Source organism: Physella acuta, unplaced genomic scaffold, assembly GCF_028476545.2.
Source record: "Physella acuta isolate Inbredline_101_S28 unplaced genomic scaffold, ASM2847654v3 ptg001055l, whole genome shotgun sequence".
Taxonomy (NCBI): domain Eukaryota; kingdom Metazoa; phylum Mollusca; class Gastropoda; family Physidae; genus Physella; species Physella acuta.
In genome coordinates, this window is record NW_026732572.1 from 441,377 (window position 1) to 513,465 (window position 72,089).

The window sequence follows — 72,089 nt, forward strand, 5'->3', positions numbered from 1 at the left end:
CCCTTTGCTAAGGAGTAAGTTACAATATTTTTCTTACATGGAATGTAAATCAGTTTTAACTTTAGACACGAAGACCATCAGATGAAATTAATTACTGTGGTAGACTAGCCTTCCAGTTCTTAGAAATCGTTAGAATTAATGTCTTTCATTTACACATTAAAGCTTGAGAGAAAAAAAACCCAATAATATCACTCACTCTTCCTTATTTTTAGTTATAATTTTAAACGAAATTCCCTCAAACACTATTAAGTATTACGTGTCAAAATGTTATCCGCTACTGGCTCCGATTTTATTCTGGATTTTCTTCCATAACCTTTATCCATTCAAAAACGAATTACAAGGCAACAGTTGTTTGATTTTGGAGTATTTTTTGATAGGCTGCTTTTCTCAGCTATCGAACCTTACCAGCCAGGTGTTCGAACTCGGGACTTTTCGGTTTAGCAACCATGAGCTTTTCACAGACCCATTAAATGAGCTGCCAATTTGTTTAAAAGAATTGATTGTTTCTAGTTTTTGAAACGCTTCCTTTATTTAAATTGTTGTGCAATACAAGGACAAATTACAAAGTTACTGTAAACCTCTTTTTTAATGTAGTTCCAGACAATAAAATCATTTTCGACATGGCGAAGGACTTCAGCACTTTACTTGATCTAGCTAATGCCAGTAGTATTTACCTGGTGCTCCAGAGGCAAATACTAGACGAAAAACGAACATGTTGTATAGAGGCGAACAACATGTCTATCGATGTCAGACTGATGAACAAGCCCTCTGCATTAATAGTACAGTATAATGGTGAACCTCGATGCCTCGATGACACATATTATTTTCATAATAACAGGTACTTGTTCCACAATGACAATGGTATTCTTGTAAAAAGCGGCATATATATATATATATATATATATATATATATATATATATATATATATATATATATATATATATATATATATATATATAACTGCGTGCCAACACCCTAAGAGTTGATAAAAATTATATTATATTGTTTTAATGCCAAAATGACAAAACAGATTTTTTTTTATTCTTTGGGAAGATATTTATTTTTTTAGATTTTGAGTGTAGGGATGATGTACTGTTTATTATATGTAAACCAATGAGTTAAATTTTTGTAGGTTTTATAAAATGGACGAACTGTGTTTTCTGCAGAACAATTTTATGGAGCACATTTGGGTTGAGCTCAATGCTGGTAATTGTTGTTTTTTATCATATAATTCAACATAATTTAAAATAAACTGGGAGTGGTCTTAACTAAACTTTTTCAAATATTCTTATATAAAACAACGGGGGATGGCAACTCGGGATATAGACATGATTTTAAATTAATTTTTAATTACTTAAGTTTTTTAAATATAATTAAATCTCGTAGAAAAAAGAATTGCACACCAAGTGAACGCCAAGCATTATGTGTATAATAGTGCGGAACATTTTTAGTACTATATAAATTCTAATTCAACCCTGGATTTTAATTTAGTTATATATTAATTACATTTTAACGAATAATCTAATGTTTTAGTTTGCAAATTATATAATCTTTCATTGTCATCGGAGACAAATGTATGTATAAAATGAATTAAATTGCTGCATGCATTACAGGTTCGTCAAAATTGAGTTACAGGATTTGACACAAACCTAGAAATAGATTTTGTGAACTAAATAACATAAATCTCTATTTCAGCCAATGAAAGCCGTAGCATCACACTTTCATGCAGGGACAGAAACAATGTCGTCACATCTATGGACAATTGTATGTTGAAACTTTACATTTTTTAACAGTAGTAAATCACAAACATAGACTCTATAATCATCAGGTGTTTTGTATATGTATGTAGAGAGGTTAGCTAAAGTGTGTATTTGCCTTTTCTTTTTAAAATGACTGAAATACACTATTGCAGTGTCTAACAGCTTGGTGAGACTATTCTCTATTCTCTCTTATAAATTGACCAAGGAATATTACCTAATATAGAAATGCACCCGCCGTAAATCACGTACACTATCTCCAGAAGAGCTCTACATTTAACTTTCACGTAGAAAAACTTTACTAATAACACATGCACTGACTTACTTATAGAACTGCAACGTAATTAAGATTAATACATTGCATTAAACCAGTGGTGTAGCGAGGTGGAGTGTGGGACCTCATTGTGTCATTCACCCTCCACGAAAACATCTGTTATATGTATATGTATATACATATATATATATATATATATATATATATATATATATATATATATATATATATATATATATGTCGCAATTGGCGACATCCCTTTACCATTTAGCCTAATGGCATTGATTTGTACACACGGTTCACCTATTAATGAATGTGGAAAAAGCATCGTTTTTATCGTAAGTCATTGGATTTTGGTTTCACCCCTCTGCTGTCGTTGATTGACTTATCTATTAATCAAAATACACTACATGCCTTTATCCCTTTTTAAATTCTTCATTTGGTATCACCCCCACCCTCCGGAAGAAAGCTTTAAAGTGTCCACAGTAAAATGTAAAGATTATTATCTGTAGTCAGTTACGAACACAGGTGGATGCACTTTTATTAAACATTAATTGAAGTGGCAAGAAGCATTTTTATTTTATATATTTTGCAGGTTTTGGTCATGGTGTCACCCCCTAAATGTTGTTACCTGTGCGGTCCTCATCCCCCGTCCCCCCCTCCCCCCTTCGCGACGCCTCTGCATTGAACTTGAAACTGTTATTCTAACCTAAGAAATCTTATAAATTATTTGCTTAAATCCTTAAATATCTGCATAATACATTGAACTACACAAAAAGAAACTGTTGAAATCTTAGTTTGGCATTATATTTTTTTTTAAAAAACAAGAAGTATAATATGCGAAAGTAAGTAATTGTTTATTATTTAATTTACAGCTTTAGCGCATTTAGAAAACCAAGAAACTGACCAATCAAGAGTTATAGAACAACAAAAGATCGCCTTGATTTGTGTTTCGGTCTTTGCTGTCGTATTGATTATTATCAATACCATCACGTGTTTCATTTTTGGTTGTCGTCAGTGAGTATAGCTCTAAAAAATGTGTGGCCCTTTATTGGTTAGTGATTGCATTGTTATTTTAAATATCAACAACAGGCAAAGCTAGTCTGCTCGAAATTATATTTGTTATTGTTTCCTAAAAACACCTTCAAAGATTAAAAGCGAATTTATAAAGAAACGTTATATTCTTTTACCCATTCATTTGAATTACGATTTTAGGATAAGTCATGCTAGTATTTTATATTTCTTAGTAAAATCATGAATCGGTCTTATAAATTTAATTCTTTCAATCGTTGCAAGCAAGTAACACAGTGAATTCAACGGCAAATACACAATACCCGACATATATATATATATATATATATATATATATATATATATATATACTCTCCCTCTCTCACTCTATTAATGTGTGTGTATATAAATATGCATAAATATAAAATGGACTAATTATTCTACACGAACTGTAGACTAACGTGTAAAAGACGCCACAACGCTGATGACTCGCTGTATACTTATGATCTTCCTTATAACAGCCCAAATAGGACAGACACAAAACACGAAGATGAACATCCTTATCAGCAAGCGAGCTCTGGTGAACATTTTAACCATTCCATAAAATTGTGTATATATAAATTGAAAATATTCTAAATAGAAAACTGCTTAAATGTATTTGAATCACAACTCCCATTTAATATATTATCTATATATATAATTCTCTTCTTCGAGCCGTTAGAAAACAAGCTGCAAACGCTCTCCCTACCTCCCCACCCCTACATGGTTTTAGTGAGCTGTGTTCACTCTAAATGTTTACAAGCAGAGCCAACGATTTTAAACGTAGGGGGGGGGGGGAGGAGGGGGGGAGGGAAGGAAGGGGGGGGGGGGGGGTTATGGTCCTTAACGAGCTACTTATAGTGTTTTAAAGAAATATTTTCAGTGTCAGCGTTGGTACTGTCGAATTCACAAATTATGAATTATTGAAAATTAGAAACAACTAAATAGCGGCGTATGTTATGCCGCGGGCCGGCTCGTTATCTATAAAGCAGATGTTTAAATAAAATGTGTATATATATATATATATATATATATATATATATATATATATATATATATATATATATATATATAATTGACAAAGATACTTATTCCACAGTGTCAGCAACAGCCGGAAAAGGCATATATCACAAAAAATAGAGGATTAAAAACATTCCTACAGACACATTACTCCAATTTATGATGAAGATAATTGTGTACAATAAAAATCTTCATTATTGAATTTGTAATCAAGTATGTGTAATGATGGGGCTACGTTACAGCTGTATATTGTATGCCCACTTATCTTAAATTACTCTATTGAATTTTTATTTAAAATCATATTACTTGTACTTAAAGCCTGTTCTTGATTAGAGACAGAACATTTTCTATGAGTTTTTAGCCGTATTTGAAAATAGCTTCTAACTAGTTATTCTCCCAATACAATTTTTTTTTAATTATTCGGGGATTTTGTCTTCTGACAAAATATTTATGAACAAAATATATCAATACAAAGTATCAAAGACACATAATTTCAAGGCAAATAAATTAAGTATAGGAAGATAAAAATATAAAAAAAAGCTTTATTTAGTTTAAAATAAATTTTATTGTTTTGATAATTTTGTCAAATTCATTAAAAGTTTTGTATTTTATATATGTTTTTACTTTTAATTTACAACTAGTAGTTTACTCTATGAAGGATAGAATATAATGAAAAAGGTGATGAAACTCATGCAATTTTCACGTTATGAACACAATTTTAATAGCTCAGTTAAACGTCGTGGTCTTTTCGGTTTAAAAGCTCATGGCTGCTAAACCGAAAAGTCTCGAACCCTCGGGCTCGTTAACTGGAGGCAGCCACTCTTCTTGGACAGACAACTCAAAAATCAAACAAATGCTGTCTTGTAGTTTGTTCTTGGAAGCAAATCCAAAACGATAACCAGGCTGAAATCGGAGTCAAGGGCCATAATGGCGCATAACCAGTAGACGCATATACTTAATTGTGTTGAAGGCGTGGTTTGTCGGCAAAAGCACATAGTTGTTAAATTCGAAAGTCTCAGGTACTTACCCTCTGACCAGATAAGGCGGTCAACCAATTCCAACACTAAAAATTAATAAGGAAGAAGAAGAAGATAGCTCAGTTGAGTTTGTCGAACTTGAAACAATCAGACGGATAAAATTGGATGAAAGAAGATTGCTCATCTAGTAAAGGTTGGACAACAAAGAAACCTGTGTGCTAGGGTATATGGTCTATAATAAACCTACTGCACACTATAATGTATTATTTGGGTATTTACAAATGATTATCAAGAACAATATATAAAGACCATGTGCGCACTTCTCTCTCTCTCTCTCTCTCTCTCTCTCTCTCTCTCTCTCTCTCTCTCTCTCTCTGTCCGCAAAATATTTTCGCAGGATATCACATCAAAATCTTCAGCGATATATGGGGAACATGATACGGACTTTTGTTGAAAATAATATTGTAGATGTTTTAAATGTATAAACAGAATTTTTTTAAAGAAGAAAAATAAAAAAATAAAAGTATATTCGAATGTAGAAAAACAGTTTTCATTATGCAACTGGAAAAGTGTTTATAGTTGAAACAAGAACGTCGAAATCGATGACGTTACATTTCATATGTTTGAAGTACGGAAAGTACACAAAACCAATTTCGTTATCTTCCAATTTAAGATTACGAAGAAATGAACTATTTTTTTATTTAGATCTATACATTTACTTATCAAGACGTAATTTATAACATGTATACAATTTCCCCGGCCAAAACTAATATAAATTACTTTTAAAAAACAACAAAATACCATTGAAAAGCCAGGTTTTTAATTATTGGTTATATATATATATATATATATATATATATATATATATATATATATATATATATATATATATATATATATATATAAGTATGTATTTACGCATGTGTATATGTATTCACATATTTTGTATGTATTTATTTTTTTACCTCCCCCTCCTCCATACATGAATTAACATATAAGTTATTACGATTCTTAACCAAACCGTTTACTTCAGGCATATTTTGCAACAATGATTTAATGTAACTTCCTCCCACTCACCCCATCCCCAAGGCGATTGCTTTAAACTGTGCTCATAAATAATACTAACGATTTTCATCTATAGACGGATATAAATACAGCTTGAATGCAGCTTAATTAATCACTTAATTAATTGGAATTATCATTTTTCTATATGTATTTTTCTATTTTTCGCCTTGGTGTCACCCCCCTAAATGGTGTCACACGGTGCGGTCTGCCCCGACCCCCCCCCCCCCCCCTCAAGGGAGGTAGTTTAAAAATAAATTCAACTCATGCTAATACAAAAATATGAATGCAAAATCTCCAAGAGGGAATTATTGTTTGTATTATATAATTAGCAAAATGTGAATGCAAATCTGCAGCGGACATTATTGTAAGTGGACATTATTTTTGGAATATTAAACTAGCATGGATTGCTAAAAGGCGGTCTTTTATTTCTTTTATATACTAAACGTCTTGTTTACTAATTATAATTTTTATCAACTATTCCTCACTGTTATAGACGCGTCATCACGTTCATTTGATGCGTAATGGTGTTAGTCATGAAACTGTATTGTAATTTTTAAAAATTTAAATTACTGAAAAACAATGCATGAATTGATAAAGTACTATATAGTTGGTTAAACACGGATATTTTAAATACTGCCTGTTATTCATTTTATACAATTAAAAGTACTGTTTACTAATTAGTAATCTATCTTCCGGTTTACGGACAAGTTGGGTTTTTTATAGTCATTCACTGAATCAGGCGCGTCCTCCGGCGTTTGGACAGGGTGCGATTTGGCGCCACGGGCTAGAATGTGAGCACTATGCGTTTATGTTTGCATTTCAGTTGTGTTTATGTTATGAGTGTTGTGTTTGTTTTTTTCGTTAGTGTTTTTTCTTTAGTGTTTGTGTGTTGCATTTGTGTTTTCGTTTGTGTTTGCATTGTGTTTGTGTTTTCGTTTGTGTTGTGTTTGTGGGTTCTTTTGTGTTTGTGTTATGTTTGTGTTGTGTTTAGTTTTGTTCTGTTCCCAAGTTGTTACATTTAAAAAAGATATACCGTGGCGGAGCACGGGTATGCAGCTAGTTTAGACTTATCCGCGACGTGTTTCTTCTGTGTTGTTTTTTTCCGTCTCGTAATTTAGTTGGCCCAGCGACGTACTTAAACATTCAAGTATGTATTTCCTCTTGTTATGTTGTGTATGTGTTGAGTGTTGCCTACCACTACATCGTGCGTACAGGATCTGATTACTTTCTTGCTCATCTGTATATCTTCAAATGTAACGGACAGATATTTTATGGTATTCATTAGATTGCATCTTTCCAAGTAAGTCTATTAGACTATTTGATGTTTTATTCTGAATTCACATTATATTTTAGTGTCTTTGATTTACGAAAGTATTATGTTACGTTAGTGTATTGCATTTGTAAGAGTATGCATTATTTTTTAAAGCCGTAATGTTTGATTACAACAACACATTTTAAATTAAAATGAACACTGTTTTGATTATATAATTTATACTTAAATTCTGTTAAAATGACGTTTTACCAGCTTTTCTTCCGTTATTTTTTATGGTTTGAGTTAAGATTAGGCTTAGAGGTTGGGCTCGTGTCGGAGATGGTATCAGGATTACGGATTAGGTCATGAATCACTTTATTGCAATAACTGTAGCCAAAGTTAAACTTATAGCTCCATTGGTCACAATGACACTAAATTCGTCTTATTGACGTATTATTAAGCACCAAAAAATAATCTTAAAAATAGAAAAAAAACTTAATCGTCCATTAAAAATAATTTGTTTCTCGGAAACCAGATTTAAAAAAAAAAATTCTTTTAGTGAGTGAAGTAAGCCGTGGGAAACATAAGTTTACTGTTGTTAAATTACCCCTCCCCCTCCTTTCCCCCTTGTTAACATCCTGCATAGGTTTAATAAGCTTACTAGCTTTTGTTTTTAGAGGAACTTTATTTTTCTTACGTGAAATATTAAACGAAATAATTATTTTGGAAAACTGTTAAATTAAATGCAGTTCTTAATTCAAGAAAGTAAATAATGCTTGAAGAACACAATACTTCAACAACATAAACTATGAAAGAATGTACACAATTTAAAGCACACGTTTTGCATGTTTGTTTCCTGTAAATATAAACTGATAAGTTAAACAAAATCGTTGGAGAAATTAAATTGATTCTATTGAAAACAACCGGACTTTACATTTTTTTCAAAAAATACTTTACTTAAAATATTACTAGATCTAGCCAGCACAATTTTTTTTTAATTTGGTTTAAAATCAGTTTTGTTGTAATAAAAATAGTTAACTGCCTTGTTAAACACATTTTCAGATGATTTAAAATTAAAACTTAGCAAATAATGGCACTCTTCATCTGATACAATAGAGTAAATTAAATTAAAATTAAAAAAAACTCTTAGCCCTCCCGAGACTAGACGGTTGTTTGTGCCACGGTAGATTATGTGAGACGTTAAAAATATTTTGTCATTTACCTCTCTCTGACAATTGGCTTCTGCGGAATTCATACATTTGTTGAGATCTGACTCGGTGAATACAGAAGGGTAGAAGAAGAGAGAGGAGGATTCAAACAACAAGTCCAACTACATGGACGAACTCAACGGTGGTCTCAAGATCTCCAGTCACCCCTTATAATTTTATTTCTGAGTAAGGTGTGTTGGGACCAGAGGTCACAAGGGTCAAAAGCAGTCAACTAAAGCTGTCAGGGCTACTTAAACTTCTTTTTTTTTCTGTCGTCTACATCATTTTCTTGTGTCTTTTACTTCACTTCCCAGAGATATTATATGCTGACGTCAACAGTTTGAATCCTCAAGTATCAACCAAAATAGGCGCGCAGAACCTCACTCACCAACTTTCCAATCATCTGTATTCCAGTTCGTTCCCTAAATGACATAGGGACTCTGTTTAAACTCTCCATCCCCCTTCCCACCCCCACCCCCCACTCCACCCCTCCTCGCGAAGTCCTGCCATTATTTTTGGCTTTTCGTAGCTCCATACATACCAATGGCTGTGAATAAAAAGGTATAAAACATTAGTCATAGATCTACCATCCTCTCTAAGATTTAGCCCACTAGGATGTACATTGTTTTCGCTTTGGAGTTTCCAGCTTGGCGCACTTAACATAGTGTTGAAGTACAAGTAGGGGCTTGTCATTTTCTCTATCTGACTCGTGACAAAGATTGTGATCTGTTATGCTGAATCGGTATTTACACATAGTAAAGTAAGGGAAGTCAAAACGTCGAACCTGTAATCATAGTGGTTAAACGTACTCTTTTTTTCATTTTCACAAAAAAAAGTCTGTTTTAGAATAAATTGTATACTAATTATAATCTAAACCGCACATCGATTTTTTTCTACAATTAACTGAATATGATTTATAAAAAAATAAATACGTATGTTTCTCATATAAATGGAAAGCCATCAAGCCAATTGCAGCGACACTTGAGATTTAGCCGCTTTTTTGTGTTTATACTAAAGCTAGAAAACTCTTTAATGACTAAGGCAAAAACTAGAACGCACAGATAACAACATTTAAATACACTTGATGTTAAAGAGTAGACAAATTTGTGTCAATACAAGAAACTAATTTTAAAAAAATAAAATAAACAAATAGGACCCATGAGTAATAGTTATGCTCCAGAATTTGTCTAAGACAACAAATTATTAATAACCAACGATGGCATAAAGCAACTTCATTCTGTATGTTATAGTTAAACACTAACGTAACACTACAACCTAAAATATTAAGTAAAGATATTCCAGACCAAGTTTTGGTAAGATGTAGTTACATGGAACAAATAATTTTAATCCTCCTTAAGATCTTCATGATTAAAAGTCTAAATCGTGCACTTACAATCTGTTTTAAGAACCTACGCTTAAAAATAGAAATTTAAATTCATTTTGGCCATGTGTTAAAACGATCACATATTTTATATGTGTACTGGTGAGGTCCTGTAAGTTGAGTTTTTTTTTAATTGCATTAAGAAAATTATTTTCTAAAGTTTGTGGTTGAATCTAAATATAATAGAAAAGTTTATGAATTGAATTAATATTTGTCTGTTTTACTTAAGTCACAAATTGTCTTAAGGGGATATGCGCGTTTTTTCCAATTTTTTCCAATTCAATATCTAAAGCCTTTTAAATACTTTTATCATATTTGGTATATGAAACTTAGTATTAAACAGCAAAAAAAGGGTTGAAAACAATTTTGGTTGTCATGGAAACCAAAACAAATCTTCGCCATTTTGAATTTTTTGGTACTTTTAAAAATGCTAAGGCTTTTTTATTTATGCACCTATAGCAATCAAATTTAAACTGCTTATATTTCAGTATATTTTAAAACTTTTGTCACGAAAACCTTTTGAAACAGCTACTAGTAAGAAATTTTACCATTTTTAGTGTTCACAAAATTCAAAATTTGCATATTAATTACCAAATACTTTTTTCTATAAAACTCATCACAATTCCCTCGTGACAAAAGTTAAGCTGTATTTTTGCAATGAAGAACAATTACTGAAAATATGGTGGCGATTATTTAATAAATCAAAAAATAGAAGGCTTTACAGTGTTAAAATCCTTCGAACTGAGAAAAACAGCCAAAGTAACGAAAAGTAGGTCACGAAATTGCAAAGCCGATTGTAAGCGTCGGATGTTTCCGCGATGCTGGAAATTAAGATTATCAAATAAAGGAGAAATCCCGCTTTCTAATGATGCCAAATTCAAAATGATGACGAATATAAAACTTTTCATAGAGAGCATGTAAGATTGGGAAAAATTGATTATTTTTTAGTTAATAGAGTCATAAAAATTGTAATTTAAATACCTAACATTTTTTTAGCGCAATTTCCATTCTGGAGAATTGCATTTATTAACCCGTCATTTCTGGATGTATGAATGTATGAATGAATGGATGGATGGATGGATGTGTGTCCGCAGCTTTAAGTCGTATCTCCTCCTCAACGAAGCAATATCGATGACTAGTTCCAAAAGCATTTATGTTAAGCAAGTTACGAGGATGAACATAGGCCATAAAAATTCCGGGTTTCTTTCTTGGATTTCCCGGAAAAGCCAAAAATCCTCGAAAAAAGCAGTTTTTGGCCCATATCTCGACAACCAGACCACTTAGCGACTTGAAACATGTACCAATCGATTCCTGTCCTAATTTAGAACAATATTGCCGAAGAAAGTTTTCAAAAATATCCTTTCGTTCGGTCACAAAAATTTTTTTGAATTAATTAAAATTTGTCCGAATTAGTAGGCATATTTATCCAACCACACCACATGCGTCATCACGTTCAATAGCTGCGCCATCACGTTCAATGGCTGCGTCATCACGTTCAGTAGGCGCGCAATGGTTTTTAGCCATGTAACGTTTGTAAATAAAACATGTAAAATACTGAAAAAAAATTAATAAAAAACGTTTTAATAACTAACCAATGGTTTTACTAACCCTGATCTTGATTTACGCTACGACAGAGCTATTTTTAGATAACATAAGGAAATTGCGCTTAAATGTCACTAGACTTTTTAATTAACTTGTTTCTCTTCAAAGTTATTATTTTCTTAATTAATACAAAAATGCCCAAAGTGTCCAAAAGTGCAACAAACACATCATGACGAAAAACAAGAAATTTTGTGATTTTTTTGCCGCGCATATCCCCTTTATATGAAAAATATTCCATCTTGCTGAATGACACTAATATAATTATGGTCTGGTTATAAAATGCATAATATGTAGAGTTGAGATGATTCAAAAATTTAAAAACCACATCCAGGTATAACATGGAGCAACATTTTTTATCAAGTGTTACGTGGGTTCCTAATGCCTGTTTATTAGCAGTGTCCGTTTGTAAGCCTGTGTTTATTTTATCATTCTTTATCCTTGTTGATTATAAAAGTCTAGTGATTCAAAACATGGTTTTAAATATATCTACACGCATAGTGATATTTAGTTATGCCCATCTTAGGCTAAGAAAGACTCGATAGTTGTCACAAGAGGGACAATTCAATTTTTAAATTTAGAACTTCTAAGTGTCTGGCGAAGGCAATTTAAAATAGTTAAAAATTGGTTCCAAAGTACTTAAATCATTAAAGCACTTAATACAAAATATATGTACGTAATATGGCCGTTAGTAAATTTTACTTGCTTTTCCCTGATTGTATTGTACAAACAAAACTAAATATAATTCTACATTAACAATTAATCTTTATATTTATTTCAGTGCTGTTATATAGTTTGCTATGGATCTCCGTTTATTAACTGTGTTTTCTATAGTACTATCAGGTAACTATAAAACACGTTTACTTTCATTTATCAGCATAAAGAATATAGCATAACAACATTACTTTAGATATGTACATTCATAAAGTGAAAAAATGCACCTGATTTTGTAATTTAATAATTTTATTGCTCTGTCTTAAAACTACAGAAAAATAACAGGCTTGTTATAATTTACTTCAGGTACACTGGTGAATTCTTCTTATTTTAGAGTGAATTTAATTGAATTTAAAAATAGCTACCTGATGCAAATAAACAGCTCTACACAAGGATGTGGAGAGAATGAGAAAGCAGGAATGCTAATCGGGAACGTATTTATAATTTATTCGGTCTGTACCGAAACATTTTCTTTTTAAACATTTTCTATTAACCAGACAAAGTAAGAGTTAGAACTTCAACGTTGTTAAATTTGTGCATGAAAATACATGAAGTTGATATGAATTACGCAAACATTTAATTAAAATAAATATTATAAGATAAAATTGACAACGTAAATATTCACATGGTTAACAGTCATTTATAAATGATGATAAACAATTAAATTTAATTGGTTTTTCTAAAATAATGACGACATTCTATTAATTTTATTATAAAACTACACAAGTATAATGTGCTATTATACTAAATAATAAAAAGAATTAAACATGTGCGTCTCTTCATTTTGGTTTTAAAAATCTAAATTTACAGCCGCAATGTTCTACTTTAAGTTCGCCTACTATGGCTAACTTGTCCAATTTAGATGAAAGACAACTTGTGATGTATATCAGAAATACATGTAATGGTCTGAGTAGTTGTCTTCTGGTAAAAGAAAATCTGCAGCTGAAAACAACATGTGGCAACTTTTGTACTTGCCTAGTGATGTATTATGATATATATTACTCGTGCTATCCTGTTGGTAAGTGTTTCTATTTGATCTTCGTTTTAATAATATAGAAAGAAGTTTAATTCAGTAGTTTAGGTTCTTTTTTATATAGGTTGAATATAGATTTAGTCGTCTATATAAGGCATTGCCGTTTCATTTATCAAATCTTCTTGATATCTACTATATAAAATGATCGGCCATGTTTGTAAACTATAGTTAACCAGAACTTCTTTTTCTTCTTCGTTCTTAATTTTAGTGTTGGAAAGGATCTCCCTCCAACACAATTAAGGTTACGTGTCAACTGGTTATGCGCCATTGAGGCCATTGACTCCGATTTCAGCCTGCTTTTCTTTTTGGATTTGCTTCCATAGCCTTTGTCCAACCAAGAACATACTACAAGGCAGCAGTTGTTTGATTTTGGAGTTGTGTCTCCTTGAAGAGTGGCTGTCCCCAGCTAACGAGAGCCTCATCTACCCGAGGGTTCGAACTCGAGACTTTTCGGTTTAGCAAAACCAGAACTAAAAACGTCCTTTTTTTTTTACCTTTCGAGAAAAAACAACTTTAAAAAATTAACATAAATAAGTTATTAATTACACTTAGATAATTTTGCAAAAGTTAAAATTGATATTTTTTTCTTTATGGATAAGTTTTTATTTACTTATATATTTACTTATATGTCACCAGAACTTTTTAACATATTTTAATTTTATATGTATGTATATATATATCTATCTATCTATCTCTCTCTTTCTCTCTCTCTCTCTCTCTCTCTCTCTCTCTCTCTCTCTCTCTCTCTCTCTCTCTCTCTCTCTCTCTCTCTATATATATATATATATATATATATATATATATATATATATATATATATATATATATATATATATTTATATATATATATATATATATATATATATTTATATATATATAATATATATATATATATATATATATATATATATATATATATATATATATATATATATATATATGATGGTTCACCTTATAAAAATTCAGTTCCAGATAACAAGAAAACTTTTGACATGTCCAAGGACTTCAACACCACTTTTGACACACATACGGCGGACATTAATGTTTACCTGGTGCTCCAGAGACAGCATCTTGTATATAATCGAACATGCTGTGTAGAGGCGAACGGAATTAGCATTAACGTTAGATTCATGAACATGCCATCTGCTTTAACAGTGCAGTTTAATGGCGCTACCGAAATCCTAGATGACAGACTCTATAACCTTTCTAAGAGGTACGCGTTTCTTTCTATTTTTACTTTCTCGTAGAGAAAGTAATGTAATCGTGCAAAAAAATCACGATTTTTGCAAATCTAGACGTTTTACACCTCACTGAGTCTGAAAAACATAATTCTGCAATCTTGTCCGTATGTCTGTGTGTGTATGTGTGTATGTGTGTTTGTGAACACGATAACTTGAGTAAAGTTACAGCTAGGTTGATGAAATTTCATATATAAGTATTATATCAAATTTGTAGTTCTATGTCAACGTTTCAGCGATTTCCGGTAAACGAAATTGGCCCTTATTATACTTTTGTAAATGGTTTGTATTCTTGCAGGTTTTTTGATGTTGTTAAGCTGTGTTTTACACAGAAGACTCTTATGGAGCCTCTTTGGTTTCATCTCACAGATGGTAAGATGTTGACTAATGTAAATAAGGCTGACACAGCTAACAACTATTCTTTAGAGTGCTGTGGCTATTACTTTAAGAATTAATTATTTCAACTAAGCCTACTTCTTTGTTTCAAATTTGAACTTCAATATCTTATAGGTGGTGTGATTTAATATAGATCTACAAAGTATTAAAGGATAAAAGTTTTTTTTTTTTCAGCGAGTGCAAACCAAATCTTTAGAATCAGCTGCCGAGGAGAGAAAAGCAACATCACAGGGACTGATATAGAGGATTATTCAGGTATAACAATAGTTTCTCTGTTCTGTCATTCTGTCACTCTCTCTCTCTCTCTCTCTATCTGTCACTCTGTCATTTAGGAACAATATAGAAAAAACACAACCAAGTAAAATATTTCGAAATCAAGCGGAAAACGAAACAGACGTCAACATGGAACATATATGAAATACAAGCCGTCCCGGCCTGGCCCTGCACTGGCGTCTGTGAAAAACCTTTCTGTTAAAGACCATTACCTGTGTGTTTAGTAATCATTATATACCCGGCATTGCCACCCTAACTACAACCAACCAAAACAAAAACAAAAAAAACGAAAACATAACGCAAACACAACCACAACCACAAACACCAATACAAACACAAAGAAAAAACAAACGAAAAAGCAAACGAAAACAAACCAAGTCCAAACGCAAACCCAACCACAACACAATACAAACACAACACAACACAATACAAACACAACACAAACGCAATACGAACACAATACAAGTATTATATCAAATGGTATATCTTCTTGTAGTTTGGTGCAGGTGCCTTTAAAAGAGCTTTCTGGTGCGACCGACAAAAACAAACTCCCCTTCGTGAGCAAAAAAGAACAGACAAAATGAATACGCAAAAAAAGACACAAATTATAACGTGCTGGAATTCCCATTCCCGAATAAAGATGTCTTTTGTTACTTCCCCTGTTTTTTTATTAAAAGTAATAATAAGAAAACAGTACGTTCAGTGTATGGAATAAATAAAAGGCAGTATTAAAAATATCAACAACATTGCACTTAATCAATCACCGCTAATTATGTAATTATTTTTTTCCCTACACCAAAACAAAGTAATAAAAAGTAAATTCTTTTCTCCCCAATTTTTCCTTTTAAAGTGAACTAACTGTGTTTTCCTAATCAAGGGACGTAATAAGCGATAAACGACTAAATGCAAATACTTTTCAGACACAATTATACATTTTATAAACGTTGATAAATAGTTATCTGCTGCTAATACCTAGGCGGTACATAAGTAAATCTGTAACTACCTGACTCAAACAAGGGCACATGTTGCTGTACATCAGAGCAATACAAATCGAATAAAAATAATTGTTGTATAACGAAAATAAACCGGTCATTTGATGTCTTCAATGACCACAATGTGCTACATGTTTGTTTTCTTCATTGGATTACAGTGGTGTTTTTCTTTAAAAGGTTTATTCATCGTGTTACAAGAGAGACAACCTTGTCGCTCTTGAGATTGGTTTGTATTTATTAAGTTACTGTTAGTTTTCCCGTTTCTTTTGTTATTTCTTTCGGATTTATGTGCCGGTCTTTCTCCTTGTACAACATGTGCTCATGAAGGGAATGAACGGAATTTATTTCGAGGTAGAAGATGATGTGTTCGAGGTAGGTACACATCCTCCCAAACCCTTGGAAGTGACCATTATAGATGCTGCCATTGTGGCTGGAATACCCCACGAAGTTTTCCCAAGGCATTTTGCCACATTGACAAATGTGCCTGTCACTGAGATTGTCAAAGTATACAATTACGGCGACGTAAAACAATGGTTTGTAACTTTGGCATCAAATGTAATCTACTAAAAAATGAATATGATGGAGTACGGCAGACGACGATCAGAATTCTCAGCAATGGGAAGATTCCACATTTTCCTGATTCAGACCCTGCATCGGGATATAAAAGGGATTCCTTCCGGGTATAAAATGGAAGACATAAAAACCTCGTTATGGAAAATGAGCAAACCTGACACTGAACCACACGTACGTATGGTGGACGAGGGAAATGCTGCATAATTCATGATAACCCCCAAAGTCACCAATGACGAGCTTCCTCATTACCTGAGATTAAGAAAAAGGGGGGTGGGGCTGTCCATTTGTGTTCAATGCAAATTTAGGGAGAAGGTCTATTTGCTGCAATTGTGACACAGACAGGCATCTGCCAAAGCAATGTGACAACTTATAAAGTAGAATTGTGGACGGGGTAAAACTAAAAGAAGGAAAGTATACAACAGTAGATGGCTGGATAGAGGAAGACATACAGCAGATGCGGGATGAAATAAATATGAAAGGTATTCGCTACTTTCAGAAGTGGGACGATTGGGCCTTTCGATCAACGGATTTCGAAGACAGTGTAAGGCAACAAGAAAGAAACCAAAGAATGGAAGAAGAGGAACAAGAGAGGGAAAGAGGAGCAAAAAGGAAAAGAACACGAAATGAAGCTTTAGGTAGGAAAGAAACCAAATTAACCCCCCCCCCAACAAGCACCGCTGCCGGAAGATTTATCAGACAATGAGGACTAAACAGAAGAGGGCAATAAGGCCTCACACGGACAACACATCAGTGGATGATACGAATAATATAGACTCTGACAATGACACAAGCTCAGCTACACTACAAATTGTTATGTCGCAGACAGTAGGATCAGAGGAGGAATACGACTCTGACCCACAACAGGAGAGAGCAAAAACTGGACCAAAGGTCTTCGCTCCCTTTCCTTTGTACCCAAACGAAATCCAGGCTGTCGAAGGTGACAGACTAAAAGAAAGTAGGCCTACAGGGAGCAGGCCAAGCTCAGAGGCACCAACAACCACAAACCTACCGAAAAGTGACTTGAAAGGCCCGTCTAACCTATCAACTCTAGAAATACTACAAGCAATGCAGCTCTAACATCCACCTAACCCACTGCCCTCCAACCGAAATACAAATGAAGTCCTGCCCAATAAACTACAATGAGTCGACTCAACATCACCACTCGAAACATAAGGGGTGCGGGAGACAAAACCAAACCCCTAGCACACACACTAGATCTATACAAAACAAACATCCTACTTTTACAAGAAACGAACTTTGCAACCAATCAGCAAGCATAAGCATTCTTCAAAACACTAGACATCAGTAACGCAATATACAGTTTAGGCCAAAACTGCAGAGGAACCAGCATATTGAACATTTCAAACAAATACAACCTAAAAGACATGAAATCAGACAACAACGGAAGACTAACTAGTGCCACGATACGAGATAACACATTAACTACAACTATAATCAACATTTACGCTCCGACACGTAGAAAAGAACAAAAAACATTCTACAAAAATCTACACAGAAAAATAAATACAGAATTTAGGGACAAAAACATACTATCAGGAGACTTTAATATGGTATTAGAACACAAAGACATGACGGGACCTTTACTAAAAATGAAAAAAAGAATCAGGATAGACAGAGAACAGATAGAGACATTGACAGACATTATTAGTGCAAAAAGACTCAAAGACGCCTACAATAGGAAAAGTTATAGAAACACTGAAGTATCACGTCACAGCACTACACACCAGAGCTCTGCCAGAATTGACAGAATCTACGTACACGACAACATCAAAGTAGCCAAATATAAAACATCTTGTACAAACACTAATCTACACAGATCATAAAGCCATCTTAGCCTAGTTAGACATCACCCCACATTAAACAAAAAACATTCATATCGGAAATTTAACAATACTTTATTAATACTTTATTTATCTGATATACTATAGAAATCAAGAGGACTACACATTCACTAGAAAACATACAAAGGAGCTTTAGTTAGAAGTAGAATAGACATTGTAGGTGTAGAAGAACCATCCTACCACTGTAACACGCTAGAACAAATAAACCCCCACAATAAACAAATTTAAAAAATAAAGAAAGAAGACGGAACAGAAACGACCGACTCAGACGAAATACAAACATGCTTTACAAACTATTACCAACAACTCTTTGACAAAGAAGACGCCAACAATGACATCCAAGACAAATTTTTGGTACACACAACTAGACTTAGGGACGAAGACAGAGACGCCCTATCTAACCACATTCCGAAATGTGGGTGGGTGGGCGGTTAGGCAGGTAGGAAGGTAGGCAGGTAGGCAGGTAGGTAGGTAGGTAGACAGCGAAACTATTACCTTACAGCAGGGTTTCCTCGCGTTACAAAGTTATTTTAGAAGTGTGACTGTTTCGGAAATATCACATTTTCAAAATGCAGAAAATATTTATAACCCTAAACATAAGTATTAAATATGGATGTGGATGTGGATGTGGTTGTGTATTTGGATGTGGGTGTGGATGTGGATGTGGACTTAATACAGAATATAGAATACAAAGTACAAAGTACAAAGTACAAAGTAAAAGAAAATTCAAAATACAAAATACAAAATATCGATACAGATACAGATTTTCTAAAGCTATAACATAAACCCCAATATACGATTTTGTTCTATAGGTAAACAGTTTTAAAATGGTACATGGAAGGTAACTTGTTGGTTGATTCTATTCTACAGGGTACATTTGTTTTTTGCAGCTTAGATAGAAACAATTAAACCTAAAGAAATATTTTAAAACAAACAAACAATGTTGAATTAATACGTGTTCTTATAGGTACATTCATTAGGATTGCTGTAAGCCTTATTATTGGTCTTCTATTCTTCGCGTGTCTTGTGCTTGTTTTTCACAAGTAAGTAGAAAACTTTATTATTAAATGTCAAAATTAAGCAGTCATCTATTTTTACCACCTCAATTTTATATAATACGCAAAACACTAACACAAGCACAAACAAAAACACAAAAATAAACGCAAAATGAAACATAAACGCTAACCATTACCACAACCCATAAAACATAAACATAAACAAAAACACAAACCAACCCTCGACACAACCTCAACCTCTCTTAATTACGAAATTCAGCCTTACGTAGTGATGAAATGAATAATAATTAATAAACAAAGCAGATTTGAAGGTCTTTAAAAAAAATATTTAATTTTCTTATATTAGAACTTCTAAAGTTTTAGAATGTTAAAAAAAATACAGAAGTCTATAAATAATAAACAACATAGCACAGGCGTTAAACGCAGCGCAAATTATTTAAATTATGAGACATAAAAATGGCGGTCTTGAGTTCGTCTATATGGCCTATACAAATATTTTAAAAATTTAAAACAGTTTTAAATTTCACAGAATTTAGCCAGAAAGTATCCACGAACACTTCCAGTGTTATAATGCACATGTGTGGCAAAAATGAACCAGATCCGTACAGGCGTTTGAACTTCTATACGACACAAACCGTTTAATATTTTAAATATAATGTACGACAAATGTCTTTGTTATATCTACTTATTTTTACATATTTTTTTCATATTGATATTTTTATTTGAATTTTTTTTTCTTGTACATAAACTTGTAATATTAGACAAGTAAAGTCGGAGGTAATATTAGTGTACTTTTATCCATTATCAGTAACGTCATTATTATTGTGTACTTTTCATACTTATAAGTTTAGTTTACTCTGATTTTATACGATTATTTCTTTGTAGTTTCATGAGACGTCACCCTCTCTTGCTGTGAAAGTTTTTAATTTTTAAGGTTTTTTTTTACTGTATGCATGTCTTCAACGTACATGCATTTTACATACATACATACAGAGAGACAGAGTCCATTTGAGCTTTATATATATTTTATATATATTATATATTTATTTAACAACAGAAAGAGCGGGTATATTATATGTATGTTTATGTGATTCTATAATATCTTTCGTCCTGAGATAAGTTTTCTGAAATCTGTTGTCTTGTTCTCGTTTTTGTATATATATATATATATATATATATATATATATATATATATATATATATATATATATATATATATATATATATATATATACATATATATATATATATATATATATATATATATATATATATATATATATATATATATATCTTTTTAAGGGTGCAATTTCATGGAAATATCAGGCATAAAAGAGAAACAAATGATAGATTTAGCTTCATTAAATATATATATATATATATATATATATATATATATATATATATATATAACATAACTTTTATATATTATTGCCAAATAAACTTCAGACAAATTTGTAAAAGACGCTGCGACATTGTAGAATCTATGCATTCTTACGATTTACACTATAATAGTGCCAACTGGACAGACACAACACATGAAGACGAGCATCTGTATGGACAAGTGATCTCTGGTGAATTCATTCTTCTAATCTTCTAATTTCATTCACAACCTAGTAACTCTCAGATTAAATTGTTTTAATAGATGAAATATTTTACATATAATTTCTAGTTTATGTGCTTAAGAAAATCATTATTTCTTTAAATTTTTTTATTAAATAAAATTGTGTTTTAATATTGTTAAATGTATCATGCACTATAATATTCCTTATATAAAATAATTTTAGTGGCTGGAGCCCCCGGTGATGACACATCTAACTACACTGAGTTGACGGAATAGTGGATAAGATGTCAGTTGTGAAAGATTTGTCGAGTCACATTTGAACCAGCATACATCTTTTTCATCTCCTGATGTCATACTGTGTAAATTTTCATTAGTGTAATATTTTGAATTGTTGGATCTCATCTTGTCTTGGGAAATATAATTGTAAAAATAATGCTAGATCTTCACGGTTCTTTTCGACACGAATCTGCGTGTTCGTGTATTTGGGAGGGGTGGGGCGGGGGCTACGATTTTGAGAATATAAATAACATGAACATGAACATGAACATAACCACAACCTCAACCCTAACGTAATCACAAACATAAACAAAACCCACTATAAACACAAATTTGGATTTGTTTTTAAAATGTGATTTTAATTTTTAATACTGTTTATAGGCAAAATGAACTCGCCGGTGGAAGCACCCGATTCGGGTTAGTGAACGATTATATTAGCTCGTCTTATCCTCTCCTTAGTACGATAAGACAAAGACTGCCCTAACTTTCAACAACATCACTACACTAAAACGTCACATTCTTGATTTCTGAGTCAAAAACTCCACTCTTTTATTAAAGCAAACCCTTTCACAACACACATACTCTCGTACCCTTGCAATACTCTAGTACTATTCGTATCCCCATATCCCTCAATCTAATATCATTTTTATGTGCTAATTATAGTCGTCTGTATTAATGCACTTAAATGATTTCTTTTTGTGCACTTATGTAGAGAAAATTGACGCTTGATCTGACTTTCTTATTAAAAAATAAAGATAATAAAACAATATTGTCGTCATCATTTTTTAAATTATTAGACTGTTATAAACGCCAAATAGTCCACCCGCCTGGGTGACTGGGGACGCTCCTGATACGATTTAATGAATGATTAGAATAGCTTACGTATCCATAGTGTGTCGTACTCTTTGAAACGAACGTGTCTCAGTGCTTACTTGCGAGTCCGTGGTGCAATATAACCCTCTGTCGGGGCGCCGATGGAAGCTCTTGATTCGTTTTGTCGAACGATAATAATAACCCATCCTATCCATAGTGTATACTATGGAAAATCAGATTGCCTGAAAAATATGAATAAAAAATGGACAAGACGCTAATGGCAAAGAAATACAAAAATACAAAAGGGGGTTAACTGGACAAAAACTTGCGTAAACCAACTAGCAACCCCGCCAGCCTGCCATTTTATTAGAATCCCAAAAGAAAATAGGAAAGCAGATAAGCCAAAAACAAACATGGAAACGGTCAGCTGTGCGATAAAAGCGTCTGTTGTTTGTCTTGCACCTTACTTGGAGTAATCGCCCCCAACAGACTACGATGGAAAGGTTAGGTTGCGTCTCTATGTTCCACAAAGACTCCACAAAAAATGATGATAGAAATTATGCTAAAATTAAGCATAGGGCAGCGTTAATAACATCCAAATGACACTGAATTCTTCACACTGGCAATTTATTAAGCACCCAAAAAATTCACTTGACAGATAGAAATTAAAACTTTATAGTCCGTTTAAAAAAAGCATTTTTTTTTCTCGGAAATCAGATAAAAAACTTTTCTCTTTAAGTTAGTGGAAGTCAAGTAAGCCGTGGAAAACACACGTTTACCGGATGTTAAGTACCCACCCCTCCCAAAACACACAATTTAAACTGGTAACTTATACGACAGCTGAGCACTCAACGACCATTTATGTTCGATTATGACGTAGGGCCTACTTGTCTGTAAAAGTTATAAGTGGTTTTTTTTTGTTATGTATTTTTAACATTTAAACTTTTATTTCTCAAAACTTAAAATTCCTTATGTTTTTTAAAGGAACTATTGATCATGATAAAGTGACTAATCATATAATAAATAACAATGTTTACATTAAGATGAAATATCCAAAGACGAGAGCTCAATAAACTACAAATTTAGGGCCAGAATTGGGAAACAAAATGAAAGTACACATTAATGAATTTTAATAGATGACATTGGATTATGGTAACAGGCAGAATGCTCAGCAAAAACCATATGGGGCAACTGAGATTGAAAAACTTGTGTTATCAATTTCCTTGATAGTCTTTATATTATCATTAAAAATACTTAACATGCAAGAAAAAATGTCCTGGCCGGCTTAGATTTGAGAAAATATTTACACCGTACAACACACTTCTACAGTTCAATCAGGAATTATTTAGCTTTCATTCCAATCTCAATTGTTGTAGCAAGTTTCGTCTACCATGTCAGATACAAGCAACTTCATTAGGCTGTTAAAAACATCAAGAGAATCTCCATCTTTCAATCATTGCTGGAGTGTCCTTATTATTTAACAGATTTCCATTCAATCAAAATCTTACAACTCCTGTTTTCATTCCAACCCAATACCCACCATTTAACTCCCACAGAGATGTAGCCTATTCTGCTTAATTGTAGAATGCACTACGTTACCATCTTCGTCAGTTACTTTTAGATAAATGTGTTCACTTTCTATATGGTCCTCATTTTTCTGGCTTGGTTGGTCTTTCATTCTCTCCGCTTAAAATGTTCTTAAAATGGGTAAAAAATATCTATGCACAACTTAAGCGTTGTCTTGGTAATAAGACCTATCCACACTTAAGCATACGTCTTGCACGTTTTTTCCTATAAATATAAAATGAAATATTCAAAACAAAACGTGTCATAGTGAATGAGTAGGACTCAACATATGAAAGTCGTTTGTCATATGATTAAAGTTTCTTTGTTAACAATATTACTAGATAGTGAGAAATGTTTTGTTTCAGTTTTGTTATAGACCATTACTGTAGTAATAGAACAAGTTCCCCACCCAGCTTAGACCATTTGAAATAATTGTTAGCAAACAATTTAATTACACATTGCATTGCATCTGATAGAATTAAGTGCAATAAAAAGGAAACAGATGTTCAACTACGTTAAATCAAAAAACACTTAGCTATCTCCTTTCGTGCCATGACAAATCAAGATTTTTTTATACTTTTTCCTCACTCATAGTCAGCTTTAGCAGAAATAGTTAGTTTAGGATCTGATTCGGAAAATGACAAGTAGATGACTACAAAAGGTTGTGTGTATTGAGGGGGGGGGGGGAATTGTTAACATAACATTTATGGTGAAGTTTCGATGTCAGCTGAATTCCGACTTAAAACCTATTGTAAGAACGTAAGATAAATATTATGGTATGTACTTTATATATATATATATATATATATATATATATATATATATATATATATATATATATATATATATATATATATACAGTATACAGAGGGGTAGCGAGGGGGGGCGGGGGGGGGGCGGACCGCACCGGGTGACACCATTTAGGGGGGTGACACCAAGGCAAAAAATAGCAAAATATATAGGGAAAAACGTGACGGGGGGGGTGCAAATCGAAAGTTCGAGGGGGGGGGGGGTTGCAAATCGAAAACTTGAGGGGGGGGGGGGGTTGCAAATCGAAAACTTGAGGGGGAAAGGGTGCAAATCGAAAGTTTGAGGTGGTTTCAAATCGATAAAGTGTCCTCGGGAAGGGTCGCTACGCCTTTGGGGGGTGACACCATCAAGTGCCGCACCGGTTGACACCCGACCTCGCTACGCCACTGTATATAGCAACAAGCTAGCAACAATTTTCAACAAGTTTTACGTACATTACTAATTAGCATATCTATGTGATTGTTAAAGGCGGTCGCAATATGTTAAAAGGATTACATCAATGCGTTACCAATCGTATAGTTGTTTAGATTGTGTTTTCTAAATCTGAGTTATTTAAATGTAAATATAGCAGAAACCTTCCTAGGACTATTCTTATTAACTTTCCTACGTTTCATGACGATGGGATGTAAGGTATAGTAAAACATTAAAGACAAGCACACAGTTTCATATATAAATGTAAAAACCTAATATCTGGCCTAAGTACATACTTAACATTCAAGTGCGTGTTTCCTATTGTTACAGTGTAGTTGTATTTTGTGTTGTCCGCCTTACTTTTTGCGGTCAGGATCTTAGTACTGTCGTCTTCTCTGGCTGCTCATCTGTTTAACAAATCTTCAATGTAACTGGCTGTCATTTTATGGATTTCTCGTTATTTTTTAATGCATCTTTTTAAGTAAGTCTATTAGACTATTAGATGTTTTATTCTGAATTCATATTATATTTTAGTTTCTTTGATTAACGAATGTATTATTAGATTTTAGTGTTCCACATTTATAAGAGTATGCATTTTTTTCATGCCGTAATGTTTAGTTATAAATACACATTTTATATTAAAATAAACACTGTATTTAAATACTTAATTTTTTACTTAAATTGTGTTACTATTATGTTTTACCAGATTTGGTTTATGGTTTGAGTTAAGATTAGGCTTAGAGGTTGAGCTCGGGTCAGAGATGGTATCAGGATTACGGATTAGGTCATGAATAAGATTAATGCTACAACCGTAGCCAGAGTTAAACTTATAGCTCCAATGGCTTTAAATTCGTCTCATTGACGTATTTTTAAGCACTCAAAACAACACTTAAAAATAGAAAAAAAAACTTACCCTTACATTAAAAATACATTTGTTTCTCTGAGATTCGATTTTAAAACAACAGTTTCCTTTAATTGAGAGTAAGTCCAAGAAAGTCGAGGAAAGCATAAATTTACCGGATGTTAAATACCCACTACCCCCCACCCGTCCCATTTGTTAACATCCTGTATATGTTTAACAAGCTTGCTAGCTTTTGTTTTTACGGATTCTTACTTTTCTTGCGTGAAATATTAAGCGAAATAATTATTTTTTTTTGAACACTCTTAAATTAAATGCTGTTTTCAACTCAAGAAAGGAAATCATGCTTAAAGAACACAACAAATCGATGTATGTTATCTAACCTTAAAGATGACGAAACACTACGCCTTTCTTGTCTCTTGGACTTCTTCGATTTTTACTTTCTCGTATATACGAAGTATAGAGAAAGTCTTGTAATCGTGCAAAAAATAATCGAGGTTTTTACAAATCTCGACGTTCTACACCTCACTGATACGGAAAAACATAATTTTGCAATCTTGTCCGTATGTGTCTGTGTGTGTGTCAGTGTGTGTGTAAACACGATAACTTGAGTACCGTTACAGCTAGGTTGATGAAATTTCATATATAATTAGATCCGTATCAACTTTTGAGCGATTTCCGATAACCGGAAGTGATTTGAATTTTTCAAAAGACTATAACTTGAGTACTATTTCAGATAGATAAATGAAATTTCACATGTAAGTAGAAGATCTACTTCACTACCTTCTGTCAAATTTTGATTAATTTCCGTTGAACGGAAATACTAATTTACGCTATTTTTGATTTCTCAAAAAACGCATGTAAATTTATAAAGTACTAATAATATTGCGCACTATTATGCACATTTTGTTTTGGCGTTCGCTTGGTGCGCAATTCTTGTTTCTATGAGATTTTATTCTATTTTAAAAACTTTAAGTATTTAAAATGGAGTTCCCATCCCCTGTTGTTTTATATATGAATATTCGAGAAAGTTTAGGGGAGATCACTCCCGGTTTATTTATATCTATATCGGAGGATCCAAACAACAAGTCCAACGTCATGGACGAGTTGAACAGTGGTCTCAAGATCTGTAGTCACCCCTTATAATTTTTTTTTCTGAGTGGGGTGTGTTGGGACCAGAGGTCACAAGGGTCAAAAGCAGTCAACTAAAGCTGTCAAGGCACTTACACTTCTTTTTCTTTCCGTCACCTACATCCAATTTAATTTTTTTTTTGTCTTTTACTTCACTTCGCAGATATATTAGTTGCCGGCGTGAACAGTTTGATTTCTTAAGTATCGACTATAAAAAAAATTTGGGTAAATCTTACATTACAAACTAGGCAGAACCTCAATCATAAACTTTCCATTTATCGGTATTTCTTTTCGCTCGTTGAAGGGACATTAGGATTCTGTTAAAGCTCTTCACCCACCTTAACCCCATCCTCTCCACGGTGAACTGCTATCTTTTTGGCTTTGCCTAGCTTCACACATACCAACGGCTGGGTATAAAAAAAAGGTATAAACGTTAGACATAGATCTACCATCCTCTGTAAGATTTACCCTATAAGGATGTACTTTGTTATCGCTTTGAAGTTTCCAGCTTGACGTACTTAAATTAGTGTTTAAGTTGAAGTAGGGGCTAGTCATCTTCTCTATCTGACTCGTGAAAAAGATTGTGATCTGTTTAGCTGAATCGGTATTTAAACATAGTAAAGTTAGGGAAGTTAAAATTTCGAACCCGGATCTGGTTAAACGTACTTTTTCATTTTTACAAAAACGTCTGTTTAAGAATAAATTGTATAATACTTAGAATCCAAATCACACATCGTTTTTTTTCTCCTATTAACGGAAAATAATGTATACAAATAAATACTTTTGTCTCTCACATACAAGGAAAGTCGTCAAGTCAATTAATGCGACACTTGATAGTTAGCTTTGTCGTTGTGTCCATACACAAGCTATAAAACTCTTAAATAACTTAAGGCAAAACCTAGAACACGCAGATTACAACATTTCAAATACATCTGATGTTAAAATTTGTCTTAGACAACACATTATTAATAACAAACTATGGGATTAAGCAGCTTTATTCTTTAGTATATAGTTAAACACTAACGTAACACTAACGTAACACTACAAACCTAAAACATAAAGTTAAGACATTCCAATCCAAGTTTAGGTAAAGTTGTCTCAACACTTAAGAAGTATTTACACGGATCAAATCATTTTACATCCTCGTTACGATCTTCATCATATAAAAGTCTAAATCGTGCTGTTACAGTCTGTTTTTATCACCTACGCTTAAAATAGAGATTTAAACGCATTTGGCCATCTGTTTAAATGATAACAAATTTCAAATGTCTTAACCGGTGAGGTTCTGTAAGTTCAGTTGTTTTTTAATTGTATTAAGGAAATTATTTTCTAAACTTTGTGATTGAAACTAAATATAATAGAAAATTTTGTAAATGGAATTAATCTGTTTTACGTAAGTCACAAATTGTAATATTCCATGATCATAGTCAATTTAAAAGTAAATGAATGACACTAATACACACGAGGAAGAATGACGGTCTTGGTATTAAATAGATAATGTATATTCTTGAGATGAACCAAAAATTGTAAAACCACATCTAGGCTTAAAATCGAGAACCACTTCTTAACAAGGCTTATATGCCTGTTCAATAGAAGCGTTCGATTTGAAGCCTGTATTTATTTTATTATTTCTTATCCTTGTTAATTATGACAGGCTAGTGATTCAAAATATTGTTTTCAATATCTTTGCATTCATAGTGATATTTTGTTATGCCTACCTTAAACTATGAATAACTCGACAAATACTTTAGACGTCACAAGAGGGACAATTCAATTTTTAACTTTAGAACGTCAAACTTTCTGGCAGTTTTAAATAGTTAAAAAGATGCTACAAAGTATTCATATCATTTAAGCTCCTAATTTAAAACATATCGACGTAATGCGTCTGTAAAGAAATTATTATTTGACTTGTTTTTCTTTGATTGTACAAATATAAACAGATATGCTTCTGAATAAACAATTCATCTTTATATTTATTTCAGTACTGCTATATAGTTTGCTATGGATCTACGTTTATTAAGTGTGTTTTCTATAATAGTATCAGGTAAATATAAAACACTTTTACTTTCACTAAATAGCACAAAGAAGCTAAAATAAATACAAAATTTCTTTTTATAATTATGTGCATACATAAAGTGAAAAAATGCACCTGATTTTGCAATTGATTTTTATTTCTCAGTCTTAAACTAAAAAAAAAAACATAACAAGCTTTTAATAATTTCTTTAGGTACTCTGGGGAATTTTTCTTATTTTAGAGTGAATTTAAGTGATTCTAAAGATAGTTACTTGATACAAGTACACAGCTCTACACAAGGATGTGGAGAGAATGAGAAAGCAGGAATGCTTACCGGGAACGTATTTATATTTTTTTCGGTCAGTACGTTTTTAAAAACATCTTCTACTAACTAAACAAAGTTAGGGTTATAACTTGAACGTTGTTAAATGTGTGCATGCAAATAAATAAAGTTTATATGAATTACGCAAACATTTAATTAGAATACATATTTTAAGATAAAATTGACAATGGAACTATTTACTTAAGTAATAGTCTCCTCCTAAATATATAGCTAAGGTATCCAATAGATAATATAGTGACACACGCTTTTCTCTGTGGTTATTCAAATATTAGTGTAGTATTATATATTTAAATAACATTAGTTTTTTTAGTCCATTATTACATAAAAACTTGTGATTAAAACAATTATTTATAAAATAATGCCGTTATTCCAAATTAAATTTTTCGCGTTTATTTTAATATAAAACTATACATAAATGTTGCACTATCCAAAAAATAAGCATTAAAATTGTCTTTTATTCATTCGTCTTCTGAGTTTTATATAAAACAAACATACAAAATCTAACAAGCATTTTCTTCGAATCTAAATTTACAGTCGCAATGTTCTACTGTAAGTTCGCCTATTATGGCTAACTTGTCTAATACAAATGAAAGACAACGTGTGATGTACATCAGAAATACATGCAACGGTCTGAGAAGTTGTCATCTGGTAAAAGAAAATCTGCAGCTTGAAAAAAAATGTGGCGACAATTGTATTTGCCCAGCGGTATATTATGATATATACTACTCGTGCCATCCTGTTGGTAAGTGTTCCTACAAATGCAGACAATTTGAAATTATATTTTTTTCCTTTAAGGCTAGGTTTCTATTACTTATATTACCCAGAGATTTTAAAATATTTTAATTATACATACATACATATATATATATATATATATATATATATATATATATATATATATATATATATATATATATATATATATATATATATATATATATATATATATATAATAGTTCACCTTATAAATATTTAGTTCCAGATGACAAAATAATTTTTGACATGTCCAAGGACTTCAACACCACCTTTGACACACATACGGCGGCCAATAATGTTTACCTGGTGCTCCAGAGACAGCATCTTGTATATAATCGAACATGCTGTATACAGGCGAATAAAATTGGTATTAACATTAGATTCATGAACACACCATCCGCTTTAACAGTGCAGTATAATGGAGCTACCGAAATCTTAGACGACAGACAGTATAACCTTCCTAAGAGGTGCGTATTTGTTTTTGGTTGTTGTTTTTTTCTCGATTTTTAAAAACAAGAAATAAACTTTTCAAACTAGTCAATTAACCAACACTTTGTTAAGGGATAAACATTTTAACATTGATGTGAGTTAGTTAAACACCCCCACCGCGCTCCCGCTATAAAACTATAGTGCAATAGTGAAGTTCTAGCCGTTGAGGACATACATTACTATCACGATCAGCGATAGCCTTGATGTACTTTTCTTTAACAAATTAAAGATAACATTTCAATTTGCTTAGCATCTTTCATATACTAAAAGTTCAGTATCTAAATAAGTTATTTAGAATGATTTTGCATTCATAAACTAATAGCCTACTCAGTAATGCTGTTCACATTTTAACTCGAGAAAATAGTAACGCCCAAATACGATAATGTGTTTAATGATAAAGTGTGTGCTTGTTTGTTGGTTGTAATATAGAAAGTCAGAAGAAATAAACATAACTATTTGTTTTTAAAAAGCCATGTTTTTCTTTAACCGCAAGGATAATATATATATATTTTTTGTTCGTGTGCAAAATCTTCTTTGTGATCGAAAGATCTATAACCTGCTTTTAAATGGTTTGTATTATTGCAGGTTTTATGATGTTGATAAGCTGTGTTTTACACAGAACACTCTTTTGGAACCTATTTGGTTTCATCTTACAGATGGTAAGCTGTTGACTAATGTAATTAAGGCTGAAACAACTAACAACTATTCTTTAAAACTTCAATATGTTAGAGGTGGTGTGTGTTAATATACAAAGTATTAAATCATAAAAGTTTTGTTTTTTCAAGGTGGTGTGTGTTAATATACAAAGTATTAAATAATAAAAGTTTTGTTTTTTCAAGGTGGTGTGTGTTAATATACAAAATATTAAATCATAAAAGTTTTGTTTTTTCAGCGAGTGCAAACCAAGTCTTTACAATCAGCTGCCGAGGAGAGAAAAGCAACATCACAGCGACGGATACATGTACGTTATGAAAAACAACTCACATAATCGTAACTTGTGCTGGCCTACTGATTAAAAAACAGGATAATAGAATTATAAAATATCTTTATATTCGTGATTTTTACTTTCTCGTATTTACGAAGTATAGAGAAAGTATTGTAATCGTGCAAAAAAAAAAATCGAGATTTTTACAAATCTCGACGTTTTACACCTCACTGATACGGAAAAACATAATTTTGCAATCTTGTCCGTATGTCTGTGTGTGTGTGTCTGTGTGTCCGTTTGTAAACACGATTACTTGAGTACCGTTACAGCTAGGTTGATGAAATTTCATATATAAGTATTTTATCAAAATCGTAGATCCGTATCAACTTTTGAGCGATTTTCGATAACCGGAAGTGGTACTTTTCGTACTTTGAATTTTTCAAAAGCCTATAACTTGAGTACTATTTCAGATAGATACATGAAATGTCACATGTAAGTAAAAGATCTAATTCTCTACCTTCTGTTAAATTTTGAGTAATTTCCGTTGACTGAAAGTAGTAATTTACGCTACTTTCGATTTCTCAAAAAACTAATGTAAATTTTAGAAGTACTAATAATATTGCGCACTATTATAAGCTTTTTTATTTGGCGTTCACTTGGTGTGCAATTAATTTGTCTACGAGATTTTATTCTATTTTTAAAACTTTAAGTATTTAAAATGGATTAAAAACCATGTCTATAGCCCGAGTTCCCATCCCCTGTTATTTTATACGAGAAAAATGGCTCGTTGAGGAAGGATACACCGGGCGCTAGGTTGATAGTGCTGTCTCTTTTCTCTAAACTAAAACCAACCCACCCCCCCCCCCACACACACACACACCACCCCCCCCCACACCCACCCCACACCCCACACACCACCCCCACCCACCCCCCTACCCCCACCCCACCCCCACCCCCCAAAAAAACATGTCTACCGTCCCATTCAACGAAATATAATTATATACTTTTTCCAGTGTCCGCCCCCTCCCAGAAAATTTTACCCCCGCCCCCGAAAATTTCAAGTACCCCCACCGCTCTCCGGGGAGGAAAAAGTCTGAAAGAAACACTGGTGTTGCGCTTAGCCACTACGCGAAGAATTGCATTAAAGAAATTGCGAGAAAACCACTTTTTAGATTAGACACATTAATTAGGCGGTAATTTTATTATAGAGTATCGATGAAGAAATTTCTTTTGAGTTGGGGAGGGGGGGGGGGGCTCAGACGTTCTTACGCGGGGGGTGGGGCTTCGCCCCTACACGAAGAACTGTATGCAAGAAACTCTTCACGCAAACCATTAAGATTAGACAACATTTCCTTTTTATTCAATGTTAACGCGAAAATCAATGACGTCATATAACTGTGAGCACTCTCTGGGTTTGAGATTATTTTCTACTCTATGCTAAATGTGTCGACGTCATACTTCGTTTTTCGAATTACTATGCAGGTTTTTAAATTCCTTGTGTTTTCTCTAGAGCGTTCTTGTCAGACAGATAGATACATAGAGAGACTATTAGAGAAACTATTAGTATTAACGAGAAAAATGGCCCGTTGAGGAAGGATACACCGGGCGCTAGGTTGATAGTGCTGTCTCTTTTCTCTAAACTAAAACCAACCCACCCCCCCCCACACACACACACCACCCCCCCCCACCCCCCACCCCACACCCACCCCACACACCAGCCCCCCCACCACCCCACCCACCGCCACCCACCCCCACCCCACCCCCACCCCCCAAAAAACATGTCTACCGTCCCATTCAACGAAATATAATTATATACTTTTTCCAGTGTCCGCCCCCTCCCCGAAAATTTTACCCCCGCCCCCGAAAATTTCAAGTACCCCCACCGCTCTCCGGGGAGGAAAAAGTCTGAAAGAAACACTGGTGTCGCGCTTAGCCACTACGCGAAGAATTGCATTAAAGAAATTGCGAGAAAACCACTTTTTAGATTAGACACATTAATTAGGCGGTAATTTTATTATAGAGTATCGATGAGGAAACCACCGCCCCCCCACCCCCCCACTCACACCTCCCCCCCCCCCACCCCCCCCCCCACTCCCAAAAAAAACATGTCTACCGTCCCATTCAACGAAATATAATTATATACTTTTTCCAGTGTCCGCCCCCCCTCCCCGTAAATTCTAACCCCGCCCTCGAAAATTTCAATTACCCCCACCTTTCTCTGGGGAGGAAAAAGTCTGAAAGAAACACTGGTGTCGCGCTTAGCCACTACCCGAAGAATTGCATTAAAGAAATTGCAAGCAAACCACTTTTTAGATTAGACACATTAATTAGGCGGTAATTTTATTATAGATTATCAATGAAGAAATTTCTTTTGAGTTGGGGAGGGGGGGGGGCTCAGACGTTCTTACGCGGGGGGTGGGGCTTCGCCCCTACCCGAAGAATTGTATGCAAGAAACTCTTCACGCAAACCATTAAGATTAGACAACATTTCCTTTTTATTCAATGTTAACGCGAAAATCAATGACGTCATATAACTGTGAGCACTCTCTGGGTTTGAGATTATTTTCTACTCTGTGCTAAATGTGTCGACGTCATACTTCGTTTTTCGAATTACTGTGCATGTTTTTAAATTGCTTGTCTTTTCTCTAGAGCGTTCTTGTCAGACAGATAGATAGATAGATAGAGAGACAGCGAAACTATTATTATAGACGAGAAAAATGGCCCGTTGAGGAAGGGTACAACGGGCGCTAGGCTGATAGTGCTGTCTCTTTTCTCTAAACTAAAACCAACCCACCCCCCCACACACCACCCCCACCCCCACACACCACCCCCACCCCCACCCCCCCACCACCCCCACCCCCACCCCTCACCCCCACACACCACCCCCACCCCCCACCCCCCCACCCCCCCACCCCCACCCCTCACCCCCACACACCACCCCCTCCACACACCGCCCCCACCCCCCACCCCCCCCCCCCCCAAAAAAAAAACATGTCTACCGTCCCATTCAACGAAATATAATTATATACTTTTTCCAGTGTCCGCCCCCTCCCAGAAAATTCTATCCCCGCCCCCAAAAATTTCAAGTACCCCCACCCCTCTCCGGGGAGGAAAAAGTCTGAAAGAAACACTGAAACCAACCCACCCCCCACCCCCCACCCCCCCATACCCCCCACCCCACCCCCCCACACCCCACCCCCCACCCCCACCCCTCCACCACCCCCCACCCCCAAAAAAAACATGTCTACCGTCCCATTCAACGAAATATAATTATATACTTTTTCCAGTGTCCGCCCCCTCCCAGAAAATTCTACCCCCGCCCCCGAAAATTTCAAGTACCCACACCCCTCTCCGGGGAGGAAAAAGTCTGAAAGAAACACTGAAACCAACCCACCCCCCCACACACCCCCCACCCACACACACCACCCCCCCCCCACACACACTCCCCCCCCCAACCCCTACCCCCCCCCCCCCCCCCAAAAAAATCATGTCTACCGTCCCATTGCAAGAAAACCACTTTTTAGATTAGACACATTAATTAGGCGGTAATTTTATTATAGAGTATCGATGAGGAAATTTCTTTTGAGTTGGGGAGGGGGAGGGGCTCAGACGTTCTTACGCGGGGGGTGGGGCTTCGCCCCTACCCGAAGAATTGTATGCAAGAAACTCTTCACGCAAACCACTTAGATTAGACAACATTTCCTCTTTATTCAATATTTACGCCAGAATCAATGACGTCATTATATTACTGTGAGATTATTTTCTACTCTGTGCGCTAAATGTGTCGACGTCATGCTTCGTTTTTCGAATTACTATGCATGTTTTTAAATTGCTTGTCTTTTCTCTAGAGCGTTCTTGTCAGACAGATAGATAGATAGATAGATAGACAGACAGCGAAACTATTAGTATTAATAAGAATATTCGAGAAAGTTTAGGGGAGATCACTCCCGGTTTATTTCAATGAGATTCTATTTTATTTTTAAAAGTTTACGTATTTAAAATGGATTAAAAATCATAACTATATCCGAGTTCCCATCCCCTGTTTTTTTATATAAGAATATTCGAGAAAGTTTAGGGGAGATCACTCCCGGTTTATTTTTTCATATTAATCAACTAAAGCTAAAATGAAGAATTCTACTTAAGAGTCGTTCATAAATGGCGTAATACATTTAGGAGGTGGGGTTTCTTTGTTGTAATGTTGTGCAACGTAATGATAGAGAGAGGGCGGTTTTAATAAGAAATGTGATATCAATAGAAATCTTGAGAATATGGGAGGGAATGGGGTGATAATTTTATTGTGCGCAAATTAATTTAACTTAATGTAATTATTTATTTATTTGTTTTTTTTTGTGTGTTTGGAATTGTGTTTGTTTTAATAATCTTCAGTCGTGAAAATTATAGATTGATCTATAGATGCCCTTTCCCGTTAATCAGTTAGGGTAGACGCAGCAGAGCTCTCCTGTTTATGTTGATTTTCAATACAGTAAAATCGAAAGATTTATTCCATAACCCTCCGTGATAATGCCCCCAAAACCTGAACACACTCCACGACTTGATTTTGTTTTCTATTATTGGTAAACAATTAAAGGACTGATAGTATTAACTCTAAGTTACAGGGCACAATTATTTTTTTAAAGTTTTGATAGATACGGATACATTGAAAGCGATATTTTGTGTACATGATTTAAACTGCTAAAGCTTGTTGTTGCAGCTCACCTTTCAGTCGATACACCAGTGCTAGCTGTTGCTGTGGCTGCTGGCTGTCTAGCTATAATTGCTGCGGTTATGTGTATAGTATTTCTTTGTCGCAGGCAAGTAGAAAATAATAAAATATTTATTTGTATCCAAACTTAGCAGTCACTTGTTTGATCACCATCATTTATTATTACATCCATTCTTCACCCCAGCTTATATATGTGCACATTTGAATATACCTTCAATCCTTTTCTAAAAGATATTTATTTAGTAAATAAAAACTACTGGAAAAGAAGATGTGCCTAATATTTTCCATCATATTTAGTGGGGTAATATTTTTATAAATATACTTTCCAATGACATGTTTTATCTTCCCAACACATTCTTATATTACATTTTAAATGTGGAATTCTTTCTTCACCTGTATCTGTTTATATTATTATATTAAATTACCCGTTTCACTTTTGAATGCTTAAATATTTTACTTTAGAAATGTATTTTCTTTTGGTAGAAACTCAAGTTTTTGTCGACGTCAAAATGTGGTATCTAAGAAACATCTCAACAAATCCCAGCTACGAACTGAATACGTTAACATAGACCTAAATGGTGAAGTGGTAAATTGACTTTATTGATTTTACACGCACAATGACAAAGGCAATACTTTCTCGGCTTTTGTAACTTCGTCTCTATGGGTTCTTGGATTAAGCTAGTGTTTATTTACAATTGTGTTTTCCATAATATGTTCTTAATATAAAGTGAAGTTGATTTTAAATCGTAATCTCTATAGGTTTCTAGATAACCTAGTATTAAAATACAATCTTATTCCCTATATGCTCATTCGGTAACGTTAGTGTTCATGTAAAATATTTATCTCTATATGTTTCTAAATATTGTGGTGTTGATAAACAATCTCAATCCCTTTAATATTATATAATAAAGTGTATTAATATAAAATTCGAATCTCTATACATTCATAGGATGAAACTGGTGTTGACAAAATAACAGATCGGAACGTTGTAAGTGAAACGAAACCAAGTTACAAAGGGTACAGTAGTGAATACGACGTGTATAATGTAATCCAGACCACAGACCTATCAGACAAACCTGCAACAGAAGATATGGTGGGCCAAAGTTCAAATCCCGCAGAAACCTACGCGACGATTTGCAAACAGCCAGCGGATAATGAGATCAATGTACCCAGCAGCTCTTCTCGCGTTATAGGTCCAGTAGGAGAATCGACGTCATGTGACGTATACAGCACACCAAAGTAAACTTTTATTTACATTTTAAAGAAAATGTACCTATCATAAATTATAAACTTTCAGACCAGACCCTGTAGATGAAGTAGAGTTCATCTGTTGTTTTAGACTGCGTGGTCAGCATTGTATCAATTTATATTTTCACGACTGGTACTGGTAAGAGCTGAGTGGACTCTGATATGTACTTCAGAATCTGGTCAAGGGCAAAGTTTCTTCCAGGCATCTCTATGGGAGTGGGGGGGGGGGGGCGAAGCTCCCCCGAAAAAATTCTACCCCCCCCCCCCCCCCGAACGAAATGAAATTTCTATAATTTATATAAAAAATATATACTTTTAACAGTGTCCGCCCCCCCCCCACCCCGAAGAAAGTCTACCGCCCCCCCCCCCCCCGAAAATTTCAAGTGCCTTCCCGGAGAAAAAAGTCTGGAAGAAACACTGGTCAAGGGTGTGAACTCGAGATTACCCTGATAGCAGGCGTGAGATGTAAACAAGGTTAACCGCGAAATTGTAGCATGTGCTACCACTCTGAACAAGCTTTGGTTTAACCCTTAGATCACACAAAGTTAAACCTGATGGTGCTTGTTAAAGGGGTAAATGCTGTAAAAAAGTAAAAAGTTCCTTTTCAAACCTGACGGTCTATGGGGCAGGTGAAGAAGAGTGCACTTGTTTCTGCGACCTCGACAAATGAAGAGATAATGTGGTCAGCAATATGTCTAGCCGTCTTTACATCAGAGTTGGGTAGACTCTAGGACGGTCTAATGACTTGAACACGGATTCGAACTCAAGACTTACGGGTTAGCAGTCCAGCTCCTACCGCTAGCCCACTCCGTCTCCTGTTCTTTGAATATAAACTTCTTAAAATCGATAATATTTATTTAAATTTATTTTAGTCAATGACTAACTTGTTATACGAATTTTTAATGAATTAATCATTTGCTGCTTTTTTCTTTAACCTCATTATTTATTTTCGTCAAGACCTTTAATCCATAATCTTTCCACAGTAAAGTAAAGAAAAACAAAGACGTTGTAGCTCCGCCCACACAAGTCAACCAGTACTCACACCTGTCACACCTGAGACAGGGTCAAGATGACCTAAGCAACACCTACGACGGTTAACCTGGAACTGATATACCTGTGTTGGCAGACAGAGACGGTTGCTCTTTGATGTGATCATCTTTTAATAACGACCTTATTCAAGTGGAATATTTTTAACATAAGATATTCCTTTAAATTAAATACAATATAGAGTCTAGAGTTAATAAAAAATATTGCAGATTATGTTAATAATCTGCAAATAATGAAATAATTTGAAATCAAAAAAGTAATGTCAAAGATTTTTTAAAATTTGATTGCTTCCCCTACTACATATACTTGAAAAAGAGAGAAAACTCCTAGTTGATGCCGTAATGAGAGTACTGTACCTTTGCCGCACAGTTTTAAATACAAAATTGTATAGATTTTCCTTATAGTTTTCCTTCACTAATACTTCTGTTAAAGAAATTCCAGCTACCGATATACATTTTTGCACCGAATCATGTGAAATTGTCTTTGGTGGTGTTTTTTTTTATAAAACAAATTGGTGGTAATTTAAAGAGGAACTCTCTCAGAGACTATTACTATGAACATAGCAAGCATTAACGACTCATATCCTAGTATGATGATTGGCAAACTACTATTACATGATAACATTGGGTGCCCAGCTTCATATAAAAAAAAACAAAAATATTCTAAAAATAAATACAAACTTACCAACATTATTATGCATATGGGAAGCAGTAGGTTTGTTTGTGAATGGTGTTTTGATGTGTTTCTCTTCGTGTTTTCTATGAATAACATACTCTTATAGCATAAAAAAATAAATTATGAGAGAAAGACATTTGTTATCTATTTTCTTAGTTTAATAAAACTGATAAGGCCATAACAATGAATTCTACTTAAAAGGGGGTGTTAGGGTAGTGGTAGTTGATTGAACACTGACAACTTGCTGATGTCATGCTAACCCTATCTATCCCTAACCAAAACCTTAGCCATACCACAGCACTAACCTAATTTCTGACCCTAACACAACACATGATAATACGGTATAATAATATGGCTCCTTAATCTTAATAGACCATTGGAAGATTGCGAATTGGAAAGTCCAAGCACAAAGCCCGGGCCTTAAGTTGAGAACAGCCAGTTGTTTCTCGTCTATATGGTTCCGTCGCTTCACACAGCTGATGGACTCAAGGGTCAGGAAAGTTACCTGTACAGCTTGGAATCAGCAGTGTCGCAGGAGCAGTCCCGAGCTGACGTGCCTCATTTGCCCGAGGCTTCAAACTCGGGGCTTTTGGGTTAGCAACCATGTGCTTACCCACCCGACCACAATAGGACTACTACACACACACACTAACAGTCTAACACACATCTTTTGATAAGAGACTATTGTCAGACACAAGTAAAAAGAGTAGTCCAAACTTTGGAATAGTTTGTTTCAACTGCTGTTGTCTGGGGGCGGTGTCCGGGAAATTAACATCTTCATTTAATATCCGCCCATATAATCTTTCATCATCTTTTAAATATCATCATCACAGTAGCGTAGCGATGGGAGGGGCGGGTGGGGACATATGTCCCCGGGCGCCGACCTCAGGGGGCGCCAAAATGGGTTGGAAAAATAAATTGAAAGGTTGAGGGGTGCTGCAAATCGAAAGTTTGAGGGAGGGGGGTGCAAATCGAAAAATTTGTCCCCGGGCGCCGGGAAGGGTCGCTACGCCTCTGCATCATCAACATAATCATCATCATCTTCACAATTATCTTCTTCATCATCATCATCTTTCGTCATCATCTTTATTTATCATCATCATCATCATCATCATTATTATCATCATCTTTTATCATAATTGTTCATCATCATATTTCTTCATTAGCATCACCATCAACATCACTATTATCATCATCAATCTCAATTAAACCTTTTTCCGGTAATATTTTGTATTTGACGGATCTTAGAAACACTTTTGGAAAAATATTTGAAACTTATACACAAAGCAGTGCATGTATTAAAACGAATATCGTTCAACAAATCATTTGCCTCGTGGACTGAGTAGTCGTGAGGTGCAGCATTGAACATGTAACTTAAAAGTCACGGGTTCGAGACCCAGCGCAATGTAACCTCACTTGCTCACAAAATCTATCCGCACAAAATACAACAAATTTTTCGACTTCTGTCTGAAGATATATGTTTTTTTTTTTTTTGTTTTTTTTTTTGGAACCCGATAGAAATTGTACACAGATCATAGAACGCTTATACTGTGTTATACTTATATAACACAAGTTATACTTGAAGCTGTGTTATATTCCATTTGTGGTGGTATTCTAGACATAGGCAAGTCGAGGTGGGGTGAAAGGGGGGGGGGGAATTATGGCTCAGAGTAAACCACGTGTCTAATCATAGAGGTTGATCTAGGGCAGTTGCTCCTTGAGGCCGCTTAATCTGAAAGTGTGAAATTTGTAGTTTTATACGGCAGAGATAATTTAGTGCTATTGAAACGTGTAGGCTAAATGTTACTCATATATGAATTAAATAAACCGGGAGTGATCTCCCCTAAACTTCCTCGAGTATTCTTATAATAAAACAACAGGGAATGGCAACTCGGGATATAGACAATATTTTTAATCCATTTTAAAAACTTCAACTTTTAAAAATGGAATAAAATCTCGTGGGAAAAGAATTGCACACCAAGTGAACGCCAAATAAAATGTGCATTATAATGCGGAATATTATTAGTACTTTATGAATTCACATGCGTTTTTTTTGAGAAATCTGAAACAGCGAACACTACTACTTCCGATCAACGGAAATTACTCAAAATTCGACATAAGGTAGAAAATTAGATCTTTTACTTACATATGAAACTTCATTTATCTATCTGAAATAGTACTCAAGTTATAGGCTTTTGGGGAGCAAATCATCACACCCTGAAAAAAACCTACACCAGCTATGTGAGACCTACGTTAGAATTTGGTGGTTCGGCTTGAGGTTTAGCAGCTAAAACAAATATTAGCAAAATAGATACCATAGAAAAAAATCTGACCACGATCAAGAAGAACTAAAGAAAATAACATATAAGCAAATTAAGCATCAGTACTCCAGCATTACCTGGGTTAGAGTATTCACGGCTCAGCTGAAGATGCTACAAAAAATGGCGGGGCTGGAGTCCTTATTGAATGGCCAAACGGAGAAAGCCTGGAAAAGTCAATAGCCACAGGCAGCCTATCCGACAATTTTAGAGCAGAGAAAGAAGCCTTAGAGCATGCAGCAAACCTCCTGTCAGAACACCCTGAATCACCAAATAGTCAGATAGTCTTTCTTACAGATGCTAAATCTGTCCTGCAGTCCCTAAAAATTTCAGAATCCTATACTCAATCACTCAGGACACCACTTGAAAGGCAAAAAAATACCTGCAGCAAGATTGTGCTGCAGTGGATCCCGGGCCACTGCCAGATACAAGGAAACGAGATTGCAGACTAGCTGGCAAAAAATTAGTGGAAAGGAAAAACAACCAGAAATCTCGCTATATCCAAAACAAGCTAAAAGAATCATAAAAAATAAACACACACAAATGTGATCTAACACACACCCACACTACAAAAAAGACCATAGATATTACAGTTTGATACGAAAACAACAAGACATAATCTTTAGACTCAGCACAAGCAACAACAGACTAAAACAGCACATACATTAAAAACTCAAAATTGGGTGTGGCGAAATGTGCCCTTGTGGCAAGGCCCCGGAGAATACGGAGCACGTCCTTCAAGAATGTTCATTATATAGCCAAGTACGATCCAAACACTGGCCCCTACAAACCCCACTCAAGGAAAAACTATATGGGGCACCCGCTGATCTGGAGACCACAGTCCAGTTCATACACGAGGTTGGGCTTATTGTTTAATTAAATCCTCCATTATATACTAAATTAAGAACGAAGAAGAAAGAAGACTCCAGTCAGTGAGCGATATCCAAAAGGCAAGAAACACAATAGTTGATCTCATACCAATTAAGTTGGCCAGATATTCAACTGCCACACTCGATTCACTCGAAACACAATCTATATATATAATTCTCTTCTGGGAGCCGCTTGAAAACAAGCTGTAAACGCGCTCCCTACCACCCCCACCCTTACATGGTCTTAGTGAGCTGTGTTCACTCTAAATGTTTACAAGCAGAGCCGAGTTTAGTGACGACTATTAGGGGCAGATAATTTAGTTTGAAACGATTTTAAACGTAGGGGGCGGGGGGATAGGGGGAAGAAAAGGGGGGGGGGGGGGGTTATGGTCCTTAACGAGCTATTTATAATGTTTTAAAGAAATATTTTCAGTGGCAGCGTTGGTACTGTCGAATTCACAAATTATGAATTACTGAAAAGTAGAAAAAACAACAACTAAATAGCGGCGTATGTTATGCCGCGGGCCGGCTCGTACACAATAATACAGCATGTTACAAGTAGAAAGAAATAATTACGCACCAATAACTAAACACAAGCAGTGGAAAATTAGTACTTTCTAGCTTTTTTTTTGCAGAAATCATAGAAAGCGTAAAGTAGGTCCTACGACTTTCGGTAATCTGAAATCACTTAAGACTTTATAGAATCAAAATAATAAGATTTTATTACAATTTGAATAAAATTCGGTCTACCGAAATAAAGCGGTACTCAAATTATGGGAACGATAAAAAAAAACACTGAAATCGCGTAATGTACCACTTCAGTTTATCTGAGGTCGCTAAACCTAAATCATGCAGACAGTGTTTCTTTCAGACTTTGTTTTGCTCGGGGGTGGGGGGATGCTGGGGAAGTTGAAATTTTCGCGGGGACGGATTTAATTCTCCGTGGATGGGGATGACACTGGTAAAAGTATATATTTTCTATAAAAATCTGATTTCGTTTGGCGGGGGGGGGGGGGGGGTGAAGAGGTGAGTGTAGACGTTCTAAAGCTCGATAGCTTGGGACAACTCCATAGCTGGAGACACCCTCCCATCTAACCACGACCGAGACCATGACAATGACGATAGTTCTAACTTCATGCTATAATCACAGTCATATGGACCTCCATTCTATTATTGTAGAACAGCTTGCTTCCATGCTATAGATCTTTAAGGTATCAAAAAACCACCAAAACCAGCGTCACGTGACCTTTTCATAAATCCAAAACAATTTCTTCATATAACGCTCCTTTCAAGTTTTAAATCGTATAATTAAACGAATGTATTTTTCAGAGGAAATGAAAAAATCAGAAACGAATGTGCACAACATTGTTTTACTACCTATAAAAAAAAAACATTCGCGAACCGGTCCAACATGGTGAACTCTCCTGAACTCACCAGCCGTGTCAGACTGACCAGTTTTATTCATTTTGAACGTTCAGTGTGAGGTCACATGACGATAGACATCGCCTCATGGCAGCTCTGATGGCCAGCATGTACATCTCTACGTTATCACTCACATCAAAGGTCAAGCCTAGCGACAAGGTGTCCAGATTTGTGCACGGCTGTAAACTGTGGATACACAGGTAGCACATAAATTAAAACATAACATACATGTATGACACACATCATAACCTTACGTCGTATTACAGCTACAGAGCTGTTGTACATGTGCTATTGACAAGCACTGTTCTAACCCTGACTCGGAGCGTCCTGACTCGGAGCGTCCTGACTCGGAGCGTCCTGACTCGGAGCGTCCTGACTCAGAGCGTCCTGACTCGGAGCGTCCTGACTCGGAGCGTCCTGACTCGGGGTTCTTAAACATTCCTGAGTCCGCCCAGCTCTAATGCGTACCTGACTCTAGTCCACACAGCTATGATGGGTACCTGACTGTAGTCCACACAGCTATGATGGGTACCTGACTCTAGTCCACACAGCTATGATGGGTACCTGACTGTAGTCCACACAGCTATGATGGCTACCTGACTCTAGTCCACACAGCTATGATGGGTACCTGACTCTAGTCCACACAGCTATGATGGGTACCTGACTCTAGTCCACACAGCTATGATGGGTACTTGACTCTAGTCCACACAGCTATGATGGGTACCTGACTCTAGTTCACACAGCTCTGATGGGTACCTGACTGTAGTCCACACAGCTATGATGGGTACCTGACTCTAGTCCACACAGCTATGATGGGTACCTGACTCTAGTCCACACAGCTATGATGGGTACCTGACTCTAGTCCACACAGCTATGATGGGTACCTGACTGTAGTCCACACAGCTATGATGGCTACCTGACTCTAGTCCACACAGCTATGATGGGTACCTGACTCTAGTCCACACAGCTATGATGGGTACCTGACTCTAGTCCACACAGCTCTGATGGGTACCTGACTCTAGTCCACACAGCTCTGATGGGTACCTGACTCTAGTCCACACAGCTATGATGTGTACCTGACTCTAGTCCACACAGCTATGATGGGTACCTGACTCTAGTCCACACAGCTCTGATGGGTACCTGACTCTAGTCCACCCAGCTCTGATGGGTACCTGACTCTAGTCCACCCAGCTCTGATGGGTACCTGACTCTAGTCCACACAGCTATGATGGGTACCTGAGTCTAGTCCACACAGCTCTGATGGGTACCTGACTCTACTTTAACCATTACCTTACTATTATACGAATATCTCATAGAATAATTACTTAATTTAAAAAACATTTCCAACATTTCATATACATTTATTAGAATTTGTGCATATAATCTTGCTACACCGTAGGCAATATATTATACTCCTTACATAGCTAACATGTAATACATTTTGAAACAAAAAAACATATATTAAATAGTTTCAAAACAAATACAAGAACAAGACAGTTCACCTACCTTTTGAACAAAACTTTAAAGCGTTTCATGTCTAGGCGGACACCAGTTTGAAACTCTAGATGGTGTAAAGTTTGCTGTAAACACAGACGATTATATGAGTACAAATAACGAGTATTATTTTATTAGGCACCCCGTCAAAAGAGCGCACGACAAAAGAGCGCCGACATAAGAGCGCAGACAAAAGAGCGCCGACAAAAGAGCGCAGACATAAGAGCGCAGACAAAAGAGCGCAGACATAAGAGCGCAGACAAAAGAGCGCCGACATAAGAGCGCCGACAAAAGAGCGCGGTCAATTATAAAAACACATGTTGTAAGCTAAACAAATATGGCATTAAAAAATCGGCGGCACGATAAAACGACATGTGTTTATTTATATATTGTGGTTGATATGGTATAAATGCAGTTTGAAAATATTTCTAGCCCAAGTAACATGGAGAAGATCGAATCACAGAAAGGGAAGGTAATTATTTTGGTCGAAGGCTACAGATATCGAAAGGACAGAGTAAATGCTGATGGAAGTACGACATGGAGATGCTGCAAGAAAGATGGCTGCCGAGGACGGATGAAAATGATGAACGATGTTGTTCTGTCATCATCGGAACACAATCACGCTCCTGATCCAGCTAAAAACGAAGCAGCGAAAGTCGTTTCTCGGCTATACGAAAGCGGGCGGTTGAAGGGGTGGAAAAATCAAGCCAGAAAAGTGCAAGATTTAGGCTTATCGCAACTGTATCACGACAACGAGGAATGTCGAATGGCAGTGAAGATGCTGCTTGCCTTAAGTTTTGTTCCTGTCAATGATGTCTGTACTGCATTCGAGCATTTAGTAGAAGCTAGTCCTGTAGAAATTATGCCACTGGTAGATTATTGGGAGGATAGTTACATAGGGAGGCGAAGGAGAAACCACCGAGGTGACCCACGCTTCGCTCTTGCTATTTGGAATGTCCATAATCGTGTCTCTGAAAATCTACCACGTACAAACAACTCAGTCGAGGCATGGCATCGCGCATTCCAACAAACGGTAGATTGCAATCATCCTTCCGTCTTTAAATTGATCAACCAGTTTCGTCTGGAACAAGATCACATCGAAAACGAACTGGAACGTCATCTTGCTGGAGTTAATCAACCAGAAGCTTCAAAGAACAAATATGTTCAGCTGAACCGAAGATTGCAGACAATTGCTTCAACCTATGCTAATGATTCAATGATGGACTACCTACGGGGTATAGCCCACAACTTAGCTTTATAAATGCAACTATAAAGAAACATTTTATTAATCTGAACTTATTTTCATTTTGTTACATTTCATTTCAGTTTATATTCTCACTTTAGGCCTAACAAAGGCCTAAAATCTTTGTATGTGTTACTACTTTGCGTTTTGAATAATTCGACTTCATGTTAATTATATCAGTTTTCTAGTTAAAAAGAAACTGAACAATTAGTTTTTTAATGAAACAATAAAGAGTTAGCTTCAAACGATGACGTTTGATCTGAGTTAATTTTCTTGTTCCTATTTATTAAATATGGTTTTTCGATTTTTAGTTTGCGCTCTTATGTCGGCGCTCTTTTGTCGGCAAATTGATGCGCTCTTATGTCGGCGCTCTTATGTCGGCGCTCTTTTGTCTGCGCTCTTATGTCGGCGCTCTTTTGTCGTGCGCTCTTTTGACGGGTCACCATTTTATTAAAGCTCCATTGGTCTCAATTAGTTAGCTTAACGCTGACTCCGCGCAAACAAATTTTCTGAATGGACAATGACTCGGTACTTTAAACAAATTTGTGTGTTTTTCTAATTCGAGCACGTTTTTTAGCTAAATACAAACCCGTAAACAAATTTCATAAAAAACGTTTTAATAGCAAGATTTTATGTAATAATGCACTAAAAAGTAGAAAATAAATTATTCATTACTATTTAAATAACTTTAAAGAAAAGCGTGGGTCTCTTTAGTAACTATTGGATACCTTTACTAATATTTGCCAATAGATCCACGCTTTTCTTTATAGTTATTTAAATAGTAGTGTATAATTTATTTTCTACTTTTTAGTGCCTTATTACTTAAAAGCTTGTTATTAAAACGTTTTTATGAAAAAAATGTTAGAATCTTACATGTTTTTATTTACATAAGAGGTACATGACTAATAAAAGCTTGTTATTAAAACGTTTTTTTCTGAATTTTTTTAGTACTTTACATGTTTGTATTTACAATAGTCAATAGAGTGTCATGACTAAAAACCATTGCGCAGCTATTGAACGTGATGACGCGCTAAAAACCATTGCGATGACGCGTGTGAATAGAAAGCCTACTAATTCAGTCCAAATTTAAATGAATTTATAAAAAAATTAATTTGGCATCCAATTAAGTCAAATTTAATGTCACGATGCATTGCCTTCATGTATTGACCCACGTACAAATTAAGAACAGTATCTGTCAAGTAGAAGTGTCTGCAATTTCGCTCCGGCGTTTCGATCTAGACTGACGACAGAGTGACGACTGACGACAGACAGAGGAAGTGAGTTAAATAAAAGCTTGTAAAAACAACTAGTTTGACTACTACCCCCGTCACTCCCATCCCCTTCACCTGAAAGTTCTGTGCCACATATTGAAAGAACTTTTCTATGTTCTCTATAGCGATGACACTGCCAGCTCTCCACTGGACTAGATAGAGCGGCATGGATGGTGTGAGAATTGTTGTCGCGTCTTGGAAGTAGGACTCCTAAATGAGAGTTTCTGAGTTAGTTTCAAGACTTTACACTTCTGTATTAAATTATAATTATTACTAAAATAATAAGCATAACGTAGCAGTTTGTTTAGCTACTATAGTAAAGTTGTCAGTGTGTTAAAAGTTTACCAATTAAATATCAAAATTAAATTTATATTTATATTTCTTTTGCTGTTTATAAAATATTGTTATACTGAAAGTATTTCTGCATTTTGTTAAACATAAGCTCACATATTTGGGTTTGATGAAAAACAGGGTTCTGAGCTCCGGACATGCCGCTGTAAGCTTCTCCCATGCTGAAGGAGTTGTTCCACTTTCTAACTTTGGGATTTTTTCTGATCGAATTGTGATCACCTTCAGGCTACTTGTCGTGGCTAAGCTTAGCAACAGGTCATCATTTAAATAGCCGTAGCTAATGTCCAGGTCTGAAAGTCAAAATGTCTCTTGTTATGTGACATATGGTGAGTTTACTAGATAATAAAATATGTTATATATTACGGACGTATAGCGTCAGTCTTAAGACAACTGAGCAATCATGTTCTTATAAGACCTAGGTGTTCAAGTTCTTGTCAGTGATGTGTAGTTAACAGCTTATCTTAGCTATGTGGTCATGATCTTATCAGAGCTATGTGGTCAAGTTCTTGTCAGTGATGTGTAGTTAACAGCTTATCTTAGCTATGTGGTCATGATCTTATCAGAGCTATGTGGTCAAGTTCTTGTCAGTGATGTGTAGTTAACATCTTAGCTATGTGGTCATGATCTTATCAGAGCTATGTGGTCAAGTTCTTGTCAGTGATGTGTAGTTAACAGCTTATCTTAGCTATGTGGTCATGATCTTATCAGAGCTATGTGGTCAAGTTCTTGTCAGTGATGTGTAGTTAACAGCTTATCTTAGCTATGTGGTCATGATCTTATCAGAGCTATGTGGTCAAGTTCTTGTTAGAGTTGGGTGGTCTAGCTTTTTACCAAAGCTGGCAGGTCAATTTCATTTTAAAACTTCTACACTGAAGAGTGTCTACTATCCAGACTAAATAGCTAGTGAGGAAACACTAGAGATAACCAGTGCTCACTTCCATGTATATTTATAACCGTAAATATTAGCTAGCATACTACTTCATAATAAAACGAATGTTTGTTTATTACTGAAAGTATTATTAATTTACTTGTTTTTAAAATGTACAAGAGGGGACAAAATTAAACTATTCCTTTAAATGAAAAATGACATAGTTCAACAAACATGACAATTTGCTGAAACCAGAGATGGCGCTTCGAAATTGTGGAAGAAGACCCAATTCATCTTTGATAATAATGATAACCAGCCTGGCGATCATAAGTATCTTAAGCGTGTTGGCGCAGTTTTTACCAGCAGCAGTCAACAGTTTCATACCTTGAAATATATAAACAAAGTTTCCAATTTTATTGTTTAATAGTTTAATCATGCTAGGAGATTCTTGAGAAGTATAATAATGCTTAGCCCACCATCCCCTTCTTGACTAGATACACTCACAAATAGATCTACCTAAAGACAAACACTGTCCACTGTCTTGGAAACATCCAACGTCTGGTCTTGGAAACATACGACGTCTTTTAAACACCCGATGTTAGACTAGCCATAGACTAACCTTGCTTAACGGTAAGATAATCATTGAGACAGTTTTCGACAGACTTTTGGCTATTGCTGAGGTCAAGTACACGAAGCTGTTGTTGTTCTTCCAAAACTTTGGTCAAGAGTTGAGCGACCTCTGAAAATGATCTTGATTGACCATCAATTTCTAAACTGTATAGATTGATTAGCTTGAATGTCAAAATTTGATTGTTTCTTGAATTCAATAAGTTGGCTAGAAATTGGTACACCTTCGAGGTACTGGATGCGGTGCTTCTCTTTCCTTAAAATACCAAAAGAGTACACATGTACATTTGTTGTTGACTTGTTCGTACATAGACGCACATTTCCAACACTTTTTGTGTGACTTACCCCAAAAATCGAAATCGCCTGCTCTACATTCTGCACGAATGTGACGTAACGTTTTTCCAGTCATTTTCACAAACCTGATCGCCTTGTGGTCACTGCTTGTATCAAAAACAAAATCTCCGGACTGCCACACGGATGGCAATGATAGTGGACTGAGCCATGACTTGCAAGTTAGGGCGGCGTGGTACTTGTCGCTGTTGTTCAGATAAAGGAAGACTTTCACCAGGACCACGAACGGCAGGTGGCTCCAGTCAGGCTGAAATTGTGTTGTTTGTTAAATCTCTGAAAGTATGAAAGTCTAAACAATATGTGCCTAATGGTCTTCAACGTAAAAATGTCTCGCAGATTGCATTTAGAATCGTGTGATGTTTTCTAAGAGAACTAGGCATGCTGCCCAGCTTCGCTTAGGCTTTCAAAAACATTGAGAATTTGAATGCTTAATTAATTCGCCCGAGGGTCGGTCTACGACCTCAGGAGTTATGAAGAGGTTCCTACGTGGACAATTTTTTTTCGATTTATAGCTCATATAAGGCGCCGGTCAGTCGAGGTCTGTTTTCTTCTTTCTTCTTCTTCGTTCTTAATTATTAGTGTTGAAGGGGATCGAGATTTATCTGCCAGTGGGTTTGAACTCGAGACTTTATTCGAATTTATCAACCATGAACTTTTTGCCGACTCGACCACACCTCCAACACAATTAAGCGTTACGTGTCAACTGGTTATGCGCCATTGAGGCCATTGACTCCGATTTCAGCCTGCTTTTCTTTTTGGATTTGCTTCCATAGCCTTTGTCCAACCAAGAACTAACTACAAGGCAGCAGTTGTTTAATTTTGGAGTTGTCTCTCCTAGAAGAGTGGCTGTCCCCAGCTAACGAGCCTCATCTGCCCAAGGGTTCGAACTAGAGACTTTTCGGTTTAGCAACCATGAGCTTTACCGACTCGACCACGCCGACCCCGGGGTCTGTTTTGACCCTCTCTAGACATTTAGGGCAACCGGCACCGGCCCCCGTGTTCTGTCGCCCCAAGGCAAGATCCTGTCAAATTTGAAGCGACTGCGGCGCCGGGAAGTGCCCGATGACGGCCACCCAACAACTTTGCTTCATATATTATAGAGATTAGCAAATTGCATAGATAAACAAAGATTTTCAAAGTAGTTCATTTCTTTATAGTCTAAAATAGGAAGAGTTACATATAAAAAAAATAAAAATAAAAAAATAGGTTTGACTTGGTGTGTCTCGATCCAGCACCACCTGTCTGATATCAAGTACACTATCATCTCAGTTAATTAGGTACCTTTCAAAATATGGAGAATAAAAGAAGTGTTTAAAAAAATAACTTACACGAATATGCCTATTTTTTCAAATTATTTTTTTTACCCAAAATTAGCCAGTTTCATTGCTAAACAAACACAGATTTCTACAAAAAATTTAAGTCCTGAAAAAGTAGATAGAGTCTAAATCTAGATCTAGAATAGATCTTAGCGACGTAGCGTCTAAGTGTAGTTTTTGCGTAGATTTAGATCTAGTCTAGATCTAGAATCTCTAGATCTAGAATACAAATAGATAAAATCATTTTTTTAAGTTTAGGCCGAGAATATCGTATTGTGTAGTCTACATTTCATAGCGTACATAGCTCTAAATCATATTTGAATGAAATAGTTCATTTTTTAAAATTCTAAACTCGGAAGATGACGTCATCAGTTTCGTGCTCTTGTTTTAGTGTTTTAGTGTAAACAATAAGCGACGTCATTGTTAAATGCGTTCTTGTCCCAATTTTATACACTTTTCCGGTTGCATAAATAATACTGTTTCTCTACATTCGAATACGCATTTATTTTTTATTTTTCTTCTTTAAATAAAATTGTGGTTATACATTTAAAACATTTAACATATTATTTTGAACAAAAGTCCGTAAAAAGTTCTTCATATATCGCTGCAGTTTCTGAAGTGATGTCCGGCGAAAATATTTTGCGGACAGAGAGAGAGAGAGAGAGAAGTGCGCACATGGTCTATTATAGTATTAGATGTGATTATAAAATGTGATTTTAATGCTTATGTCGGACTTTTACTGAAGATTCGACGCATGTGCTCTTTTTAGAATTTTCGTTCACTCAACAAAACATTTTAAAAACCTAACACAATTATCTAAACAAAACATAGCATTGCTAGATCATATGTTTTTAAAAAGTTGAAAATTAATTAACAATCATTTATCGGCACAGATGTAAGTAAAACTCATTACAAAGGGTTTTTCAGAAATACTTAAACTATCACAGCCAACCAGTGTGTTTGTCTTACCAAAGTTAAACTTCGGGTTAAACATAGGCTCAATGAAAACATCAGTATTTTACGCATAATCATATTTTTAAAATCTGTTCATAATCATATTTTAAAATGATTCATAAAGCATTAAAGTTTCGTATTTTTTTACTGCTGTTTTAAGACACGATTGATATACTTTTAGCCGTGTAAAAATATAATGATCAAAGTGCTCTGATCAAAATTGGTAGTCACTTCAGTACCTGTTTATAAGGTGGAAGTTATGACTATGGCCAACCTACCAATGCATAAACTGTTAGTATGGGACATTATAGGACGTGAGTATACGACACTAGAGAACTTGTCTTTACCTGTTTAGCCAAACCGCCAACAAATACTGCAGCAGCTCTTTTGAGAAGTTTAAACAACGGCATGTCGCCCTGTAGGGCTGGGGCAGTTTCCTTTATTATTATATTATTTATATATAATCTAGATGTTAATAAGAACCAAGGTTCAAGGAAAGATAGACTAATAATAAAATACCCTACATACACGCCATATTGTTTACAGGATGTTGAAAGTGATGCGCTACACAATGTTTGATGACGTTTATCGAATTATTTAAATGTAAGCACTTTCGAATCTAAAACTTCAATTTGAATTCCTTAATGATTTTGGAGGTTATTAGATTAGGATAAAAATATGAGTTATATTTATTACATTTTTTAAAAAATCTATTTGTGTTTGATTATTATTCTTGTTTTTTTTCCCTTTACAATATAATTAACGGCTTCGGAGCTCTACGGGTCGTAGTTGACCAGCGACATGTTGACCACTTCTTTTACAACTATTGCATTCAACCTTGACACGTGGGTCAAGACTTGGTGACAATGCAATGTGACTTAAAATTGTTTGAATTAGATAAATTGATTAATTTTTATAGATTTAAATTACGTTTTCTGTGCAGTGGCGGAACTAGATAAATTGGGCTACCCCGCAAAAATTTATTTTGGGCCCAATATATATATATATATATATATATATATATTATAGGCCTTTTCCTATACACAAACAATGTATATCTTACAAAATACGAAAGTACAAACATAGAATACTCAATACGGGCTTGCTCGAAATTTGAAAAAATTATAAATTCTTAGATTTTATTTTTAATTAAAACATGTTACAACAACACATCATTTGTGTGAGTGCCATTAATTTTTTTTTTCTGACATAATTTTTGCTAAACTGTCGGTCAAAAGAATATGAAACATGAAAGCTTTGTATCTATAATGGTTTCTCGCCTTATGTTTATTTTAAAGGTTTTTTTTTGTATTTAGATTATTAGTTTTTAATACATTTCCTTTATACTATTATAAATTATTTATTATGTTTCTTTAAAATATTAATTAAGAGAAGTAATTGCTTTTTAATTTGTTCGGTGCAAATCTATTTAAAGTTTCTTAAGAACACACATATTTAACTATTTAAAGAAGGGAAATAAGTCATGGAAGTGGTTTGAACGTTTGCCTATCTTTCACACTACAACACATGTAGCCTATATACTTTTTACTTTCTCATATATACGTAGTATAGAGAAAGTATTGTAATCGTGCAAAAAATCGACGTTTTACACCTCACTGATACGGAAAAACATAATTTTGCAATCTTGTCCGTATGTCTGTGTATCTGTGTGTGTGTGTGTGTCTGTGTGTGTGTGTAAACACGATTACTTGAGTACCGTTACAGCTAGGTTGATGAAATTTCATATATAAGTATTTTATCAAAATCGTAGATCCGTATCAACTTTTGAGCGATTTCCGATAACCGAAGTGGTACTTTTTCTACTTTGAATTTTTCAAAAGCCTATAACTTGAGTACTATTTCAGATAGATAAATGAAATTTCACATGTAATTAAAAGATTTAATTCTCTGCCTTCTTTCAAATTGTAATTTCCGTAGACCGGAAGTAGTAATGTACGCTATTTCCGATTTCTCAAAAAACGCATGTGAATTTATAAAGTACTAATATCCCGCACTATTATACACATTTTATTTGGCGTTCACTTGTTGTTCAATTCCTTTTTCTACGATATTCTATTCTATAATAAAAAGTTTAAATAATTAAAAATTAATTTAAAATATTGTCTATATCCCGAGTTACCATCCCCCGTAGTGTTAAATATGAATATTCGAGAAAGTTTAGGGGAGATCACTCCCGGTTTTTTTTAAAATTTAAATAGTGACAAAATAGGGAGGTTTTTAAAAGCGGGCAACCCAGTTTCACAATGGTTAGTTGTAATCCATTTAACTACATACCATTTATAGTGTTACTAACCAGCTGTCATCTATTGCAGATCAAGCTTCAAACTATTTTAATAATTTAATCTTCTGATGCTTCCCTGTGTTGAACAAATTTTAATTTTATTTCTTATCTGGTGATGCTGAGGAGTGGCTTGAAGTAAGTTCCCGTTTTGAACCTGACGGTTCACGAGGCAAGCGAAGTAGAGTTCACCTGTTTCTGAGATCTCAGTATATGAGTAGATACTGTGGTCAGCACTAAGCCCAGCCGCCTTTACTTTCCCTAATGTGAGCTGGGTGAACTCAGGGACTATCTACTGCTTGAACCTCTATTCAAACTCAAAGTAAGCTTGAAGTAAACAGAGTCCATATTGATTAATGTGTAAATATGTTTTTCACACTTGTTATATGTCTGTGCGTTTCTACTATTAACCACATTTTGCTCAAGAATTTAATTAAATAACTTTGTTATTGATTAAAGAGATTAATATCGCTTATTTATTTATTCTTAAAGATAAAAAAAAACAGAAAACAAGTTTTACTTAATTTATCTTTTTTATTTATATTTTAAACTAATACTTTTTATTTTAACTATTTAATTGGTTCTTATTTCTGTTGTCATTGTTGTATTATTCCATCACTCGCTGATTCAGACGGTCTTGTGATTTCCTCACACGCCGATACAGCCTTGCTGAAGGAAGAGGTTCATCATTTCAAACACCCTCCCGGGCTGATCATGACCTGCGGAGTGTCCGGCGCCTTTAATGACAACCTGGCAGAGGTTGCCAACCCTGGAATAGAACCCGAACAGCTCGTCATTTCCATTGCCGCCCCACCAAACCGACCGCTTCGAGTCCTGGTATTCCTGCCGTCTGGACCACTTCATAGACAGCAAGGCTGCGTCTACCATCGCAGGGCTGATCAGAGCGTCCAAGTCACCGGTGTAGATCAAAACTTTGTACTTCTCCTCCAACAGAGTTGCCAGTTTGGATGTTGAACTGCTCATAAAATCTTGGACCAGGTAACTCCCTACAGGAGAATCGATGAATAAATACTCGCGGTCTCCGACGTGGACAAGGTTCCTCATGGGGATGCTGTTCATAAGTCCCTCGACTTCGGCAAACGTTTGGACCTGTGGTTCACCAGAATAGTAGTTGTTCGCGAAGTTGTAAAAAACCCGACCCTTATGAACAATTAAGCGTGGGTATAGCTCATCTGTTGATCTAAAGTTAAACTGATTTTGTTTGAACTCCTCAAACAATTCAACAACACGTCTTTTCTGTTCCGTAGCTTGTTTCTTTGAGATGGCCCCGGTCGCAAGCCAATAGTCTGTCGATGCTAAAGCTTGGTTGTGCAAATCAAAGCTTGGACCTCCAATATAAATACCTGCTAATCGAATTATCGATCTTCCTGCTTTGATTTCTAGATGCAGACGATGCGCAAATGCCAGGACGTAATTTCCAGCATAAGATTTACCACCGATGTACAAATCTCGGTTCAGATATTCGGGAAATAAAAGATAAAACTGTTCTATAAACTCATACAGATCTTTAGAATAGCCATCTTGGTCTTTTCGATACCCTGAGACCCCACTGTCTGAATAGCTGTAGCCGACGCCGACGGGGTTGTCTATATACAACATTGACATTGTCTGTGTCCATGAAATGATTCTGCTCGCGTACGAATCGTTCAAGGGTCGAATAGGCCCGTTTTCATTTAACAAACCCAACGAAGACGGATTTCCCGGTCCCCCATTCAGCCACACTACAAGCGGGGATTCGGGTCCGGAAGTTGAAGGAAAGAACCAGAAAAACAAATGGTTTCCGAGTTTCTCGTCCACAGTGATGAACCCTGCGTGGCTGTGAGGGATGAGATGTTTCTCGTCTTTTACCAGACTTTGTTCCTGGGCGAGCTGGATCTGGCCCTTGCAGATTAAAGGGGACAGCATCAGAGGCGGCGCCAGCGTGATTTGCTCTGGGTGGGTTAGAGCTGATGCGGGTGGGATCATCAGCAGTGCGACGTAGCTCAAGAGCTGGCGTCGAAACATTTTCTTCGCCTGAGAAGACATAGTAAAGATAGAAGTGATTGGTTTCTTTCTACGGCAACTGTCTTTATCAGATTTATTGTTTCAGTCATCTATCTTTGTATCAAATTTATTGTCTCAGTCATTTATCTTTGTATCAAATTTATTGTTTCAGTCATCTATCTTTGTATCAAATGTAATGTTTCAGTCATCTATCTTTGTATCAAATTTATTGCTCAGTCATCTATCTTTGTATCAAATTTATTGTTCAGTCATCTATCTTTGTATCAAATTTATTGTTCAGTCATCTATCTTTGTATCAAATTTATTGTTCAGTCATCTATCTTTGTATCAAATTTATTGTTCAGTCATCTATCTTTGTATCAAATGTAATGTTTCAGTCATCTATCTTTGTATCAAATTTATTGTTTCAGTCATCTATCTTTGTATCAAATTTATTGTTTCAGTTATCTATCTTTGTATCAAATTTATTGTATCAGTCCTCTATCTTTGTATCAAATTTATTGTTTCAGTTATCTATCTTTGTATCAAATTTATTGTTTCAGTTATCTATCTTTGTATCAAATTTATTGTTTCAGTCATCTATTTTTGTATCAAATGTAATGTTTCAGTCATCTATCTGTATATTAAATTTATTGTTTTAGTTTTTTTACAACTATCTTTATATCAAATTTATTCAGTCATCTATCTTTATATCGAATGTATTCAGTCATCTATCTTTATATCAAATTTATTATTTTAGTTTTCTTACTACTATCTTTATATAAAAAAAACAAGCCATTGTTCTACTCAGTTGAAACACCCTTTTGTATTTTACAAAAACAAATGTTTCACTTATATGACGCTTGTGAAACTATGGAATGTATACGGTCAAGAAATAAAGTAGCTTTCACCTTTCGAACAAGACGACCCATATGCAAGATGAAGAAGAGCTCGCCCGTTTTTATTACTACGGCATATGAAGGGATGGTGTGATCAGCACTATGCCTAACTGCTTTTACTTTCCATATTGTGAGTTAAGTACCCAATAGAACTGGGTTGACTCAGGGACATCCTACAGACTCAAGTCCGAGATCCAAACTCGAGTCTTTCGGGTCAGCCACCGTGCACTCTACCACACGACCACGCCAGTCCAGTCAAGAGCAGGCTAAAAACACACTGCGTTGTACAACAATTAAAAAAAAAACATAACTTACAAATCTGTCGCTCTTTTACGGTTATTTACGGCGACTTGCCAATCTATTCCTTCCTGTATCCAACTGAATGTTATCACGGTTTATATACACAATCCAAAAAAACGGCACGTGATTTGGTGTGTGCATTATGTCCACATATTGCACGAGCAATTATATACGAAACCGTAATTGTGGTAATCAAGCACATTTAGGACGATTATCTATTAACTGGGGGATCGTGCACATTTTATGTAACACTTAAATTGGCCACAGTGCTATAGGGCCACCCTTTACGAGTGTAACGGTAGAGGGTAGACCTTATACAAATACAACGCCCCATCATTTTTTAGGAACAATCTTCACATACATTGAAAACGAATGGGCTTAGGAAGTTTGTATTTATTCAGCAAAACAGATGCTACATGTGACCACAGTATTTGTTGTCTGTCGCAGAATGTAGTACACAAGTTATACAGAATAAGGTGTGTCATATACATATTAGTAGACCCTTATACTGATTAAACGGTAAGCATAATATTTAAATTAGTTTTAACAATATCTCACTTTTCATGATGTTTGAAAGTAGCCTATATTATAAGTAAAAAAAGACTTTTCATGAGCTACATTTTTAATGTTCGTCTATAGACAGTTGTGCTTTTTAACAATTTTAAAGAATTTAAATTCATCAGTTGGAGATATTAATTAAAAGAGCTTTGGTCCCGTCTTACTGTTCAAGGTCTTCACGAACAATCAGCTGTAATACTTTACTTTTTATTTATTGAACATTAGATTTCCTAATTAACATTCACATTAAAGTCAAGCCTAGCTGTCTAAAATATTTTTGAAGAAGAGGAGACTGGGGGGAGGGGGGGTGGAAGGAAGAAGGGATATTAGGGATGTTAGGGATATTAGGGCTGTTGATACACACGAGAGAGAGAGAGAGAGAGAGAGAGAGAAATTGGGAACGGAGTTGAGACGGTTAGGTATTTTTGTTGAGAAAGTTGATTTGGGGGAAGGGGTTGCTTGTGTGTAGTTTGTGATTTGTCAGTGCGAATGTCAATGGAAAAAAAAAACAATAATGCTTTATTACGTCATGTGATGGGGTAAAATATGTGATAAGCGCTGTGCCGGTACCCGTCTCGTAGACTCAGGGACGGCCTTCAAACTCTGTCACGTGATGTGAACTCAAGACTAAGTAGTTAGCAGTAAAAAAAATGCTTCAGAAGATACAACAACGCGTGATCAAGATTGGTAAATAACCGATGACTGCTAATCCAAAAATAAAAGAATTAAGTTTGCTTTATAGATAACATAATGTATAGTCCAGTTGTAATGCAGATGTGTGGAAACCCATTAAGATAGTGAAGATAGTTTATATGATAATTGGCTTGTTCTGTTTCCCTATTAAATCTAATTTAGCAGGTGCAGATTGGTGTGTACGTGATGCAGGCTAGTATTACAAAATCAGCTTTGCCTTACTGGTGAGGCGTAGGTTTTTTGTTAAAAGTCCCATAACTGGCTGCATGAGGATATATGAAAACGTGAAAATTAATTTTACAAATTTATCAAGGGACATAACCTTGAGCTCATTCCCATTGTTTTTATAAATACATATAAAAACTCAATAGTCATACAACAAAATAGAAATCTTTGTATTGTTTTAAAAATGTACTATTCAACACCAAACAAAATCATAAAATGTGACTATTGTTTATATTTTATGGAAATAATAATTATCATTAGACTCTAATTTAAATAACAAAGCTATAACTGTATTAAAAATATAATAAATAAGGCAAAGAAATTATCGACTTGCGATTTAATGGGTTTTTTTGTTGAATTTGTTTTCAATGCATGAGAACTTATTTTTAAAATAAATAGTAAAGTACCCAGTTGGAATAATTTTCTCCATAAGCAGCACCTCCTACATATGCATCTAGTTATTTCAGGAAAAAGCCTTTCCCTCTTTAATTATACTAACACAAATCATATCACATAACGGTCCCGTTCACCTTTCTCATACTCACTTTAATTCCCCCCCCCCCTCCGAACGTATAATAAAAAACTAAGGCTTCCAATTCGAAAACAGCAATAAAACGTTTTATTTTCTATGAACAAGGCGATATGAGAGAGGAAATAAAACAGCCCCAAATGTAAATCTGCACCAGTTCTCGCTATTATCTCAAATGATGAGCACATTAATATAATAGCAGGAGATTTCAGGGAAAGGCCAATAATCGCTTGTAAAATGTCATGTCTTAGGCGAATAGAAAACAATGAATGAACCGGGAGTAATCTCGCCTAAACTTTCTCGTTTATTCTTATATAACAGTAAGGAAGATTGCAGACAGACAGACGGACAGAGATACAGAGAGACAGAGAGACAGGGAAACAGGGAGACAGGGAGACAGGGAGACAGGGAGACAGGGTGATAGGAGACATAGACATAGACATAGACATGGACATGGACTTGGACATGGACATGGACATGGACATGGACATGGACATGGACATGGACATGGACATGGACATGGACATGGACATATACATTGACATTGACATTGACATTGACATGGACATAGACATAGACAGGGACATAGACATAGACATAGACATAGACATAGACATAGACACAGACACAGACACAGACACAGACACAGACACAGACACAGACACAGACACAGACACAGACACAGACACAGACACAGACACAGACACAGACACAGACACAGACACAGACACAGACACAGACACAGACACAGACACAGACACAGACACAGACACAGACATAGACATAGACACAGACATAGACATAGACATAGACATAGACATAGACATAGACATAGACATAGACATAGACATAGACATAGACATAGACATAGACATAGACATAGACATAGACATAGACATAGACATAGACATAGACATAGACATAGACATAGACATAGACATAGACATAGACATAGACATAGACATAGACATAGACATAGACATAGACATAGACATAGACATAGACATAGACATAGACATAGACATAGACATAGACATAGACATAGACATAGACAGGGACATAGACATAGACATAGACATAGACATAGACATAGACATAGACATAGACATAGACATAGACATAGACATAGACATAGACATATACATAGACATAGCCATAGACATAGACATAGACATAGACATAGACATAGACATAGACATAGACATAGACATAGACATAGACATAGACATAGACATAGACAAAGACATAGACATAGACATAGACATAGACAAAGACATAGACATAGACATAGACATAGACATAGACGTAGACGAAGACGTAGACGTAGACGTAGACGTAGACGTAGACGTAGACGTAGACGTAGACGTAAACATAGACATAGACATAGACATAGACATAGACATAGACATAGACATAGACATAGACATAGACATAGACATAGACATAGACATAGACATAGACATAGACATAGACATAGACATAGACATAGACATAGACATAGACATAGACATTGACATTGACATTGCCATTGCCATTGCCATTGCCATTGCCATTGCCATTGACATTGACATTGACATTGACATTGACATTGACATTGACATTGACATTGACATTGACATTGACATTGACATTGACATTGACATTGACATTGACATTGACATTGACATTGACATTGACATTGACATTGACATTGACATTGACATTGACATTGACATTGACATTGACATTGACATTGACATTGACATTGACATTGTAATTGACATTGACGGACCAACAAACAGACAGGCAGGCAGGTAGGCAGGGTGCGTACGGACTGGCGGACAAATTGATAGACTGACAAACTGACAGACATATAAGTTTGCCAACTTAAGTTAAGGGTTGGGTTTTTTTAATTATTTTTTTATTATTATTATTATTTTATTATTATTATTATCAACGTAGTTGCACTTTAACTAAAATTGTGTTTTAAAGTGAGAGCTAAACCTTGTAAAATCTAAAATGCCATGTCACAACATAACTATAAACTGTTTTTATCAGCATCTTGTGCTTCCAGTTTTAAATTCAATGACAGAACACGATTAGAAACGTTCAAATGTTAACTTAGAACGAGCTAGACTTACCCCACCCCCCCCCCCTCCACGTCCCTAAATATAACTTAATCTCTGGCTAAATAAATCTTCAAATTTTTTAGTGGCCTTTAGTCTGGGGAATCGGTGCACATTTTAAATTTCGTTTTTCTATCAACCAGCATGGGTTATCAATTTGTCAATTTATAATTAATCAGTGTGGGTTGTCAATTTATAATCAATCAATCAGTGTGGGTTGCCAATTTATAATCAATCAGTGTGGGTTGTCAATTTATATGACTACCTTATAATATTTGCAATCATCAGATTTAAAAATATATTTATCGATCAATGTAACCAAAATGAAGATTTGAATATTTATATTTTGCTTAGAAATACATCGACTTTAACACAACAACGATAATATCGCTCGCACAATGAATTTTACTGGAACACACTGAATTAAGAAAGATAACTAATATTATTTTTAGTGTAAGTTACTCACTAGTTACCGTTCTTTGTTGATGCTTCCAATCAACTTTTATACTTGGTACACAGAGTGCACTCAGATTTTGACTTACAAGCCTGATGAAGTCACTAGACATTCTTGGACGTATCAAATCATATCTCATGTCACTGGTAAATCATTCTAATAATCATAATAATGATATGTTTACAAAGGGTTAACTGATATTCTAATCAGAGTTAAGCTGTGACCCAGATGTCATAGCGTAGGGCGCAGATAGATAAAATAAGACTAGACTGGTAGAGACTAATTAGGATGGTGTAAACTTGACGTTAGACGATTTGGTTCGAGAGTATGTGCGCGTGTTTAGTAAAATATTTGTAGCGTTAGTGTGACGTGGGCGTGATGCGACAATGTTACCGATGACGCAGGACGCAGGAGTGAAGACAGTTGGGGGTTAGCCATAGTAGGAGAAGGACGTGTTGTAAATTTTTGTTGTGTAGTTCTAGCTCGTTTAGTATTAGTATTTGATAATAGAGTTAATTCTATTTCATGATCGAAGTTGTTGATATCGTTAACTTAGTTTCGTCGGAAATTAAGAGTGTTCCCGTCCTCATCGCATGTTTATAGTTGGGGTGTTAGTTATAGGAGTAGTAAGCAAATATATTCATATAGCAACGTATACATTCCCCCCCCCCCCAATAACATCTGATTTTGATATATGAAGAGTTATGAAGCAATATGGAAAAACTACTAAAATCCAAAAGTGTGTAGAAAATACAAGTGTGTAGAAAATACAAGTGTGTAGAAAATACAAGTGTGTAGACAATACAAGTGTGTAGAAAATACAAGTGTGTAGAAAATACAAGTGTGTAGAAAATACAAGTGTGTAGAAAATACAAGTGTGTAGAAAATACAAGTGTGTAGAAAATACAAGTGTGTAGAAAATACAAGTGTGTAGAAAATACAAGTGTGTAGAAAATACAAGTGTGTAGAAAATACAAGTGTGCAGAAAATACAAGTGTGTAGAAAATACAAGTGTGTAGAAAATACAAGTGTGTAGAAAATACAGGTAAGTAGAAAATACAAGTGTGTAGAAAATACAAGTGTGTAGAAAATACAAGTGTGTAGAAAATACAAGTGTGCAGAAAATACAAGTGTGTAGAAAATACAAGTGTGCAGAAAATACAAGTGTGTAGAAAATACAGGTAAGTAGAAAATACAAGTGTGTAGAAAATACAAGTGTGTAGAAAATACAAGTGTGTAGAAAATACAAGTGTGTAGAAAATACAAGTGTGTAGAAAATACAAGTGTGTAGAAAATACAAGTGTGAAGAAAATACAAGTGTGTAGAAAATACAAGTGTGTAGAAAATACAAGTGTGTAGAAAATACAAGTGTGTAGAAAATACAAGTGTGTAGAAAATACAAGTGTGTAGAAAATACAAGTGTGTAGAAAATACAAGTGTGTAGAAAGTACAAGTGTGTAGAAAATACAAGTGTGTAGAAAATACAAGTGTGTAGAAAATACAAGTGTGTAGAAAATACAAGTGTGTAGAAAATACAAGTGTGTAGAAAATACAACTGTGTAGAAAATACAAGATAACGTTTGGCTATCGAGACCACTCTGGTGACTCGGCTCCGACCCTGACAGTGGGGGGGGGGGGGGGGGGGTGTCAGGTCCACCTGATCCTAAATAAGAAACGTGTTCGTTACGCTTCAGCCGATCTCGGGCAGACGAGGCTCGTTAGCTGGGGACAGCCACTCTTCTAGGAGAGACAACTCCAAAATTAAACAACTGCTGCCTTGTAGTTTGTTCTTGGTTGGACAAAGGCTATGGAAGCAAATTCAAAAATAAAAGCATGCTGAAATCGGAGTCAATGGCCTCAATGGCGCATAACCAGTTGACACGTATCCTTAATTGTGTTGGAGGGGATCCATTCCAACACCAAAATTTAAAAACGAAGAAGAAGAAGCTGATTAAACTTACATACATCAAAGTGTAGTGGTCAGCACTCTGCCCAGCCGCCTTTACTTTCCCTAACGTGAGTCAGGTACCGATCAGAGCTGGGTGGTCTCAGGAACATTCTAGCACACGAACTCGGTATTCGAACTCATGAATTTCGGGTTAGCAGTCGTATGTTCTACCATTCGTCCATGCCGTCCCTTAGTTCTTGTTTACGCTGATTATTTTTTTTGTATATTCTCAATATTGGTGAGTAGTGATTTACTTGCAGTATACGTCACGCGATCACCCCCCCACACACACACACACATCTCAGGTGCAAATAAATATAATCCAGGAAATTCATTAAAAGAGAGAAATTTTAAAGTGAAACAAAACAGTTATATAAACTATATACAGAAAGTAATGCATTGATGTCTACCGGTGCGCCCAAAATTAGTTCCCCAACAACTCACGTGACCGTTTGACAACACATCATAAACGTGTCTGCTGGATATTAGATATCTTAAATTAAGTTTTTATTTTACTTTTAGAGTTAAGCTCTACTTTACCTACTTCACAGTTCACACACTTTTATCGCAAGTGCGATAAATTCCGCGGAATAATTGTGATGCCTTTTTCTTATTTCAAAACATCAATTAGACAATTCTGTTTGAATCATACCATAGCAGTAATATATAAAATATCAAAACGATTGTAACATACAACAGAGTAATATATTTTTTTTTACAAATTACATTTATTTCTAATTAATACTGATGTAATATAAACTTAATTACATGACAAAGAAATAAAACATCTGGTATGAAACTTGGTATTTGAACTCGGTACAACTGTATTGTAGTCAGGTGAAGACATTCACTTTTTTCCACAAATTGAGCTGCTAAAACAAAACAAAATTACCAACACTAAAAATGGAAAAAAGATGACGTTCTAATGATGTGGCGAAAAACTTCATCCAAGATCTCATCCAACAGAACTCACTTGGTCCAAGCCGCAAATGTATCCTGAGAATTAATGAAATCAAAGAATTAGACATCGTTTTAAAACCATATATAAAATGTATGTGAAGTTTGGCCTGTTATTAACTTAGCTACATATATATCTTGCATACATGGTGTAGTATATGCTGGTCACATATCTTAAATAAAATCAAAGAATTGGACATTGTTTTAAAAGCATACATAAAGTGTATGTGAAGTTTGGCCTGTTATTAACTGAGCTACGTATATATGTTTTAGTATTTGATGGTCCCATACATAAGGTTTCGTGGTCGTCTATTACAACGTAAAATCGCTAAACAGTAGTGTCGAGTTTGAACCTCGTGTGGCTAGCTCAGCGTTACATTTGGAATCAAATATTCGTTATTGGTTCTATCTGTATAGCAATACACAACATAACGTTCACGGTCACTTGATTGCTTTTATTCCAAAATATATGCAACTGTAACTTGTGTAACTTTTGATTTCTAAATCGGAGTACATTGTCCATTTTGACAGCGTTTAATTTTTATTTCCTTGTTTTTTCGTTATGCTGGCATTAAAAGCTAAAGCTATTAGTCAGAAAAGGTACAACATATTAAGATACATAGATTTTATCATTTTTCGTTAAATTTACTTGTACATTTATTTATTTTGGTTTCTTTTTTTCCCCTTTATCCGTCACACTGTTTTCTCAGTCCTGGATAGAAATACTGAAATATAAATCTACAATCCTTCAAAACTTTTGTGTAACGTTCTCAGAGTTTCAAGCAACAGGAGCCAGGCATGTATTCAGCAGGGCAAACTTTAGAACTAAAGCAAATAAACTAAATAAAACAATATACACAACGACACCGGAGACGTCACTGTAGATAGATGCAGCACTGTCTGCGAACCAGTACGTCTTGGGTTCGAAACCCATAGCTTCTAGTTCCTTAATCGCAAAAATATTCGTTCATTTTATACGTTTCGTGTGTTTGTGTTTTATTGACTTTTAAAGATCAACCCGCCTAATCTCGACCAATGCGTCTATTTCTAAAAGAAAGAAAAGTATCAAAACAACAAGAAAGTAAGTAATAAAAACTATTGAATGCGAACATAAACATTGCATTGAAATTTTGAAAAACGAGTTAAGATTTAATATTCATATTCGAACTCGGTGTGTTTGTGTTAATTACCCTGCGCTCTAGCAGACGACCACAATGCCTCGCATATGTGTGGTTCTCTCGGTACAATAGGAATGCTGGGTAGTGTTAAACAACATTATGGTCTACCAGATTTCGTTTGATTTTTTATGACAAATAATCTCAAAGTATCTTAGAAAAAATATCTTAAGGAAAATTATCTCCGGAAAATGATCTCAGACAAAATATCTCATGGACAAAATACCTTAGACAAAATATCTCAAGAACAAAGTATCTCAGGACAAATAATCTCAAACAAAATAACTTAGAAAAACTAATTCACGGACAAATGATCTCAGGCAAATTGTCTCACAGAAAAATATCTGAGACAAAATATCTCAGGACAGTATCTCATGACAAATGATCCCGACAGTCACAAGTCGACTACTGGGCCGCGATATAGAAATAAAAAGTATAATTGTCCCGGCATAAATATACACAATCAACGCGCGCCTGACTAGGTGGCGTTGACACGATTCGTATCAAACCAAAGTCTTAAGACAGGCTTCGTTGAAATAAGTAAAATCATATAAGACGCTTTCTTGTTACTAGACTATGCTTTTACCAAGAAATGAAATCGTTTTGAACTGACCTCGACAACTAAATATCTTACAACATTCTTTGAAAATCAAATAATTTAGTTAAGAAATGAATAATGATTATTGAAAAGTAGAAAAATTATAAAATTATACCTACTAATACATAGATCTATATGCTAGATAGTAGTAAATTATTACAGTTTTTTGTAGCATTAGTTTTAAAAGCGCCATTATCATATATTCAGTAACATAATATTAAAGAGCTAGACTATATCTTATCATTTCGAAGATTTTGATTTTTTGAAAATTCTGTCTACGTTCTAAAAATGTTTTTGACAAATCTTTTTTTGACAAATCCCGTATGGACTAATCAAAATGATTAAAGTTAATAGATTGAACACGAAAAGACGTCGTTTATCATGTTTGTTCGTGAAAATTTAATTCAAATTTCACTTGTTTCGATCTATTATCTACAAATAGATTACACTTTAAGTTTTTCCAACGCTGTCGTACGCCAGAATACGAATGATCTACTGCAGACAGAGCCAATAATTGTTTAGTCAATTTGTCGACCAAAACAAATATGGCGTGTTATTTAAACGGTGATTCTCCTGCTTGTGTAATCAGCCTAAATTTAACATCAAATATTTTTGCAAGACTTCAAGTTTTAACTAAATATCAGGCATTGGCGTTCAATAATTATCCATCATAACAAGAAATATGTTGAAGGTATCCTTTAAACATGTTTTATTCCAAAAAGAAAATATTTCTATTACTTTCAAACTTCGAATAATTTTCTAAATTTAAATAATTAAAGACAAAAATTTAAATGCTTGATTTTTAAATATTTATAGGTATTTTTAAAACACAGAATATTTTACTTCTGTAAATAATTTTAATTAATTACTAAAACTAGAAATGTTTAAAAGTCTATTAAAAGTTCGACACTTCTCTTGAAAAAAAAAGGAAAATGGACATTGTATATTTTAGTGTTGTAAATAACATTTTATTCCTACCGTTTATTGCTAGCAACGTATCAGATAGTAGCTAGACCAGATGCAATTAATGACCAACAACATGACAACTTCAGACACAGACGATGGTCTGGTTACAGATGAGCAGTACTTGTTGTATGAAGGGCTACTGAGTTCAACACGAGCGCTGATTGCCGCCCTTGGTTGTATGGGGAACGTTATCAACATCTACATATTTCTGAAGCTGGGATTCAACGAAGGCATGAACTTGTCTTTAACTTTACTCTCGTGTTTTGACCTCTTGTATTTAGTAACGGTCATCTCCAGGTCGGTGTCCTTCGTGTTTTTAGCTTACGAGCGGACACATCGCTGGACTATGTGGTTTCCTGTCCAGCCCTATGCTGTGTATGTCTTCTGTGTGCATGCGGGGAGAATCCCACAAGCCTCCTCCAACCTCATGACGACATTCGTGGCCTTGGCCAGGTGCGCCAGTGTAGCCAAACCGCTACAGTTTAAACAAACATTCAGCCAACAACTCACGGTAATATTGGCGATAATTTTTGTAGTTTTTGCAGTAGTGAGTTATCTCCCTGTGCAGGTCTTTATGGGAATTTTCCCACAATTCGACAATGACCTTAACTTGACAAGACCATCGCTGTGGATTTCACCACAACGAAAAGAGGTTAGAGATATAGCTGGGGTGATCCGTGATGCTTTCATTCCGCTTTCCACTCAACTTTTAATCGCTGTCTGTGTGGTTTTAATGACAAGACGTCTAAAAGCATCTATAAAGTTCAGGGTTGTTCATTCAAATTACAGCATAACGTGTAGGGTCGTGAACGAAATCTCTAGAAATATTGATATCACCACCGTTACAAAATCGAACGGTAGCACAACTACAAAACCAGGTAAAGAACTACAGGTGATTCAACAGGTGGTGCTGATCTGTGTGGTGTACATCACCTGCAACACGCCCACCATCCTCATCAACTTCACAGGTCTGTTTGTGCCCGAGTTCTCTATTGACAATATGTTCCGCAACTTGTATCTGCTAGTGACGGGGATCAAGTACTTGTTCCAGACCATTAATGCCAGCATCAACATACTTGTATACCGCCGATACAACAGCAAATACAGGCGTAGATTTCGTGTTTGTAGACACCGTGTCTGAGTAATATAACAAATGTCAAATGCATGCGCTTCAGTATCAGTAAATTTTTGTATAACAGTATTAACAAAGGTTGTAACTTCAACGACAAGGGTGGACATAGATACATAAGAATATAGTTTAAATCTATACTTGGAATATGTTCAGTATACAGAGACACAGAAACAGAAGCAGTTTCAAAAAGATACAGTTAAAATAAATATAAACATTCAATTACAGCTGTAGATACAGATACAGAACCAAGAGGTGAAAGCTAGGAAACACTGGCCTGATAAAACCTGCAATAACGATTTTTTAAGGTGGACACCATCAAACCAAAGTACATGCACTTACATGGATTTCAAAGAGCCAGATGAAAACCAGTCGGCCAAGAAACACATGAAGGGGGCTGTTTTGCTGCAAACGTGGAGGACACAGGATCTAAATGCAAGCGTAGCTCTATTGACGCCCTATGCTCTGGGTGGGGGCGACAAATCTAATAAGAAAAATGTATTAGGATTATAAACAACTGGACATCGAGGATATTACACCTGAAATGTTAAGTTTGTGGCGTTGCTGATAATAAACTATTTATATTCATTGCTTTTTTTGACACACAAAGCAAAGTATGAAACGAGTTTTTAAAAGTTATAAAAAGAAACAGATTCTGAAGATAACTATGTTATTTATTTTTACTTTCTTGTATACAGAGTATAGAGGAAGTATCGTAATCGTACTTTATACATTCATATTAGTTTTTTTTAGAAATCGGAAATAGCGAAAATTAATACTTCCAGTCAACGGAAATTACTCAAAATTTTACTTACATGTGAAATTTCATTTTTCTGTCTGAAATAGTACAAAACTTTCTCGAATATTCTTATATGAAACAACAGGGAATGGCAACTCGTGATATAGACATGACTTTAATCCATTTTAAATACTTAAACTTTTTAAAACAGAATAAAATCTCGTAGAAAAAAGAATTGCGCACCAAGTAAACGCCAAATAAAGATGTGAATAATAGTGCGAAATATTATTAGTACTTTACAAATTCACATGAGTTTTTTGAGAAATCGGAAATAGCAAAAATCACTACTTCCGGTAAACGGAAATGACTCAAAATTTGACAGAAGGCAGCAAATTAGATTCTTTACTTACATGTGAAATTTCATTTATCTATCTGAAATAGTACTCAAGTTACTGGCTTTTGAAAAATTGAAAGTAGAAAAAGTTCCACTACCGGTTATCGGAAATCGCTCAAAAGTTAATACGGATTTAAGATTTTAATATAATACTTATATATGGAATATCATCAACCTGACTGTAACGGTACTCAAGTTATCGTGTTTACACACACAGACACACACACATACACACACACAGATATACTGACTAGATTGCAAAACTATGTTTTTCCGACTCCGGGAGCTGCAAAAATCTCGTATTTTTTTGTTTTGCACGATTACAAGACTTTCTCTATACTTCTTATATACTATAAAGTAATAAACGGGATTAATGAATTGTTTTTATATGTTTTATATTTAAATATTTACAAACTGAACCTTTAAAAGTTGAATAACAGCAATAAAAGATGCATATCTTAATGAACTAGATAAAATAATTTTTAAAAATAACACTTTGTATAGGTCAGTGCATTTTAAATTCAAATAAATGTTCACTTTGACAGCTAATATCCAACTGGGAAGTGTTGAGGGTTTGATTACTGTGGCATTGAATATTTGTATTACCTACACCCATATCCAATGGGGTAGTCTTCATTGCATGATTACAGCTGCAATTGATGTTTGTTTAATCAGCCAATGATAGTACCAAAAGTGCCTTGGTAGTTTCATCTGTGTGTTTCTTTACTCATCTTTGTAATACATGTGTGTGTGTTTTTCAACTGATTACTTTTTGCAAAGTAATATTATCATGTCTAAGAAAAAGAGTTGGAGCCTAGTTGATGCTTATTTTTATCTCTGGAAGTTTTCAAGTCTACTTGGAGAAATGAAATTTAAAAAAATTAGACATGAATTGAGCAGTGGGTTTACCTAAAAATAAGCTTCGACGAATAGCAGAAATATGACAACTAAATCATACTACATTTTACAATAATGTGCTTACTTGTAATATTGAATGACTAGATATAGTAGTACCACTAATATGTAATAGGCTGAAGGCACTTTTAGTAGCCTAATTACTAATACTAGATCTAATAGTAGTGCATATTTATAGACAGACTATGTATCAGATACAAATTTAAAAAAAAAGATATTTTACTATTTGCTCTTCTTTACATATTAAAATATAATTATAGAAGCTTATAATAATTTAGTAAACTACGATCCGAGAAATATAGTGTCAACATTGTTTACATGTAGAAATCAAGGACACACAACTACAAATACAAGGTTGGTATAGCGCTGATGTATCCCACATAAAACGTTGCTACCATTTGACATGTAGGACTAGTTTTGGTAAGTCCATGTTTCTCATACTGACAACTGTTTTTTGCCAGATCACGACGTGGACAACTTGCATATATATTTATATGCCATGTGGAAAAGCATTCTCTTACATAAATTAAATTAAAACGACACTTTGAAATGTTTTCCGTATTTAAAGGAATAGCAAGTTTTAATTACACAATGAAAATGGAATGTTATCAGGACGGGTGTCCTTTAGTTTCCTTAGCTCAAGAATTTTATGATATTTTTACGAATACAAATTAGTTAGTGTAAAATGATTTTGAAAATACTCTTTCAATGCATTTAAATTATATAATATATAGACAATGAATGATAAAATAAGAGATATAGACTTTTAATCGGTATAAATAGAAAA

At 35.0% G+C, this 72,089-nt stretch overlaps 6 protein-coding genes and 1 long non-coding RNA gene across 8 annotated transcripts in view; 5 read left to right on the top strand and 2 right to left on the bottom strand.

Moving 5' to 3' along the window:
* The window catches only part of LOC131955117 (uncharacterized), a 6,504-nt gene extending 1,885 nt beyond the window's left edge, over nt 1-4,619 (top strand). For both annotated transcript variants that reach the window (XM_059319092.1, XM_059319093.1), the window contains exons 5-10: nt 595-838; nt 1,134-1,207; nt 1,697-1,765; nt 2,908-3,049; nt 3,499-3,623; nt 4,182-4,619. In XM_059319092.1, coding sequence (XP_059175075.1) covers nt 595-838; nt 1,134-1,207; nt 1,697-1,765; nt 2,908-3,049; nt 3,499-3,623; nt 4,182-4,222 — 695 coding nt within the window. In that variant the 3' untranslated portion in view covers nt 4,223-4,619. The remainder of the gene's footprint in view (nt 1-594; nt 839-1,133; nt 1,208-1,696; nt 1,766-2,907; nt 3,050-3,498; nt 3,624-4,181) is intronic.
* A 7,987-nt stretch (nt 4,620-12,606) lies between these two features.
* Nucleotides 12,607-22,163, top strand: LOC131955125 (uncharacterized). Its single transcript, XM_059319099.1, has 8 exons — nt 12,607-12,750; nt 13,109-13,316; nt 14,298-14,544; nt 14,868-14,941; nt 15,140-15,220; nt 19,633-19,708; nt 21,131-21,255; nt 21,469-22,163. Exons 1-8 carry the CDS (start codon nt 12,667-12,669, stop codon nt 21,519-21,521), a joined length of 948 nt encoding a protein of 315 aa, XP_059175082.1. The 5' UTR covers nt 12,607-12,666; the 3' UTR covers nt 21,522-22,163.
* Nucleotides 22,164-25,503: 3,340 nt separating this feature from the next.
* Nucleotides 25,504-36,492, top strand: LOC131955109 (uncharacterized). The gene is made up of 8 exons (XM_059319084.1): nt 25,504-25,602; nt 29,094-29,155; nt 29,339-29,484; nt 30,003-30,210; nt 30,445-30,691; nt 31,299-31,372; nt 31,606-31,674; nt 36,350-36,492. The coding sequence occupies exons 2-8, from the start codon at nt 29,113-29,115 to the stop codon at nt 36,490-36,492; spliced, it is 930 nt and encodes a 309-aa protein (XP_059175067.1). The 5' UTR covers nt 25,504-25,602; nt 29,094-29,112.
* A 337-nt stretch (nt 36,493-36,829) lies between these two features.
* Nucleotides 36,830-39,407, top strand: LOC131955122 (uncharacterized). The gene is made up of 3 exons (XR_009388820.1): nt 36,830-36,947; nt 37,311-37,600; nt 38,593-39,407. It is a non-coding gene; the product is annotated as an uncharacterized LOC131955122 (long non-coding RNA).
* Nucleotides 39,408-43,908: 4,501 nt separating this feature from the next.
* On the bottom strand, nt 43,909-52,949 carry LOC131955124 (uncharacterized). Its single transcript, XM_059319098.1, has 8 exons — nt 52,763-52,949; nt 50,140-50,392; nt 49,787-50,050; nt 49,402-49,551; nt 48,396-48,589; nt 48,024-48,158; nt 45,447-45,520; nt 43,909-44,126 (listed from the first exon to the last, which is right to left on the bottom strand). The coding sequence occupies exons 1-8, from the start codon at nt 52,823-52,825 to the stop codon at nt 43,976-43,978; spliced, it is 1,284 nt and encodes a 427-aa protein (XP_059175081.1). The 5' UTR covers nt 52,826-52,949; the 3' UTR covers nt 43,909-43,975.
* A 2,413-nt stretch (nt 52,950-55,362) lies between these two features.
* LOC131955110 (putative serine carboxypeptidase CPVL) lies at nt 55,363-56,760 on the bottom strand. The gene has a single exon (XM_059319085.1). The coding sequence runs from the start codon at nt 56,758-56,760 to the stop codon at nt 55,363-55,365; it is 1,398 nt and encodes a 465-aa protein (XP_059175068.1).
* Nucleotides 56,761-68,198: 11,438 nt separating this feature from the next.
* On the top strand, nt 68,199-69,266 carry LOC131955111 (uncharacterized). Its single transcript, XM_059319087.1, has one exon. The coding sequence runs from the start codon at nt 68,199-68,201 to the stop codon at nt 69,264-69,266; it is 1,068 nt and encodes a 355-aa protein (XP_059175070.1).
* The last annotated feature ends 2,823 nt before the right edge of the window (nt 69,267-72,089 follow it).

Bases quoted from the DNA above. Each gene is read 5' to 3' on its own strand.
- LOC131955125 (XM_059319099.1), top strand. From the start codon at position 12,667: ATGCAAATAAACAGCTCTACACAAGGATGTGGAGAGAATGAGAAAGCA. The intron at 12,751-13,108 runs GTCTGTACCGAA...CTAAATTTACAG, and splicing joins ACGTATTTATAATTTATTCG to CCGCAATGTTCTACTTTAAG. The intron at 13,317-14,297 runs GTAAGTGTTTCT...ATAAAAATTCAG, and splicing joins TTACTCGTGCTATCCTGTTG to TTCCAGATAACAAGAAAACT.
- LOC131955109 (XM_059319084.1), top strand. From the start codon at position 29,113: ATGGATCTACGTTTATTAAGTGTGTTTTCTATAATAGTATCAG. The intron at 29,485-30,002 runs GTCAGTACGTTT...CTAAATTTACAG, and splicing joins ACGTATTTATATTTTTTTCG to TCGCAATGTTCTACTGTAAG. The intron at 30,692-31,298 runs GTGCGTATTTGT...GTATTATTGCAG, and splicing joins CAGTATAACCTTCCTAAGAG to GTTTTATGATGTTGATAAGC.
- LOC131955124 (XM_059319098.1), bottom strand. From the start codon at position 52,825: ATGCCGTTGTTTAAACTTCTCAAAAGAGCTGCTGCAGTATTTGTTGGC. The intron at 50,051-50,139 runs GTAAGTCACACA...TGGTATTTTAAG, and splicing joins AGGCGATTTCGATTTTTGGG to GAAAGAGAAGCACCGCATCC. The intron at 45,521-48,023 runs GTGAAGGGGATG...CTGTGTTTACAG, and splicing joins ATGTGGCACAGAACTTTCAG to CAAACTTTACACCATCTAGA.
- LOC131955110 (XM_059319085.1), bottom strand. From the start codon at position 56,760: ATGTCTTCTCAGGCGAAGAAAATGTTTCGACGCCAGCTCTTGAGCTAC.
- LOC131955111 (XM_059319087.1), top strand. From the start codon at position 68,199: ATGACAACTTCAGACACAGACGATGGTCTGGTTACAGATGAGCAGTAC.